General features: G+C 61.9%; 4 protein-coding genes across 16 annotated transcripts in view; 2 read left to right on the top strand and 2 right to left on the bottom strand.

Annotated features, from left to right (window-relative positions):
- ILF3 (interleukin enhancer binding factor 3) overlaps window positions 1-2,572 on the top strand; it is a 17,710-nt gene extending 15,138 nt beyond the window's left edge. For 3 of the 4 annotated variants that reach the window (XM_075725251.1, XM_075725250.1, XM_075725249.1), the window contains exons 18-20: window positions 376-732; window positions 2,102-2,233; window positions 2,412-2,572. In XM_075725251.1, the coding sequence (XP_075581366.1) occupies window positions 376-732; window positions 2,102-2,233; window positions 2,412-2,545 (623 nt within the window). In that variant the 3' untranslated portion in view covers window positions 2,546-2,572. The remainder of the gene's footprint in view (window positions 1-375; window positions 733-2,101; window positions 2,234-2,411) is intronic. The other variant, XM_075725252.1, reaches the window with a different exon arrangement.
- A 2,639-nt stretch (window positions 2,573-5,211) lies between these two features.
- LOC104028505 (beta-1,3-galactosyltransferase 2-like) lies at window positions 5,212-6,277 on the bottom strand. Its single transcript, XM_075725129.1, is given in 3 exon segments — window positions 5,212-6,060; window positions 6,105-6,167; window positions 6,170-6,277. Coding segments are annotated over 3 exon segments (1,020 nt in total).
- Window positions 6,278-15,822: 9,545 nt separating this feature from the next.
- Window positions 15,823-21,081, bottom strand: QTRT1 (queuine tRNA-ribosyltransferase catalytic subunit 1). Its single transcript, XM_075725215.1, has 10 exons — window positions 20,758-21,081; window positions 20,176-20,244; window positions 19,779-19,917; window positions 19,610-19,688; window positions 18,396-18,511; window positions 17,479-17,617; window positions 17,306-17,381; window positions 16,247-16,356; window positions 16,066-16,150; window positions 15,823-15,975 (listed from the first exon to the last, which is right to left on the bottom strand). The coding sequence occupies exons 1-10, from the start codon at window positions 21,079-21,081 to the stop codon at window positions 15,823-15,825; spliced, it is 1,290 nt and encodes a 429-aa protein (XP_075581330.1).
- A 4,259-nt stretch (window positions 21,082-25,340) lies between these two features.
- DNM2 (dynamin 2) lies at window positions 25,341-64,193 on the top strand. Of its 10 annotated transcripts, none has more exons than XM_075725151.1 (21): window positions 25,341-25,501; window positions 34,631-34,704; window positions 37,220-37,369; window positions 37,722-37,925; window positions 38,497-38,595; window positions 38,859-39,019; window positions 39,143-39,285; window positions 40,377-40,512; window positions 41,080-41,147; window positions 44,408-44,546; window positions 45,216-45,302; window positions 46,590-46,660; window positions 48,770-48,821; window positions 51,227-51,238; window positions 56,570-56,683; window positions 60,581-60,690; window positions 61,535-61,646; window positions 62,037-62,201; window positions 63,047-63,279; window positions 63,427-63,678; window positions 64,094-64,193. In XM_075725151.1, exons 1-21 carry the CDS (start codon window positions 25,341-25,343, stop codon window positions 64,161-64,163), a joined length of 2,613 nt encoding a protein of 870 aa, XP_075581266.1. In that variant the 3' UTR covers window positions 64,164-64,193. The 10 variants fall into 10 exon arrangements, with proteins under 10 accessions (XP_075581266.1, XP_075581267.1, XP_075581262.1 ...); XM_075725152.1 differs by having other exon boundaries at window positions 62,034-62,201; window positions 63,391-63,678; XM_075725147.1 differs by lacking the exons at window positions 44,408-44,546; window positions 51,227-51,238 and adding exons at window positions 42,201-42,339; window positions 51,488-51,517.
- Window positions 64,194-66,806: the final 2,613 nt, after the last annotated feature.

Here is a 66,806-nt window from a genome sequence, read left to right as displayed (position 1 = left end):
ACGTGCATTCAAGAAACCGTCGTAGCCCTGAGCTTTAGTCCGAAACCTTGGGGTTGTGCTGGAATTAAAGCTGTGGGAGGACCGGCTGGGCGTCGTTCGCTGAGGTTTCAGGGTGACTGGACGATGGTACGATGTCGATGTATTTCACAATTCCCTGTCTACTTCAATGAACAAGATGTTTCACCTCTCGGCCTCGTGTGCAGTTTCTTAAGCCTTTCACCAGCGTAAGAGCTAAACCGCTCCTCAACCCTTGCCTTCGCAAGGGTGAAATCTCGTCGTCCCACGAGCCGTAACCTTTGAAATAGTGCCTCGTGCGCCTGCCCCCCACCCCAAAACGCTGCTGCTGTCGGGGCTGACGCTCTTCTCTCTGTTTAGGCCAGTTCTACAGCAACGGCGGCCACTCCAACTCGGGGAGCGGCGGCGGCGGTGGCTCCTCCGGCTACGGCTCCTACTACCAGGGCGGCGATAACTACAACTCGCCGGTCCCTCCGAAACACGGCGGAAAGAAACAGCAGCACGGAGGACAGCAAAAACCTTCCTATGGTTCGGGGTATCAGTCCCACCAGGGCCAGCAGCAGCAGTCCTACAACCAAAACCAGTACAGTAACTACGGCCCGCCGCAGGGCAAGCAGAAAGGCTACAACCACGGCCAAGGCAACTATTCCTCCTACTCCAATTCCTACAACTCGCCTGGCGGCGGAGGCTCCGATTACAACTACGAGAGCAAATTCAGTGAGTGCTGGCTTGCTTATCTGGGGAGTAAAATGTGAACTTGAAAGAGCTTGCTCCTACGCAAGGGAGTCACTTAGTCGGGCCCCTGGCGATGGGAGAAGGGGGAGTGGTTTGAAACTAAAAGAGGGGAGATCCAGAGCCAGGTGTAAGGAAGAACTTACGGAATAGAATCACGGAATCGTTGAGGTTGGCAAAGAGCTTTGAGATCACCCAGTCCAACCATTGACCTGACACTGCCAAGCCCACCACCAAACCACTTAAGGGCAGAGCCATAATTTCATGTTCCTGGCTTGGATCATTTTTCCATGAAGTCAGACCAGGAATGGCTAAGGTTGGACAGGAGCTCTCACATCATCAGCCCAACGTCACCCCAACACCCCATGGCCACTAAACCATGGCCCCCAGTGCCACCTCTGCCCGGTTTTTGAACCCCTCCAGGGCTGGGGACTCCCCCACCTCTCTGGGCAGCCCCTTCCAACGCTTGACCACTCTTTCCGTGAGGAAATTTCTCCCAATATCCAATCTCAGCCTCCCCTGGCGCAGCTTGAGGCCATCTCCTCTCGTCCCATCACTGGTTCCTTGGGAGAAGAGCCCACCCCCCTCCCTACCCCCTCCTGTCGGGGAGTTGGGGAGAGCGATGAGGTCTCCCCTCAGCCCCCTCTTCTCCAGACCACCCAACCCCAGCTCCCTCGGCCGCTCCCCATCCGCCCGGCGCTCTAAATTCTTTCCGCCGAGGGCGGTGAGACGCCGGCACGGGCTGCCCGGAGAGGTGGTGGATGCCCCATCCCTGGCAGGGTTCAAGGTCAGGCTGGACGGGGCCCCGAGCGCCCTGCTCCGGGTGAAGATGTCCCTGCCGGCGGCAGGGCCTTGGGCGGGATGAGCTTTAAGGTCCCTTCCCACCCAAAGCATCCCGGGATTTTACGAACTCGGAGGGCTTAAAGCGCTCTGGTTTGGTTGATTTAGTTGGATGGGATCAAGAACCGGTGAGGAAACCTGCTGGGGTCTGGTCTCCTGCTCCCCGAGGAGCCGCCCTTGCCTTTCGGAAGGTGGGACTGCCCGTTCTGCTCCGAATCGTTATTTCACAATCGAGCCTTTGCTTTCTGCCTCGGGTCGGTGAGCGCTGTAGGATCTGCGCCCTCCTCAGCGCGGCTCGTGCAAGCCCGTGGGGAAATCCCACCACCGCCCCGACGGCCGGGCCTCGACGTGAAGCTTTTAGCGCCCAAGGAGACGGGAAGGAGGGAGAGCTTTCGCTCGTCGAGCCCCTGGCAGTCGCCTCGCCCCGAATAACCGCCCCTTCGGCTGCTAACAGCAGGGAAAACCTCTCGCCGGGTGTGGAGACCGGCTGCGCTCACCGCGCTCTCCCTTCCAGGTTACGGTGGCAACAGCGGCCGCGGCGGCGGAGGAAACAACTACTCGGGAGGTGCCTCCTACAACACCGGCTCGCACGGTGGCTATGGGGGAGGCTCTGGGGGCGGAGGGTCCTCGTACCAAGGTAAGCAAGGTCAGTATACGACGCTTCCCTACCTATTTTTCCCCCCCCCGGCGCGAGGGCGGCGTATTTACATCCGCGGGTCCCGAATCGGAGTAAAAGCTCCGATTCCGCGTCAAAACCTTTTTTTTTTTTTCTTTCACGCCGCCGTCGTAACCGAGCTTTCTCTCCCTTCTTCCCCCCTCCGCAGGCGGATATTCCTCGCAGTCCAACTACAACTCCCCCGGTTCAGGCCAAAATTACAGCGGCCCCCCCAGCTCCTACCAAGCGTCCCAAGGCGGCTACGGCAGAAACGACCACAGCATGAATTACCAGTACAGATAAAGCCGCCCCTCCCTCCCCGGGCGTGGAGCTTTGGTACCTCCCCGCGCTCGCCCACCCTTTGAATATTCAGTTTTATCGCATCACGGTAAACACGTTAAAAAAAAAAAACAAAAAAAAAACCCACACAAAACAACCCCAACCCCAACCCCGTCCCCCGTGTTTCCATGTTGCAGTGCTCTTTGTGATACCGTTCACTAATGGTTGAGTACCTGTAATTCCATACTTAGCTGTATTTTGGGCATCTCTGTATTTAATGGTTTGTTAGTTGCCATTACAACTTTGTCTAAATAGGAAAAAAAAAAAAAAATTTTTTTTTTTTTTTGAGTTAATACAATTTCAGTATCCTTTTTCTATTTAAAAATTGACGTGGAAGTGTGAACACAGTATGGCTTTAAATAGATAAGGGATATGTCATCTGTTAATGCTTTTGTGAAGTGAGTTAAACGAGCTTTCTGTATTTTAATGCTTTAGTGTTTCAGTTTTATAAGTGAAGATTTTATTTTAAAAACCAGTGGGAAAGAGTGGGTTTTGTATGCCTGAATCCCTCAGGCAGTACATCTGGAGTAAGCTGAATGTAGACGAATAAACACAAAACTCTTGATGGCTTGGTCTCCGAACGTCTCGTTTCACGGCGCGTGCCGGTGCGGCAGCCTCCTGCCTCTCTTAAAAACCCTAAATTCAGAATATTCTCCGCTTCCTGCAATTTTAATCAATTTAAATTCTCCGTTTTAAGGCTAAAACCCCCTCCCGGGGGCTTTGGCCAGGAGGAGATGATGGAATTCCAAGAGAGCAGCAGCCGGAGCCCGACGGAGGAGCACGCAGGGCTGGCTGGAGCCTCCGGTAAGACCAAGTTATTGCCTTTACCGGCGATTAAACCGCCGCGGGAGCCTCCGGTAAGACCAAGCTATTGCCTTTACGGCGATTAAACCACCACGGGAGCCTCCGGTAAGACCAAGCTATTGCCTTTACGGCGATTAAACCACCACGGGAGCCTCCGGTAAGACCAAGCTATTGCCTTTACGGCGATTAAACCACCACGAGAGCCTCCGGTAAGACCAAGCTATTGCCTTTACGGCGATTAAACCACCGCGAGAGCCTCCGGTAAGACCAAGCTATTGCCTTTACGGCGATTAAACCACCGCGAGAGCCTCCGGTAAGACCAAGCTATTGCCTTTACGGCGATTAAACCACCACGGGAGCCTCCGGTAAGACCAAGCTATTGCCTTTACGGCGATTAAACCACCGCATGAGGGAGCTTCGCCCCTTCCTGCGCCGCGGTGGGGTAGAGGTGCCAAATTCTCGGGACAGGGTGGAGCGTCGCAGGAGGGACCCTTGAACCAGGGCGAGAGGAGTTTTTGGGTGACGGTTCACGGCAAGCCCCGGCGGGCGCTTCCTGGTGTAGATAATCCTCATGGCTTTGCAGCTGATAGCCCGTAAGTACAGCACTCCTTGAAACGATAAAAAACCAAATTGGAAACGCCGATAGCGGCTGCGCTTGGCTCACCTTCGGGGGGAAGAGGAGCGGTGGGTTTTGCCAGGCTGGCAGCGTGCAGGCACCGGTGCGGAGCAGCTCCCGCTCCCAAATACTCCGGCAGCTGCCGGGTTGCATCTCTCTGACCAAAGGCACGGGGCAGCCGGGCTTTGGGCGCCTTTTTGCGCTTTTTCCCAACAAAAATAACACCGGAGCTGGCTCTTTACCTCCTTGGAGCAGCGCTGGAAGCAGCCGGAGCCTTGTCGGTTATTGCACCGGTGCCGTTCCCTCGCACGTGTTTTGCACACGTGTAAACATGCCTCCTGCGGCGCAGCGCCTTGATTTTAAATAAGCTCCGGTTTTTCTGGTTCTTTCCGTGCCGGCGGCAGAGCCGGACCCAAGTGTGACCCGTGAACACCCTGATGGTGTTTTTGGCAGCGGTGAGAGGACGCGTGACGAACCGATGGCAACCCCCATCCCCTGCGCCGCGCGACGTTTTAAGATTTAGTTTTTATTTCTCGTTACCCTGCTCCGATTGGATTGGCAATAAATTAAATTAATTTTCCCCAAGTTGAGTCTGCGCCACCCGGGGCGGTAATTCCCGAGTGATTTCCCTCTCCTTATCTCCACCCCCGAGCTTTTTGGTTCTATTTTCTCCCCCCTGTCCAGCCGAGGAGGGCAGTGACCCAGCGGCTTCGGTGGGCGCCGGCGCCCGACCCACCGCAGCAACCGAGGCGCGGTGCCGGCGCCGGGAGAGACGAGGCGTTTGGTGAGTTCGGTCCGGCTGCCTCCAGCCCTTTTATTACAAACGTTGGCTATAACTTAAGGCGGGGACAGCTTCGCCGCCGGCGGGGTCCTGGGCCACTGAGCCCAGCAGGCTCAGTGCAAAGAAATCTGTAATAATAATTTAATAATAATAATAATAATAATATTAAAAGGATCGGTAAAGGGGAGTTAGGTGGTCCCGCGAGGGAAGCCCGTGGCGCCGGCCGTGCGAACCAGCTGGCAGTTCGATTTGGGGAGAAAACGCGTCCCCGGTGGGGCCGGGGGTGGCGGGTGCCCGGGTTTGGAGACGGCCCCGAGAGCCAGAAAGTCAGCGGAGAGGGCGAAGCCAGCCGGTCCCGGCACGGCACCGGGGCTGCGGCACGCCGCGGTGCCCGGCACGCCGCGGTGCGGCTCAGCCCTCCGGCCGTGGTTAGGGGTGGCACTTGACCTCCGCCTCCTGGAACTGGGGCCAGACCCTGAGCAGCTCCTGGCGCTGGTAGTGATGGACCATCACCAGCTGGGAGAACCGGCACGTCTCGTACTGGATCCAGTACATATTGAAGACGCCCCAAGGGCTGTCGGTGACGTCGATGCCCAACGCGTGCAGGCAGATGCCCATGAAGGAATCCTCCATGTTGATGACAGGCAAAGTTTGGGCGACGCCGTAGATTTTGCTGGCCAAATCCCCGGAGAGGACGTAGCCGGGTCCGCCGCAGTAGGGCGGGTAGGTGTTGTTGGGGTAGACCTCGTAGGGCACGTACCACTTGTAGGCCTTGCTGCGCAGCGGCCCCGTGTTGCGGTAGATGTAACCCGTCATGAAGTCGCTCTTGGGGGGCACCAGGAACCGCCGCACCAGGTAGCCCAGGTTGAGGAAGACGTCGTGGTCGGCCTTCATCACGTAGCTGGCATTGGGGCAGTACTTGCTCACCCACTCCATGCCCATCAGCGTCTTCAGCGTCAGGTTGTTGTAGGTGTCCAAGAAATCTTGCTTGATGATGTCGCGGTGGAGAAGGTTCTCCTCCTCCAGCACCGGCAGCAGCACCTGCTCGAACACCGGGTGGATGCCGATGAGGAAGAGACGGAGGATGGAAACCCCCGGCACTGAGCTCTCGTTGCCCCAGGTTTGCCGGATGGCGTTCCTGCTAGCCACGTCCGCTGGCTCCGTCACCACCAGCAGCACCAGGAAGGGCGTCCGGTCCCGGCACTTGTCGGGCTGGTTGAGGAGGAAGCGGTAGGGGTAGGGGTAGGGGGGCTGCAGCGGGTGCCAGCGCGGGGCCGGCTTGGCCACGGCGCTGCCACGTGCATCCGGCACCCCCGTGCCACTGGAACCCCTGCCCCGGCGGGCGCTGCCGGTCGGTGGCGTCTTGGCGGGGGTCGGGTGGGATGGGAACGGCGGTGACGGGCGGCTCGGTGAAGCGCTGCACCTGCAGCGCCAGCAGCGCCAGCAGCGCCAGCGCGGGCAGCAGCAGCAGGCGCGGGCTCAGCTGGTGCTTCATGGCTCTGGCCTGCGGGGAGACCTCAGCGTGACGGCGCGCCCACCCAATGCTCGCTATTTGCCCACCCAATGTTGGTTCTACGCCCACCCAACGCTCACGCGGCACCCGAAAAACCGCTCGCTATTTGCCCACCCAATGTTGGTTCTGCGCCCACCCAACGCTCACGCGGCACCCGAAAAACCGCTCGCTATTTGCCCACCCAATGTTGGTTCTACGCCCACCCAACGCTCGCTGTTTGCCCACCCAATGTTGGTTCTGCGCCCACCCAACGCTCACGCGGCACCCGAAAAACCGCTCGCTATTTGCCCACCCAATGTTGGTTCTACGCCCACCCAACGCTCGCTGTTTGCCCACCCAATGTTGGTTCTGCGCCCACCCAACGCTCACGCGGCACCCGAAAAACCGCTCGCTATTTGCCCACCCAATGTTGGTTCTGCGCCCACCCAACGCTCGCTGTTTGCCCACCCAACGCTCGCACGGCACCCGAAAAACCGCTCGCTCTGCATCCACCCAATGTTGGTTCTGCACCCACCCAACGCTCGCTATTTGCCCAATCAACGCTCGCACGGCACCCGAAAAACTGCTCGCTCTTTGCCCACCCAACGCTTGCTCTGCGCCCACCCAATGTTGGTTCTGCGCCCACCCAATGTTGGTTCTGCGCCCACCCAGCCGCTCACCTGTGCCCATCCAATGTTGGCTCTGCGCCCACCCAACGCTCGCTCGGCACCCAAAAAAAGCTCACTTGGCACCCACTCAGCCACTCGCCTGTGCCCACCCAATGTTGGCTCTGCGCCCACCCAGCCGCTCGTTATTTGCCCACCCAATGCACGTCGGCACCCAAAAAAGCCTCCCACTCTGCGCCCACCCAGCCGCTCGCTTGGCACCCAAAAAACGAGCTCACTTGGTGCCCACCCAGCCACTCGCCTGCGCCCACCCAATGTTGGCTCTGCGCCCACCCAATGTTGGTTCTGCGCCCACCCAGCTGCTTGCTCTGCACCCACCCAACGCTCGCTCTGCGCCCACCCAATGTTGGTTCTGCGCCCACCCAGCCGCTCGCTTGGCACCCAAAAAAAGCTCACTTGGTGCCCACCCAGCCACTTGCTCTGCGCCCACCCAATGTTGGTTCTGCGCCCACCCAACGCTCTCTCTGCACCCACCCAGCCGCTTGCTCTTTGCCCACCCAACGCTCGCGTGGCACCCGAAAAACCTGCTCGCCTGTGCCCACCCAATTTTGGCTCTGCACCCACCCATCCCCTCACTCTGCGCCCACCCAACCGCTCGCTCTTTGCCCACCCAATGCTCGCTCGGCACCCAAAAACCCCTCCCGCTCTGCGCCCACCCAATGTTGGCTCTGCACCCACCCAACCGCTCGCTCTTTGCCCACCCAACACTCGCGTGGCACCCGAAAAACCCTGCCGCTCTGCGCCCACCCGTCCCCTCACTCTGCGCCCACCCAATGTTGGCTCTGCACCCACCCAACCGCTCGCTCTTTGCCCACCCAACACTCGCGTGGCACCCGAAAAACCCTGCCGCTCTGCGCCCACCCGTCCCCTCACTCTGCGCCCACCCAATGTTGGCTCTGCACCCACCCAACCGCTCGCTCTTTGCCCACCCAACACTCGCGTGGCACCCGAAAAACCCTGCCGCTCTGCGCCCACCCGTCCCCTCACTCTGCGCCCACCCAATGTTGGCTCTGCACCCACCCAACCGCTCGCTCTTTGCCCACCCAACACTCGCGTGGCACCCGAAAAAACCCTGCCGCTCTGCGCCCACCCAATGTTGGCTCTGCACCCACCCGTCCCCTCACTCTGCGCCCACCCAATGTTGGTTCTGCGCCCACCCAACCGCTCCCTCTGCACCCACCCCCCCCTCATTATTTGCCCACCCAGCCGCTCGCTTGGCACCCAACCCCTGCTTCCTCCTTGCCCCCCCCACGTGCCCCGGCAGCCGCTGCGTTTCGGGGTCTCGTGGTGCCGCGGGCAGCACCGGGCCCCCCCTGCCCCCGCCGGCGGCCCCTCGCCCACCGCGGCACGGCCGGGCCCCCCGCGGCGCAGCAGGCGCTGGTAAGAGGCACCGGGCGCGGGGAGGGAGGGAACGCGAAACCGCGGCCCCCCCGGCGGGGAGGGGACCCCCGGGGGAGCGGCCGCAGCCCCCGGCCCGGCGACGGTCCTGGCCCGGGGGGAGCCGGGGCACGGGAGGCATGGAGGGGTCAGGGGGATTTGGGGGGCAGAGAGGGGTTCAAGGGGGGGATTTGGGGGGCAGCGAGGGGTCGGGGGGATTTGGGGGGCAGAGAGGGGTTCAAGGGGGGGATTTGGGGGGCAGCAAGGGGTCGGGGGGGATTTGGAGGGCAGAGAGGGGTTCAAGGGGGGGATTTGGGGGGCAGCGAGGGGTCAGGGGGATTTGGGGGGCAGCGAGGGGTCGGGGGGGATTTGGGGGGCAGAGAGGGGTTCAAGGGGGGGATTTGGGGTACAGAGAGTGTTCACGGGGGGCAGCGAGGGGTCAGGGGGATTTGGGGTACAGAGAGGGGTTCAAGGGGGGCATGGAGGGGTCTGGGGGGGATTTGGGGGGCAGAGAGGGGTCGGGGGGTATTTGGGCTGCAGCAAGGGGTTCAAAGGGGGGGATTTGGGGTACAGGGAGGGGTTCAAGGGGGAGATTTGGGGTGCAGAGAGGGGTTCAAGGGGGGCACAGAGGGGTCTGGGTGGGATCTGGGGGACAGAGAGGGGTTCAAAGGGGGCACGGAGGAGTCGGGGGGGATTTGGGGTGCAGAGAGGGGTTCAAAGGGGGCACGGAGGGGTCGGGGGGGGATTTGGGGTGCAGAGAGGGGTTCAAAGGGGGCACGGAGGGGTCCGGGGGGGATTTGGGGTGCAGAGAGGGGTTCAAAGGGGGCACAGAGGGGTCGGGGGGGGATTTGGGGTGCAGAGAGGGGTTCAAAGGGGGCACAGAGGGGTCCGGGGGGATTTGGGGTGCATAGAGGGGTTCAAAGGGGGCACAAAGGGGTCCGGGGGGATTTGGGGTGCAGAGAGGGGTTCAAAGGGGGCACGGAGGGGTCCGGGGGGGATTTGGGGTGCAGAGAGGGGTTCAAAGGGGGCACGGAGGGGTCGGGGGGGGATTTGGGGTGCAGAGAGGGGTTCAGAGGGGGCACGGAGGGGTCCGGGGGGATTTGGGGTGCAGAGAGGGGTTCAAAGGGGGCACAGAGGGGTCCGGGGGGATTTGGGGTGCAGAGAGGGGTTCAAAGGGGGCACGGAGGAGTCGGGGGGGATTTGGGGTGCAGAGAGGGGTTCAAAGGGGGCACGGAGGGGTCCGGGGGGGATTTGGGGTGCAGAGAGGGGTTCAAAGGGGGCACGGAGGGGTCGGGGGGGGATTTGGGGTGCAGAGAGGGGTTCAAAGGGGGCACGGAGGGGTCCGGGGGGATTTGGGGTGCAGAGAGGGGTTCAAAGGGGGCACAGAGGGGTCCGGGGGGATTTGGGGTGCAGAGAGGGGTTCAAAGGGGGCACAGAGGGGTCCGGGGGGATTTGGGGTGCAGAGAGGGGTTCAAAGGGGGCACGGAGGGGTCGGGGGGGATTTGGGGTGCAGAGAGGGGTTCAAAGGGGGCACGGAGGGGTCCGGGGGGGATTTGGGGTGCAGAGAGGGGTTCAAAGGGGGCACGGAGGGGTCGGGGGGGGATTTGGGGTGCAGAGAGGGGTTCAAAGGGGGCACGGAGGGGTCCGGGGGGATTTGGGGTGCAGAGAGGGGTTCAAAGGGGGCACAGAGGGGTCCGGGGGGATTTGGGGTGCAGAGAGGGGTTCAAAGGGGGCACGGAGGGGTCGGGGGGGGATTTGGGGTGCAGAGAGGGGTTCAAAGGGGGCACGGAGGGGTCCGGGGGGATTTGGGGTGCAGAGAGGGGTTCAAAGGGGGCACGGAGGGGTCGGGGGGGGATTTGGGGTGCAGAGAGGGGTTCAAAGGGGGCACGGAGGGGTCCGGGGGGATTTGGGGTGCAGAGAGGGGTTCAAAGGGGGCACGGAGGGGTCCGGGGGGATTTGGGGTGCAGAGAGGGGTTCAGAGGGGGCACGGAGGGGTCGGGGGGGATTTGGGGTGCAGAGAGGGGTTCAAAGGGGGCACGGAGGGGTCCGGGGGGATTTGGGGTGCAGAGAGGGGTTCAAAGGGGGTACAGAGGGGTCCGGGGGGGATTTGGGGTGCAGAGAGGGGTTCAAAGGGGGCACGGAGGGGTCCGGGGGGATTTGGGGTGCAGAGAGGGGTTCAAAGGGGGCACGGAGGGGTCGGGGGGGGATTTGGGGTGCAGAGAGGGGTTCAAAGGGGGTACAGAGGGGTCCGGGGGGATTTGGGGTGCAGAGAGGGGTTCAAAGGGGGCACAGAGGGGTCCGGGGGGATTTGGGGTGCAGAGAGGGGTTCAAAGGGGGCACGGAGGGGTCGGGGGGGGATTTGGGGTGCAGAGAGGGGTTCAAAGGGGGTACAGAGGGGTCCGGGGGGATTTGGGGTGCAGAGAGGGGTTCAAAGGGGGCACGGAGGGGTCAGGGGGGATTTGGGGTGCAGAGAGGGGTTCAAGGGGGACACAGAGGGGTCCGGGGGGATTTGGGGGGCAGAGGGGTCGGGGGGAGCCCCGGGGGTCCCAGCCCAGCCTTCCCCCCCAGCACCCTGGCCAGTTAAACCAGTCAAACCAGTCAGGGGTCCCGCTACCTGTCCCCAGCCCGGTGGGAGCCGCGGGGGTCCCAGGGCGTAGCTCCCGGCTCTGCCCAGTTCATCCCAGTTCCCCCAGGCGCAGCTCCCGGCTCTGCCCAGTTCATCCCAGTTCCCCCAGGCGCAGCTCCCGGCTCTGCCCAGTTCATCCCAGTTCCCCCAGGCGCAGCTCCCGGCTCTGCCCAGTTCATCCCAGTTCCCCCAGGCGCAGCTCCCGGCTCTGCCCAGTTCATCCCAGTTCCCCCAGGCGCAGCTCCCGGCTCTGCCCAGTTCATCCCAGTTCCCCCAGGCGCAGCTCCCGGCTCTGCCCAGTTCATCCCAGTTCCCCCAGGCGCAGCTCCCGGCTCTGCCCAGTTCATCCCAGTTCCCCCAGGGGCAGCTCCCGGCTCTGCCCAGTTCATCCCAGTTCCCCCAGGGGCAGCTCCCAGCTCTGCCCAGTTCTCCCAGTTCACCTCAGTGTGCAGCTCCCGGCTCTGCCCAGTTCATCCCAGTTCCCCCAGGCACAGCTCCCAGCTCTGCCCAGTTCTCCTCAGTGTGCAGCTCCCGGCTCTGCCCAGTTCATCCCAGTTCCCCTCGAATGCAGCTCTCTTCCCTGCCCAGTTGTCCCAGTTCACCTCAGTGTGCAGCTCCCAACTCTGCCCAGTGCTCCCAGTTCACAGCATTTTGTAGCTCCCAGCCCTGCCCAGTCCATCCCAGTTCACCCCAGGTACAATGCTCAGCCCTGCCCAGTTGCTCCCAGTTTCCACCGGTGCCGCTCCCTGCCCTGCCCAGTTCTGCCCCTTTCTCCCGCGACTCCTCCTGCTGCAGCTCCCAGTCGCTCCCAGTTCACCCCAGGTGCTGCTCCCGGCTTTTCCCAGTTGCTCCCAGTTCACCCCAGGTGCTCCTTCGAGCCCTTCCAGTTGCTCCCAGTCCACCCCAGATGCTGCTCCCAGCCCTTCCCAGTTGCTCTCAGTTCAGCCCAGGTACTGGTCCCAGCTTTTCCCAGTTGCTCCCAGTCCACCCCAGTTGCTCCCAGTCCACCCCAGGTGCTGCTTCCAGCCCTTCCAGTTGCTCCCAGTTGCTCCCAGTCCACCCCAGGTGCTGGTCCCAGCCCTTCCAGTTGCTCCCAGTTGCTCCCAGTCCACCCCAGTTGCTCCCAGTCCACCCCAGGTGCTGCTTCCAGCCCTTCCAGTTGCTCCCAGTTGCTCCCAGTTGCTTCCAGTCACTCCCAGTCCACCCCAGGTGCTGCTTCCAGCCCTTCCCAGTTGCTCCCAGTCCACCCCAGGTGCTGCTTCCAGCCCTTCCAGTTGCTCCCAGTTGCTCCCAGTCCACCCCAGTTGCTCCCAGTCCACCCCAGGTGCTGCTTCCAGCCCTTCCAGTTGCTCCCAGTCCACCCCAGGTGCCACTTCCAGCCCTTCCAGTTGCTCCCAGTTGCTCCCAGTCCACCCCAGTTGCTCCCAGTCCACCCCAGGTGCTGCTTCCAGCCCTTCCAGTTGCTCCCAGTTGCTCCCAGTCCCTCCCAGTTGCTCCCAGTCCACCCCAGGTGCTGCTTCCAGCCCTTCCAGTTGCTCCCAGTTGCTCCCAGTCCACCCCAGGTGCTGGTCCCAGCCCTTCCAGTTGCTCCCAGTTGCTCCCAGTCCACCCCAGTTGCTCCCAGTCCACCCCAGGTGCTGCTTCCAGCCCTTCCCAGTTGCTCCCAGTCCACCCCAGGTGCTGCTTCCAGCCCTTCCAGTTGCTCCCAGTTGCTCCCAGTCCACCCCAGTTGCTCCCAGTCCACCCCAGGTGCTGCTTCCAGCCCTTCCCAGTTGCTCCCAGTTGCTCCCAGTCACTCCCAGTCCACCCCAGGTGCCACTTCCAGCCCTTCCAGTTGCTCCCAGTTGCTCCCAGTCCACCCCAGTTGCTCCCAGTCCACCCCAGGTGCTGCTTCCAGCCCTTCCAGTTGCTCCCAGTCCCTCCCAGTTGCTCCCAGTCCACCCCAGGTGCTGCTTCCAGCCCTTCCCAGTTGCTCCCAGTCCACCCCAGGTGCTGCTTCCAGCCCTTCCCAGTCACTCCCAGTCCACCCCAGGTGCTGCTTCCAGCCCTTCCCAGTTGCTCCCAGTCCACCCCAGGTGCTGCTTCCAGCCCTTCCAGTTGCTCCCAGTTGCTCCCAGTCCACCCCAGTTGCTCCCAGTCCACCCCAGGTGCTGCTTCCAGCCCTTCCCAGTTGCTCCCAGTCCACCCCAGGTGCTGCTTCCAGCCCTTCCAGTTGCTCCCAGTTGCTCCCAGTCCACCCCAGTTGCTCCCAGTCCACCCCAGGTGCTGCTTCCAGCCCTTCCCAGTTGCTCCCAGTTGCTCCCAGTCACTCCCAGTCCACCCCAGGTGCCACTTCCAGCCCTTCCAGTTGCTCCCAGTTGCTTCCAGTCACTCCCAGTTCACCCCAGGTACTGTTTCCAGCTTTTCCCAGTTGCTCCCAGCCCTTCCCAGTCTCTCTCAGTCACTCCCAGTGGCTCCCAGTGGCTCCCAGTGGCTCCCAGTGGCTGCTCACCTGCCGGCAGCCCCAGCCGTCTGTGGGCCGGGGTGCCCGGTGGCGGCAGAAATTGCCACACTCTTGGCTGACGTAGCCCGGGCCACCCCACCCTGTCCACAAACTTCCTCCCCGTGGCCACCAAGCCCGGGCGCGGCGTGGCCCCGTGGGGCAGGGGCTGGGGGGCGGCCACCGGCCCAGCTTGGGGGGGGGGCGAGCTGAAAACGGCCTCGCTGGGGGCGGGGGCGCGAGCCCCCTGACCCCCAAAGCGCCCGGGTGTGGCAGCTCTGAGCCCCCCAAAATGGACCCACGTGTCCCAGCTGCCCCCCAAAATGGACCCACGTGCCCCAGCTCCCCCCCAAAATGGACCCACGTGTCCCAGCTGCCCCCCAAAATGGACCCACGTGCCCCAGCTCCCCCCCAAAATGGACCCACGTGCCCCAGCTCCCCCCCAAAATGGACCCATGTGCCCCAGCTCCCCCCCAAAATGGACCCACGTGTCCCAGCTGCCCCCCAAAATGGACCCACGTGTTCCAGCTGCCCCCCAAAATGGACCCACGTGTTCCAGCTCCCCCCCAAAATGGACCCACGTGTTCAGGATCCAAGACCCCCAACACGGACACACACGCCTGAGCTCCCGGACCCCCAAAACCCCACATACCCAACCTCCCTGTCCCCATCCCTGTCCCCATCCCATGCCCTTGTCCCCATCCCTCTCCCGTGTCCCTGGCCTCATCCCTGTCCCTTGTCCCTGTCCCTTGTTCCCATCCCTGTCCTGTGTCCCTGGCCTCATCCCTGTCCCTTGTCCCCATCCCTGTCCCTATCCCTGTCTCCATGTCCCCATCCCTGTCCCTTTTCCCTGTCTCCATGTCCCCATCCCTGTCCCCATCCCTGTCCCTTTTCCCTGTTGCTCCCAGTCCCTCCCAGTTGCTCCCAGTCCACCCCAGGTGCTGCTTCCAGCCCTTCCCAGTTGCTCCCAGTTGCTCCCAGTCCACCCCAGGTGCTCCCCGGGGCCGGGCACAGCGGGGGCACCACGGGGTGGGTTTGGGGCGCGACATCGGGGGCGGTGGCGAAGGGGCTGCTGGAGGAGCGGAGCCGGAGGGAGCCAGGTCCTGTGTGCCCCCCCGGGACCCCCGAGCACCCCCAGACCCCTTCTGCATCCCTGCACCCCCAAAATGTCCCCAGGTCCCCCCTGCACCCCCAGCTCCCCTCCCCTGCACCCCCAGGCCCCCATTGCCCCCACTCCTCTCCTATGGTCCCCTCCCGGGACCCCCCGAGCACCCCCAGACCCCTTCTGCATCCCTGGGTCCCCAAAATGTCCCCAGGTCCCCCCTGCACCCCCAGCTCCCCTCCCCTGCACCCCCAGACCCCCATCACCCCTGGTCCCCAGGACCCCAGAGCATCCCCAGGACATCCCCAAAGCCCCTTCTGCATCCCTGCACCCCCAAAATGTCCCCAATTCCCCTGTCCTGCACCCCCAGCTCCCCTCCCCTGCACCCCCAGGCCCCCATTGCCCCCACTCCTCTCCTATGGTCCCCTCCCGGGACCCCCGAGCACCCCCAGACCCCTTCTGCATCCCTGGGTCCCCAAAATGTCCCCAGGGCCCCCCTGCACCCCCAGCTCCCCTCCCCTGCACCCCCAGACCCCCATCACCCCTGGTCCCCGGGACCCCAGAGCATCCCCAGGACATCCCCAAAGCCCCTTCTGCATCCCTGGGTCCCCAAAATGTCCCCAATTCCCCTGTCCTGCACCCCCAGGCCCCCTCCCCTGCACCCCCAGACCCCCATCGCCCCCACTCCTCTCCTATGGTCCCCTCTCGGGACCCCCCGAGCACCCCCAGACCCCTTCTGCATCCCTGCACCCCCAAAATGTCCCCAGGTCCCCCCTGCACCCCCAGCTCCCCTCCCCTGCACCCCCAGGCCCCCATCGCCCCCACTCCTCTCCTATGGTCCCCTCCCGGGACCCCCGAGCACCCCCAGACCCCTTCTGCATCCCTGGGTCCCCAAAATGTTCCCAGGGCCCCCCCTGCACCCCCATCCCCCCCCCCAAGCATCCTCCTGCCCCCAGGACCCCAAGCCCCCCACCCCACAGCCCCGAGGGGGCAGTGGGCCCCCCCCAGACCCCTTTGGGCCCCCCAGACCCCTTTGGGCCCCCCCAGATCCATTCGGGGCGCCCCCAGACCCATTCAGAGCCACACAAAATTGTTCCCAGCAAGAAACTTTATTTGGATGCAGCTGCGGCAGCCGCCCCCCTCCCCCCCCCCCCCCTTAAAAAAAGACCAAAGTAGTAAAAAAACCCGCACAAATAAGTACAAAACTATTTATAAGGGGCGGATAAAAGCAGCCGCGGGGGAAGGGGGGGGCTGCCAGCGTGCCCCCGGGGGTCCCCGTCAGTCCAGGGTGATGCCGACGGCGGCCAGAGCCTCCACGACCCAGCTGGGGACCCTCTCCCGCGCCCCGTACATGGTGCTCAGGAACTCCCGGACGAATTCGGGGAAGCGCTGGGCCAGGATGCTCTCCCGGATGGAGCCCATCAGGTTGAGCTGCGGGGAAGGGGGTGGTTGTGGGGGGGGGAGGCTGGGACCCCCCGGCGCTGCCGCGGGACCCCCGCCCCCCCGGGCCCCCCAACCCACCTGGTAGGCGATGTTGTGGATGGTGAGGTGGTGCAGGGCGGCCGTCTCGCTGCGGAGCAGGGCGTGCAGGTACGCGCGGCTGTGCCTGGATGGAGGGCAGGGTGCATGGGGAGGGGCGTGGGTGGGGGGTCAGACCCCCCCGCGTGCCGGGGTCGGACCCCCGGCCGCTCCCCGCACCCACCGCTGGCACGTGGGGCAGCCGCAGTTCTCGTCGATGGGACGGAAATCTTTGGCGAATTGTTGGTTCTTCAGCTGCAGCGAACCCCAGGGGACCAGGGCCGAGCCGAAACGCTGCGGGGAGGGGAGCAGGGTCAGGGGGTCCCCCCCGCGTGTGTCCCCCCCCCCCCGCCCCCGAGCTGCTCACACGGAGCCACGCGGGGCAGGGATCGTGCCCCGGTGCTTGGCGCTGCTGAGGCCGCGTCTCGGATTCGGTGTTCGGTTTTGGGCCCCTCAGGACGAGAGGGGCTTTGGGAGCGTGGCCAGCGGAGGTGGGGAGGGGTCTGGAGCACGAGGAGAACGGTCTGGAGAGCTTGTGGGGGGCGGCCGGGGGAGCTGGGGTTGGGTGGTCTGGAGAAGAGGAGGCTGAGGGGAGACCTCATCGCTCTCCCCAACTCCCCAACAGGAGGGGGTAGGGAGGGGGGTGGGCTCTTCTCCCAAGGAACCAGCGATGGGACGAGAGGAGATGGCCTCAAGCTGCGCCAGGGGAGGCTGAGATTGGATATTGGGAGAAATTTCCTCACGGAAAGAGCGGTCAAGCGTTGGAAGGGGCTGCCCAGAGAGGTGGGGGAGTCCCCAGCCCTGGAGGGGTTCAAAAACCGGGCAGAGGTGGCACTGGGGGCCGTGGTTTAGTGGCCATGGGGTGTTGGGGTGACGTTGGGCTGATGATCTGAGAGCTCCTGTCCAACCTTAGCCATTCCTGGTCTGACTTCATGGAAAAATGATCCAAGCCAGGAACATGAAATTATGGCTCTGCCCTTAAGTGGTTTGGTGGTGGGCTTGGCAGTGTCAGGTCAATGGTTGGACTGGGTGATCTCAAAGCTCTTTGCCAACCTCAACGATTCCATGATTCCTGGTTTTGACTTTCATGAAAAAATAACGCAGCCACCAAGCCAGGAACATGAAATTAATTATCACTGGGCCCTTAATTGGTTCGGTGGTGGGCTTGGCAGTGCCAGCCAATGGTTGGACTGGGAGATCTTCAAGCTCTTTGCCAACCTCAACGATTCCGTGATTCTCTTACCGCCGTCCGGGTGGGGAAGACGCAGTCGAACATGTCGCAGCCCAGAGCGACGCAGACCACCAGGTCAGTGGCGTAGCTGCGGAGGGGAGCGGGGTCTGAGCCGGGGGTCTGAGCCCCACATCCCGCCCCAGACGCTCTGGGGGGGCAGCGGGGACCCCCCCGGCGGGACCTACCCCACGCCCATCAGGTATCGGGGCTTGTCCCGGGGCAGGCGGTCGGTGCTGAGCTTCACCATCCTCCAGAACTGGTCCTTCTCCTCGCCCCCGCTCAGGCCGCCGATGGCGAAGCCGGGGACGTCCCGGCGGGTCATCTCTGGGGGGGAGGGGCTGTGAGCACCCCCCGGGCCCCCCGACCCCCGGGGCCCGGCCAGGGAGGTGGGGAGCGGGGGGAAGCTGGGGAACAGGGGGAAGGTGGGGAGCAAGAAGATGGGGAATGGGGGGAAGATGGGGAGCTGGGGAGGATGAGGAGTGGGAGGAAGATGGGGAACGGGAGGATGATGGGGAGCTGGGGAGGATGAGGAGTGGGAGGAAGATGGGGAACGGGAGGATGAGGAACAGGAGGATGATGAGGAGTGGGAGGAAGATGGGGAACGGAGGATGATGGGGAGCTGGGGGAAGATGGGGAATGGGAGGAAGATGGGGAACGGGAGGAAGATGGGGAACGGGAGGATGATGGGGAACGGGAGGATGATGGGGAGCTGGGGGAAGATGAGGAGTGGGAGGAAGATGGGGAACAGGAGGCAGACAGGGAGCGGGAAGAGGATGAGGAGTGGGAAGAAGGTGGGAAGCCAGAGGAGGATGAGGAGCAGATGGGGAATGGGAGGAAGATGATGGAGCAGGAGGAGAACGGGGAATGGGATGATGATGGGGAGCTGGGGGAGGATGAGGAGTGGGAGGAAGATGGGGAATGGGAAGATGACTGGGAGCTGAGGGAGGATGAGGAGTGGGCAGAAGATGAGGAATGGGAAGAAAGTGGGAAGCCAGAGGAGGACGAGGAGCAGATGGGGAATGGGAAGACGATGGGGAGCGGGAGGAGGGCAGCGAGGAGGAAGAGGAGGAGGAAGGCGGGGAGGGGGACAGGGCCCCGCTACCTTCCAGGCACGTGGTGCGCAGGGCGGGGTCCAGCCCCCCCTGGATGATGGCGAAGAGGCTCTGCTGCGCGGGGCGGCGGTTGGCGGCGATGCAGCGGTCGAGCCAGCGGATGGACCTGGGGACGGGGACGGGCCGTCAGCGCCGGGGGTCCCAAGGGGCAGCGGGGGGGTCTCGGGGGGTCTGGGGGGTGGGTCTGGGGGGGTCCCAAGGGGCAGCAGGGGGGTCTCAGGGGGTCTGGGGGGTCCCAAGGGGCAGCAGGGGGGGTCTGGGAGGTCCCAAGGGGCAGCAGGGGGGGTCCAGGGGCCAGTGGGGTGGGTCTGGGGGGTCCCAAGGGGCAGCGGGGGGGTCTGGGGGGGTCTGCATGGTGGGTCTGAGGGGTCCCAAGGGGCAGCAGGGGGGTCTCAGGAGGTCTGGGGGGTCCCAAGGGGCAGTGGGGGGGTCTTGGGGGGTCTAGGGGGTCCCAAGGGGCAGCGGGGGGGTCCAGGGGCCAGTGGGGTGGGTCTGGGGGGTCCCAAGGGGCAGCGGGGGGGTCTGGGGTGTCTGCATGGTGGGTCTGGGGGGGTCCCAAGGGGCAGCAGGGGCGTCTCAGGGGGTCTGGGGGGTCCCAAGGGGCAGCAGGGGGGGTCCAGGGGCCAGTGGGGTGGGTCTGGGGGGTCCCAAGGGGCAGCAGGGGGGGTCTGGAGGGGTCCAAGGGGCAGTGGGGCATTCAGAGAGGACCAAGGGGCAGCAGGGGGGGGTCTGGGGGTCCCAAGGGGCAGCGGGGGGGGTCCAGGGGCCAGTGGGGTGGGTGTGGGGGGTCTCAAGGGGTAGCAGGGGCTTTGGGGGGGCCCAAGGGGTAGCAGAGGGGTTCCAGGGGGCAGCAGGGGGGGGTCTGGGGTGTCCCAAGGGGCAGCGGGGGGGTTGGGGGGGGCCAAGGTGCAGCAAGGGGTTCCAGGGGGGGTCTGGGGGCAGTGGGGTGGGTCTGGGGGGTTCCAAGGGGTAGTGGGGGGGTTCCAAGGGGCAGCGGGGGGTTTGGGGGGGGCTCAAGGGGTAGCAGGAGTGGTCTGGGGGGGCCCAAGGGGCAGCGGGAGGGTCTGGGGGGCAGTGGGGTGGGTCTGGGGGGTTCTAAGGGGTAGCAGGAGGTGCCGGGGTTGCCAAGGGGTAGCAGGGGGGTCTGGGGGGGGCAGTGGGGTGGGTGTGGGGGGGCCCAAGGGGCAGCAGGGGGGTCCGGGACCTGTGCATGGCCTCCTCCACGCGCGGCCCTGTCGTGGTGCTGCTCACCACGTCGTCCAGCTGCATCATGATGTCGGCGCCTGCGGGGCGCAGGTGGGGGTGAGGGGGGAGGCCCGGGGGACACCCCCCCCCCGGTTTTGGGGGTTCACCCCCCCCCCCGCCGGACTTACCCAGGGCGTTCTGGATCTCGATGGACTTCTCGGGGCTGAGCAGGATCTCCTCCCCGCCGTAGGGGGAGCGGAAGCGGACCCCCTCCTCCGTCACCTCCGACAGCTCCACCAGCGAGACCATCTGGAAGCCCCCGCTGTCCTGGGGGGCGGGAGAGGCGTCGGGGGGGGGGACACCCACGACACGGGGGACCCCAATAACGGGGCTGGGGGGCATCAGGAGCCCCGGGGGTGCCTGGTGCGGGGTCTGGGGGTGGTGTCCCCCCCGCCCAGGTGGGGGTCTAGGAGCGTCCCCCCCGAGGTGGGAGCGCTGGGGGTGGTGTCCCCCCCCAGCCCAGGGTGGGGGTCTTGGGGTGTCACCCCCCACCACCCCCCCCCCAAGGTGGGGGTCCCCCCTCACCGTCAGCAGGTTGTGGGGCCAGTCCATGAAGCCGTGGAGGCCGCCGGCGCGCTGCACCAGCTCCGGGCCCTGCCGGGGGGGGGGGGGGGGACGGGGTCAGAGCGGGGGCCCGGGGGGGGCCCGGGAGGGGGCATTGGGACTCCAGGGACGGGCATTAGGACCCTGGGGACGGGCATTGGGACCCCGGGGACCCCCCCAGGGGGCGGGGATACAGCGAGGGGGCGTGGCTAATGAGGGGCGTGGCTTCCCGGGCCTGCTCTCCCATAGGCACAGGTAGGCGAAGCCCCCCAGGGGGCGGGGCCAGCCCACCGGGGGGGCGTGGTTACTGCGGGGGCGTGGCCTTCCTCGGGGTTCCCTCCAATGAACTTTTAGGGGGTAAAAAGGCGGGGTCTTTCCCGGGGGCGTGGCCGCTCTGGAGCTGGGGGCGTGGTCAATCTGTGCTCGGGGGCGGGGCCATCCCGGCGCCGGGGCCCTCCCGTGCCCGGTGCTCGCCGGTGGCTGCGGGCGGGGCCTCCCCCGCCCCCGCCGGCCCCTCCCGGTTGCTCCCCCCCTCCCCCTCGCCCCCGCCGCGGCGGCGCTCACCGGCCGCGTGCCCAGGTGGTAGGTGTTGCCGAGGCAGATGCGGCAGCCGAGGGCGGCGAGCTGGGCCGCCGTGATGCCCTTGGCGGTGCCGCGGGTACCCACGGGCATGAAGACGGGGCAGGGGACGGGGCCGTGCGGCAGCCGCAGCTCGCCGGCCCGCGCCCGGCTCCGCCCGCACTCCGCCGCCACCCGCAACAGCGGCGCCGGGCCCGGCCCCGCTACCCTGGGCGCCGCCATCTTCCGCTCCCCCCACGTGACCTGCGCTTCCGGCCGCCGCCGCGTTCTGCCGGAAGTGATCGTAACCAAGGGCAACGCGGCCGCCATGTTAGGGCTTCGGCCTCTGCGCTGGGCCTCGGCGGGGGGGGGGGGGGGTAGGGACACCCTTCTCCGGCCCCCGTCTCTCTCGGGAGAATCCCCCCGGTCCCCCATGTCCCCCGGGTGGTGCCCCCTCCTCCGTGATCCCGGGGAGAGCCCCCTCCTCTGCCCCTCTGTCTGCAGGGAGGACCCCCTCCCCTGGTCCCTATGTCCCCCAGGGCGAGCCCCCTCCTCTGCCTCTCTCATCCTGGGGAGAGCCCCCTCCCCTGGTCCCTAAGCCCCCCCAGGGGAAGCCTCCTCCTCCATCGCCTGCCTCAGTTTCCCCTCCCACAACAGCTCCGTCAGTGCCCCCGGGATCCCCCGTGCTAGCTGCACCCGGGATTTCAGCCCGGGGTGCCTCGCCGGCGTGGACGGTGAAAGCCCTGCGCAGGTCTGAGCATGGAGAGACCCCCTCCCTTTACCCGTTAGCACCCCATTTCCCACCCTGCGGCGGGTCCTGCCCGGTGTTAAGCCCCAGCAGGGCCCAGGCACCCCATGTCAGGTCAGCGGAAGGGGTAGCAGCAGCCGCTCAGCCCTCACACGTGGGAAGCTCAAGCTGGGGAACTATTCCCCGTTTTGATATAAATGGCTGTTTCCGTTTCTCCAGACTCCGCCGTAAGCAGCTCCTGGTGCGAGGGAGGCGAGCGTGCCGGCGAGCGTGCGTGGGAGCCCGCCTGTCTAAAGGAGGTAACCTCCCCTTGGGAAGAGCTAGCGTTTCCCAAAATGGATGTACGGTTCTCCACAGGGGAGCGTGGTGGAGAGCTTACGGCTGCGCTGTTTGGGGGGGCTCTGCCTTCCCAGTCAGGCCGGCCGCTGGGACAGGGGACCTTAACTGGTGAGGGGGAGCAGGGGAGGGGAAGGGACGTGCCCTGAGCTGCTTCGGTACGACAGGAGCGTCCGGTTAGAAATTCCCTAAAACCAAATTAAAACGGCCTTCAGGAACGATCTGGAAAGCCCTGGCTCCGTCCTCTGTGGCAAGGAGGGCGCAGGCGAGGGCTGGGTGCGGAAACAGCCCCCCGCGAAGAGGGGGCTCGGCCGTAATGCCGCACCGGGCTCCTGCGGGAAGCTGCGGGATGCTGCGGGCAGCCCTGCCTGCACGGCTGCCCTGCCTGCACCTCTGCCCTGCCTGCACCTCTGCCCTGCCTTCACCATGGCTGCTGCGCGCCGTGAGGCTGTGCCGGGCCCCCCGGCTGCCGCCTGCGACCGAACATGGTGATGAACTCGTTCTAGCGTTAACGAACCGGATAAGGGACGGACGCTCAGGGAAGCGGAGGCACGCGCAGCCTGGCTCCGACGGAGCTCCGGCTTCTGGGCGAATCCCCCTGGAGCCGTGTCACCTGCGCCTGGGTCAGCGGAGCCTGGAGCAGCCTGGCTGATCCCAGCTCCGCCTCGTCCGCTCTCCCCCCCCCCGAAACGCGGGGTTTTTTCTCTCAGAAATCTCTCTGGGAATCTGGTAATCGACTCGCTGAGCGCAGCAAGGGATTTAATTACCCTTTCCCAGAGAGGGAAAGGGGAACAGCTGCCGGCCTCTCCGCAGCCTCCCTCCCCGCCCCTCCCTCCGCATCGCTGGGGACCGGCAAAGCCGCGCCGGTGGCTCGGTGCATCCGCGGGACCCTGGCTCCCTCCCTTCCTTGCCGTCCCTCTCCCCGCCGGCAGCTCCCGTGGGGCGGCTCAGCCGTTTCGGAGCCAAACGGTTGAGTCCAGGTAATGCCAGCGGATTTGAATAACCCGGAGCCCCGAGTGGGTTCCCTCGGGTGATGGGGACGCAAATCTTCCCCCTGCTCTGCTGCGGTTGTGCCTGGGGGGTGCAGCAAGGACAGAACCCCCCCATTTTGGGGATGAGCTGCTTCTGGCACTCAGTTCCCCGCCCCGGTGTGGGAAGCGGGGCTGGGGGCAAGCGTTTCTCTGGGGCATCCCGGTCGCAGCTCGGCCGTGTCCAAAACCGGCTGCGTCTCTTCGTAGCCAGCGCAAACCGGGAGCGGGGATGGGTTTGGGAAACGCCGTCCCACCCGGGAGGTGGCTGCAAGTGAGTTTTGGAGCTCGGTCACCCCCAGGGACCACAGGGGTGGGGCTGTCCCCCCTCTCCGGTGACACCGGGGCCTTCCCACAGTGCCATGAGCCCCGGGGCTGGATGGGAGGGTCAGCGCTGGCCATGCCGCTGCTGCGGTGACCGGAGCCGTGATGATCGTGGTCAAAAACCGGGCAGAGGTGGCACTGGGGGCCATGGTTTAGTGGCCATGGGGGTGTTGGGGTGACGTTGGGCTGATGATCTGAGAGCTCCTGTCCAACCTTAGCCATTCCTGGTCTGACTTCATGGAAAAATGATCCAAGCCAGGAACATGAAATTATGGCTCTGCCCTTAAGTGGTTTGGTGGTGGGCTTGGCAGTGTCAGGTCAATGGTTGGACTGGGTGATCTTCAAGGTCTTTGCCAACCTGAACGATTCCATGATTTTATGATTCCCGTCTTCTCCTTCCTTTTCCCAGCTGGAAGATGGATGCAGTGCATCCCGGCCGGACCGAGCCCTCGGCCCCACAGCAGCTGGATGCGCAGGAGCGACCGAACCGGCGGATGGTGGATCGACTGAGCCCAGAGCTCCGGACGGAGAAATACATCCTGCTGAGCATGGAAGGGAAGCTGCTGGGACCGGAGCTGAGCCGGATCCGAAGCGGTAGGGACACCGGGAGGGAGGGTTTCCCCCAGGAAGGGGGGCTGGCCCCCCAGTTTATGCTCTGGTCCGTGCTGGGAAGCTCTGGGGGCTGCTTTCACCCCGTCTGGATTCGGGAGGGCCCCGTCACCCTGAAATCCAGGCGTTGGTGCCCTGGGAGCAGGGTGTGGCACTGCCCCGAGGTGTTTTTCGGGTGCTGAGGGGTTCTCTGCTCCCCGAATCGCGAGGTAAACCCCAGGAGGGGCCGGCCGGGGGTGCTGAGGGCACCTTCCCCCCGCTGCCCGCCCCAGAGATGGCTCTGCCGCTGGAGCGGCCGGACGCCGAGCTGCCCCAGGACCTGCCCTCCGGCTACCTCTGCCGCCAGCGCCGCTCCCTGCCCGCCTTCCCGCTGGCCCCCGGCCCCCAGACCCCCGCCGAGCTCAGGTAAGGTGCCGCGGCCACGGGCTGCCGCGATTCGGCTTTCGGGGTCCCGCCGATGGCCTCCCCCACGCCGCTTCCTCCATCTCTTCCAGGAGCAGCTCGGACGTCCTCTGCGCCGGCCGCTTCCCGGCGGGACTCAGCCGGTTGGTAACCGGCATGCAGACCCCGGTTTCTCCACGACGCCGGGGCAGCCCACCGGCACCGGAGACCGGCCGGGGGGGCGCGGGGCGGTGAGGGGAGCCCCCAGCGCGGGACAGGCCTCCCCGCCGGACGCCGCCGTGGGGCGAGGGTGTGAAATAAAGACCCCCGAGGCGACGGCCGTGGCTGGACTGCTGGTGCTGGGGGTCCCCCGGGGGCGAGGGGCGGGGGGCGAGGCCCGCGGGGGGCGTGGGGTGGGCCCGGGGCCTCGCCTCGGGGGCTGCCGTCGCGGGTGCGCGCCTACACGGGGGTCTGCGGTTACCGGGCTGTGCCCGAGAAAGGGCGGGGAAAAAGCCACCAACGCAGCCAATCGGCTGGTAGGGATTGTTGATTGACAGCCCGCTGGCGAATGGCGAGAGGGTTTTCTCCCTCCCAGCTTCCCTCCGAGTCCAGTCTCCAGCTGGGTTGGTCAATCTCGGGGAGTGGCGGGCGCGCTGCCCAATGAGGGGGAGGGCGGGTGGGGAGAGGTGGGTGAACTCAACTCGTTTCTTTCGGGTAGTGATTCGCTAAGCTTTCCGGAGCGACAGTCGTCTCTGCCAATAAAACGGCCGGAGCAATATCGCGGGGCGGGAGCTGCAGCAGCACCGCCTCACCTGACAGGCCAGCTCCACCTCCCATTGGCTGGTAGGGATGAGCGACGCCGTGGGAGGCCAATGGAGCGGTAGAGAAGGGGCGGTGGCCTTCCGGTCCCGCCCTCCAGACTGATTGACAGCCCGCCGCGCCGCTCCGCTCGGCTGCTTCCTCTGATCGACGGCCGAGTCGGCCAACGACCGCGCGGTCTGAGGGCAGCGGGGCGGGCCCGGCGAGCGGCGCCCCGGGGGTGTCGCCAGTGCCGGATGAGGAGACTCGGAGGGGAAGTTTGGTCGCCGCCGCCGCGGGCCCTGTGAGGAGCAGCCGCCGCCGGGAGAGCGGGAGCGTGGTTCTCCCCCCACCCCCGCGCCGCCATGGGGAACCGGGGCATGGAGGAGCTGATCCCGCTGGTGAACAAGCTGCAGGACGCGTTCAGCTCCATCGGGCAGAGCTGCCACCTCGACCTGCCGCAGATCGCCGTGGTGGGCGGGCAGAGCGCGGGCAAGAGCTCGGTGCTGGAGAACTTCGTGGGCCGGTGAGTCGTGGGGCGACGGGGAAGGGGCGGGCGGCGCGTACGATGATGACGGCGGCGCCGCCGCCGCTGCCCGCCCGCCGCTGCGCCGCTGGCGTAAGCGCGCTTCGTGAATCCCGCTTGCGTAGGGCGCGGCCGCGGCCGCGGGGACCCCCCCTGTGCGCGTTCCGCCGCCGCTACGCAAACTGCGGAGCGCCCCGCCAGCCCGCTCCCCTCGCCCGGCCGTGCCCTACGCACTTGGCGTAAGGCGCGGCCCCGGGGGAGCGGGTCACCGGCGGGCCCTTACGCCGGTGGCGCAGGCGGGGGCTCGGGCCGTTGCTGGCGCGCACGGCGCTGGCGTAGGGGGGTTCCGTGAATACGGGAGGGGAGTCCCGCTGGGAACGCGGCCATGGCAGGTACGGGCCCGCTGCACCGGAGCCCCGCACCGCAACCCCGCTGCACCGCAGCCCCGCACCGACCCCCGAGCAGCGAGACGGCGGCGACGCCGCGGCGCTGGAGGATGCCGCCGGGCAGGTGAGCCCCCCACGGGCCTCCCGCCCGCCACGGAGGCTCGTCCCGGTGCGTGTCGGCGTCTCCGCGTTCTCCTGGGACGCCCCGGGGATGCTGCCCGGCGTGAGGAGGAGCCGGGGCAGCGCAGGTACGGCGGCAGCGGCTGATACCGAGCCACCAGGACGCTTAAACCAAAGCGGCGGCGAAGCGGGAGCGTGTCCCGTCGCCCCTCTCGCTCCCCGTCGCCATCCACGGCGCGCAGAAGGCTAACGCCGGGTCACGCCGTGAAGATGCTTCTGTTTCCAGGCTGATAGCGTCGGGCCTGCGGCTCTTCCTGCGCCGGCGTTTCGGCGGCCTGCTCGTGGCGGGGACGTGTGCCTTCGAGATAGTGCCGAGCTCTCGGCCGGAGGTGCCGGGGCCTTGCTACGGGGCCGCTTGGCGCGGGCAGGATAAGGCGAGGCCGCAGGCTTGACGCCCAGCCCGCGGCGTGAAGAGCGGGGAGGAGAATACGTCCACCCCAATGACAGCGGGGAGCAGAGCTGATGTCACCCAGCGCGAACGCTGCGGGGTTTAAAAAAAAATCTCGCCGGATGCTTTCGAAATCCACCGTAATTGCTAATAACTTCTGCTTCTGCGCCGAAGCGCCACGAGCGGAGTCGCTTCTTCAGCCTTCTCCACCTTTTTGTCTCTTTTCCGCCCGCCTTTACGCGGAACGGCGACGCCGGGCAGGCGGTAGCGGCTCGGCTCTGGGCTGGTCTTCGTTTCCTTGGGCGCTTGCTCCGTCCGTGGGGCAAGGAGCTGTCGTCGTCGCTGGACTCCGGCTCCTTTGTGTTCCCGTCCTCGCCTGCCCCTTGATCCAGGGCTGCTGCTTGCTCCATCTACCTCACGCGACGGGGTTCCCGTCCCGGCTGGGGCTCATGCTGGAATATTAACAATAGCAGCCTTCCTGTGACATAATTCCATCCTGACACGGGCTGGCGCGGATCTTGTCACCGACAAAACGCCGGCGGCTCGGTCCTGCTGTCCCACAGCATCTGGCGTTCGCTGGGATCTGAACCTTAACGTTCTACCCGCCCCCCCCCCCCCCCAAAAAAAAAAGTTTTTCTGATGTTTCAGGCTTTTTTTGGCGTCGCGGTTGCTGCAGTGGCGTGCTGGCAGCTCCCTTTCTCTGTAAAAAAGTGTCATTTGAAAGCGCCGCCTGAGTTTTCCCCGCCATTGTGCTTTCTGCCATTGGATTTTTTTTTTTCGCTTGCGTAACGTTTTTCCGAGCGGCGAGGTCAGGATCCCCAGCCCGCTGTGCCATCCATCGCCTGACATGATTTGCTTTTGCTTTTATCCTCACGCAGGTCGGATTCACAGCGTGGATTTGCGGCCGGGGATGCTTTTTCAGCCCGGTGTTGTTAGCGTGGGAGGGAGAGGAGGAGCTGGCCAGATCAGCGGAGCTCGAACCCCCGCCCCGACTAAACTCGCATCTGGGCTTTGCTAAGCCTCGCTGCAGCTGAGGTTGAAATGCTCGAGTTATTGCCCCTCCTAAATCACTGCCCGTGGAAATTTTGGCAGCCTCTAATTATGGTGCTGCCGGAAAACTAGCCCCGGTAATTAAAAATCTTTGTTTTGGAGCGTTGAAGCCTCCGTCAGAAGGATTTTAATAAGGGGTTAACGCACTCCGCAGACAGCCGGGGTCTGAATCGGGGGGCTGGCTGCGAGGCTGAATCTGCGCGGTTGTCTCTGTAACCGGGAACCTTTCGCTCCCGTCCCGTGGTGCTAATTTCGTCCTGCAGCTCGTGTTAATAACGGGGTAATTACGCGCGGGGTGGATTCTGCCCTGATTGGCGTCAGCGCTCTCCGCCCGTCGGCTCGGTGGTCGCTGTCGTGCGCCGGCGGTACCAGCGTGTCGGCGTCTCCCGCTCTTTGAAGCGTTGCTTTCTCTCCACGCCTATTGAATTATTTGGGAATACGATAACGAGGAATATAGATTATCGTTACGCGCTCTTATAACAGCTCTGCACGATAATTTGGGGATTAATAGCCCCGAAATGGCTCGCCTCTTGCCAAGGTTGGGCAGGGACCGCCTGCTTATCTCCGTGCAGCACTCGACGCCGGTGGGGTGCCCGTCCCGGCGCTCGCCGTTGGGTTTTATCCCGTGCCGGCAGCATCGCGCGTTTCTCCGGGACGGATAGCGGGATGCCGGCCGGCTGGGGATGGGCGCCGAGGCCTCCAGGCTGTTCCGACTGCCGCAATAAAGCAGCCGCGTCGCGCCAAGCTTGCTCTAGATTTCACGCCGAATGCATCGAGCTTCCGTGCTTGGAGCGTGCGAGCCGCCTTTTATCTGTGGAAGCTTTTCCGCCTGAAGCCAAGGGGCCGCTTCCAAGCGCGCAAATGCACATCTGTGTAAGTGCACGCAGGCGGACGGACGCGCCGCTGATGTTGGGAAGGGAGCTGGGCTTAAAAACCGAGGCCATCGCCGGCTGAGGAGCCAGGCGTTGCTCTCAGAATGGTGTCTGGTGGTTTTATTCTGCAAAACGGGACGGAAACGGGAAAGTTTCCTTGTGGAGTGGTTTTCCTTACGGGAGCTGCCTGTACGGTATAGCTGTCCGGTGGGATGTCGGCGGCTGAAGGTGGGAGACCTGCTGGTGAAGCGTTCGGCCTCTGCTTTATTCCAGCTGGGAAACGAATAAACAACGCGGAGGAAATACGACCGCGCTTTGGAGCTCGCTCAAATCGCTCCGGCCGTTCCGATTAGACGGGCGACTGAACGTGAGCCAGCCGTGTGCCCAGGTGGCCAAGGAGGCCAACAGCATCCTGGCTTGTGTCAGGGGCAGTGTGGCCAGCAGGAGCAGGGCAGGGATCGTGCCCTGTACTCGGCGCTGGTGAGGCCACACCTGGAATGCTGTGTCCAGTTTCGGGCCCCTCAGCACAGGAAGGACATTGGGGTGCTGGAGCGTGTCCAGAGAAGGGCGACGGAGCTGGGGAAGGGTCTGGAGCACAGGGCTGGTGGGGAGCGGCTGAGGGAGCTGGGGGTGTTCAGCCTGGAGAAGAGGAGGCTGAGGGGAGACCTCATCGCTCTCTACAACTCCCTGACAGGAGGGGGCAGGGAGGGGGGTGTTGGGCTCTTCTCCCAAGGAACCAGCGATGGGACGAGAAGAAATGGGCTCAAGCTGCGCCAGGGGAGGTTTAGGTTGGATATTAGGAAAAATTTCTTTACGGAAAGGGTGGTCAAGCATTGGACCAGGCTGCCCAGAGAGGTGGGGGAGTCCCCAGCCCTGGAAGCGTTCAAAAAACGGGCAGAGGTGGCACTTGGGGACATGGTTCAGTCTGGTCTACCCTTGACTGGTTTAGTGTGGGCTTGGTAGTGTAGGTTAATGGTTGGACTGGATGATCATAGAATCATAGAATCATAGAATCATCTAGGTTGGAAAAGACCTTTAAGATCATCCAGTCCAACCATTAACCTACACTACCAAGCCCACTCTAGACTTGATGATCTTCAAGGTCTTTTCCAACCTCAGCGATTCGATGATTCTATGATTCTATGATTCTTGATTGGTTTAGAGTGGACTTGGTAGTGTAGGTTAATGGTTGGACTGGATGCTCTTAAAGGTCTTTTCCAACCTAAACGATTCTATGATTCTGTGATTCTATGATTCTTGATTGGTTTAGCGTGGACTTGGTAGTGTAGGTTAATGGTTGGACTGGATGCTCTTAAAGGTCTTTTCCAACCTCAGCGATTCGATGATTCTATGATTCTATGATTCTTGATTGGTTTAGAGTGGGCTTGGTAGTGTAGGTTAATGGTTGGACTGGATGATCTTCAAGGTCTTTTCCAACCTCAACGATTCGATGATTCTATGATTTCCCCTCGCAGCAGGGCTCGCTGTTCCCGCGCGCTAACGGAGCCTTCCCGAAGGGATGCGAGGAAGCCTTCCGCGCCAGCTAACCCCGTTTTCCTTCTGGAAACGGCTGGTTAGAAACGGGCGGTGGGGTTATTTTTGCTGATCTCCCCCTGTTTCGCAGCTGCTTGACCTTTAATCTTGGCTTTTCTGACCCGTTAGGAAGGCGCAGAGCCTCCGTAGGAAGCCCGACTCCGGCAGCACTTGGAGCCCGGCATCCCGTCTCCCGTAAGGAGCCGCGCCGGGTTCTTCGGTGACGTGTCCCTGTCCCCTGCGTGCCGCCGAGGCCCGGCTAGCGAGGTGGAGACAGGATGCGGACGAGGCGGTTTCGGCTCATCCCCCTGCCTTATCTCGCATCCCCGTGTGGAGGAGCCGCAGGGAAAGGCATTGTTCCCTCTTCGGAATAAGTCATTTTGGTTGATCGCGTTAGGGGCGAACGCGCAGGAGCGTTGACGCGCGGATAAGGAGTCAGCGGGGGGGTCTGGCTCTGTGTTCTGCGCATCGCCCCGCTTAGGGGTTTTTTTAACTGTTTGAAGAAGCCTAAAGACGGGGATTCGTACAGCCCGCTCCGGGGACGCGGCAGCCACGCGTTACGGCGGTCCCCTCCGCGGCCTGAATGTACGAGAGACGCGTTACGAGCCCTGTTGAGATGACCCGAGATGCCGTCGGCTGCGGAAAAAGACTGCGGAGGAGCCAGGCATTGGCTTCAGCTGCCTGGAGCCCTCGAAATCTGTGAATTAGATGCTGGACTTAAATATCTCTGGGGGGGGGGGGGGGGAAGGAATCTGTCGCGCTGCTTGCATCTGTTTCAGCAGGCGTCGAAATAAGTCGGTCTTGCCGCACGAGGGATCCGAAACGACTCGGTTCCCTCATTCAGCGAGGAAAAGCACAAAAGGAAATCTAAAATACTGCATTAAAATTACATTACTGGCTGCATTAAAAGCCGTCCCATTGATGCCCCGATGAAACGTGCATTGACCGCTGGCTCTTTGGAGCCCTTGTCGTGTCAGTACAAGCGCGCTAAAGGCGCCGAGCCTCCCCCGGCCCCGCTCCGGCTCTCGCAGCGACGCTCCGACAAACGGCGGCGTAAAAAGACATTTTCAGAGCCGTATAAAGCCCGGCCATTGAGCGCGGAGGCCGCTCGGACTGGGCTGACAATGGAGCCGTTGTGATCCGGGCAGTGGGGAGGCCCTCCCAGCGGCAGCGTAGTCGAGGAACCAAACCTCAATGGGGCATTATAAGTTCTTCGGATGGCGTTATCGGTGCTCCCGGCAGCCGTAAATAAAGCCGGGGCTAAGCCGGACGGCTGCGACGGCAGGGTTTAGGGGATGGAGGTGGCCGGACCTCGGCGAGAGATCCTTTACCTGCATTGGGCACGGTCCCCTTTTCCCGGTGGGACACCGAATAGGCTCCCTAAAACGCTCCGGAGACCCCGAAATGGAGATAAACCCCAGCGTTTAGGCCAAGCGTCAACAGCTCTGGCCCGAGGTGGCTCGCTCAGGTTTTTAAGCCAGTGCTAATGTTGCATTTAAGCCTCCTGGAGGGAGAATTCATCCACAGAGGATGGGGATGGATGCGACCTGTCCTTAGGGCTTTTCCGCAAATATTCCCCGGGTCTGGTTTAGCTGGGATTGCCTGTGTGGCGTCGGCTGCGCCGAGCTGGGACAGCGGCTCTGCGGGCGTAAATCACGACTTCGGCTAAATCCGTTCGGGAGGGTTTTATGGCAGCAATCGTCAAGAGGAGCGGCGATTTAATCGCGAGGCGTTGCTTCAGAAATGGGAGGGGGAAGCGGTTTTATCAGGGGCTGAGCTGGCTGGAGATGGAGCTAAAGGGAATTCGGAAGCGAGCGAAGGCGCTCGTTAGCGAAAACGCATCTTGGAGGGACAGCAGGGACGTGGCACGCGCGCCTGGTGGGTCTCTTCCTAGGGTGTTCGGGATGTCTTTTCCCTGGATTTTGGGGAAGAGCCGCCACGGGGTTGCTGGCAAAGAATTTGTCGAGGTAAATGGGAGCCTGAAGCCGGAGGAGGGATGGGCAGGGACGGGCAGAGCCCGGCAGGTACGAGGCAGCGCTCGCCGCTCGCGAGCCAGCTCTCGGGTGTCTTCGTCACGGGAGATTTTGTGGGGAATGGGATGTATTAAATGTACTTCCTCCACCCGCGACCTTTGTCTTTTTGCTCTTTGTAAAGCAGAGTTTCCTGGTACCGCACGCAAAGGGCAAGCAGAGAGAGAGGATTATTCTGAATAATCAGGCGAATGGGAAAATCCGGGTTTAGTGTTGGCATTTCAAACACAGCTTTGACCTCACTCGGAGGTGACACCTCCGAGGTGCGTCAGCGCAGTCGAGGTCTTGCTTCGTGCCACCTGCCCCGCTAATCTGAGTCACTTTAGTGTTTAAAAAAAAACGCCAAAGGGACCTTCTGGCAGGCTCCGGTTTCCACCCCTCCTGTGTTTGCACTCGGCGTTGTCTCACGGAGGGGACGACGGTTCCTGCCAACCTCGACCGCAAAATGCGTGCGTGGGTAACACCCCTCGTTGTAAAAACGCCCGCTCGCTGCTGTCCACGCTGCCGCACGGGGTGACCCGGCCGTGGCCGCCCAAGGGCCGGCCGGGTGGGAGTCACAGAATCATCGAATCGTTTAGGTTGGAGAAGACCTTTAAGATCATCCAGTCGCGCCGTCCTCCCCGACGAAGCGAGCTCTTGTTCGCTTTGGCTCTGCGCCGAAAGGGCAGGTCGCTCCTGCCTGACCCCCGCGGCGTAGCGGCGGGCGAGTTGGTGCTCACGCTCTACAGCCCAGCTCCTGGGTTAGCACGTTTCTATCATTAACCCCCCTCCGAGATCGTTAACGCGGCAGGTCGGCGGCGATGCCGGCGGGAGAAGGGAGCAGCGGGGCCCGCCAGGCGCGTTCGATCCCATCCAGGTCGCAGGAGATGCTGCGGTGCTCCCCCCGCCCCAGGACCGATGCTCTCCCCTCCCGGGGTCCCGGAGAAGGCGGTGGGGCCGTGGGGAAGGTTTCTGCGTCTCACGGTGTTTATTTCGACAGGAGGAAGCTGCCGCCGCTTTCCAAAATAGCGTCACAGGGCCCGTCATAGCAAAACTGCAGAGCCGTAACCGTGCTGGGTAGCGAGCGGCGCTGAAACGGATCCCGACGTTCCACCCTCAAACGCTTCCCTTTCCTGTTGCATCCCACCTCCCGCGGCGGCCGCCGCAGGACCTGCCCTCCCAGTTGGGCAGGAAGCTCTTTTCAAGGGTGATAAAAGCACGTTTCTATTTAGAGAAACCTCGGTCTTGGGGCTCTGAACGGGGCTGGGGGATCGCGCTTTCCTCAGAAATCTCCTACGTGATGTTGGGGCGGGAGGGCGCCGGGCAATTCCCGGCGCAGATATCGCAGCTGCAATTCCCAGCGGCGGCAGCTGGAGATGCCGCTGTGCGGGGCTGGGTACGGCCGAGGCGGGGGTGCCTTCCCGGTGGAGCTGCTCCCTCTGAGCGGGACGCCTTCGGGCGCGGGTGACAGCGACGGTCGCCACCTGCCCAGCGCGCCCATCTCGCTTCCTTCTGCTCAGCTGATAAGCCGTGCGTGCTTTCTCGTTAATGGAAGCAATAAATCCACTCGGCGCTGCTCTGGCCTCTCCCAGGGAGCTCGTAATCGCTCATGTTTCCAAGCAAGCAAAACCACCGGCACCGTTGCTGCTCGGCAAACCTGCTCCCCGGACCCATTCCCGGCACCTTCGGCCCGGGAGAAGGGAGCTGCAGGCATTCGCTGGGGGATGACGGCCCCGAGCAAAGCTGCCCATCGGAGCAGTGCCGTTTCCAGGCAGGAAAATCCCCACGAAGGCCTCGGTGTGCTTGGGCTGACGCCCTGAGCGTTCAAAAAACGGGCAGAGGTGGCACTTTGGGACATGGTTTAGTCTGGTCTACCCTTGACTGGCTTAGAGTAGACTTGGCAGTGTAGGTTAATGGTTGGACTGGATGATCTTAAAGGGCTTTTCCAACCTCAACGATGCTATGATTCTATGATTCCGAGCGGGGGGCAGGACAAACGTGGGCTCTGCGCCTCGTTTTACTCTTCGCAAGGGCCCTTTCTGAGAAACGGGGCGAAACCGTAAAGGTTGTGTGGTTTCAGAGAATAAAGAGAAGGTGGTGGGTTTGTCCCTTCTGTTGAGGTGTCTGTCTTTTTTTTTTTTTTTTTGTCTGAATTAACGGGGTATTAAAATCCAATAGGCACTTGAATTTCTGAATGGCTGGCAGCTGGGAAAACTGCTTTCCGAATTCCTGCACGCACAGCAGTCGCTCAGAAGCAATTCGCGGCGAAGGAAGGCAGTTGTAAGGGCGTGGGAGCCGCTCTCCTCTCCCTGGGTGCCCGTTCTCCTCCCGCCTGCTTTCGGGGACGGGGACGCGCTCCCGGAGAGCTCTGCCCTCCGCGGGGGTCCTGGCAGCTGGGGCTCCCACCTCTCCCCTTTTCCGCAGGGAGAGGTAGCGGGGGGGGTGGGAGGACGGCCCCGAGGCCGGGACCGGCGCCGGGAGAGCACATTCCTGCCCTGCCACAGGCGTCCGTGCTCCCGGGAGCGTCTTTTACCCTCTTGCGGCTCCCGCTGCGGAGCGGGAACCAATTCTGTGTAGGATCCCGGTGTTTTCAAGCCGCGGCACGCCATCCCCCCGTGCCCGCTGTTGAGATATCGGGGTGATAACTCACTATGGCGTTAACTTGCTTATTTAACCGCATCAGTAAACGTCTGTCTTTTAATTCCTTGCAGGGACTTCCTTCCCCGAGGGTCTGGAATTGTCACTCGGCGGCCTCTCATCCTGCAGCTCATCTTCTCCAAGACAGGTACGGTTTGGCGGGTCTGGGCAGAAGCTCTCCAGCTCCCCCGTCGGAAGAGGGAGAGGGTGGTTGGAACCCTTGGCTGGCAAACACGGCTCCGTCCACCCTTCAAACGCCGGCGCTTGGCCGCTTGCCTGCGCTCGAGCCTCTCGGAGATTTGTCGTTTAACGAGCGTACGACCATTTCGGTAACGGTTCTGGTTCGTTCGAGCGTTGCTCGAGCAGGGTTTTGACTGCTGGGGAGCGCTCCTGCTCTCGGGGATGAAAGCCGCCTTGGAAGTGGCAAATGAGAGAGGGAGGTTTCGGTAATTTGGTGCCGATGCCGGTGTCGCGGCGCGCGTCTCCTTGAGAGCACGCGCCGGCGGCGTGGATTGGGTTCGGGCTCGTTTCGAACGCACGCTGCCCTTGACGCTGAAAAGCTGGGGTCTGTTCCGCAGGAGGCTTCTGTCGAAGGTTGCGGCGAGCCTTTCTTCCCCAGAATGCGTTAAATCCCGAGGAAGTTTATAAAATAGCGAGTCTGCCCTCTTCAGACGCATCGAGCTGGCGCAGGGGAGGGCAGGGGTTCAGCGAGGCTGCGGGGGAAAGGGGAGCAGAGCACGGGTTGAAGCGGTGACGCCTTTCGATCTGCTTAGGTACGTTTAGATCCGTCCTTCTGCTCCCCTCCGGCAGAAAATTCCTGTTTCCTTTAAGGTGTCGTTATCCCGGTGATAAGGGGGACTTTGCGCACGAGCGTTTAAAACGCTGGCGGTGGCTAACAAAAGCGCGTCCGGCTTCTTCCCTCTTGCCCTGTGACTCAGTTCCGCTTCGCACCCTGGCACGGAGGAGTTGCGAAATCGTCCTCTGCCCCACTTCACCTGCCTCCACGTGCGGCAAGGAGCTGGGCACGGGCCACGACAACGGCTCGCTTTCCCGACCAGGCACGCTTTGGAAAGCACCAGCCGGCCCCGTCTCCGGGGACGTTTCTCCTGTTGCCTTCCCCTGAACGAAACGCGTGGTCCCCTTCCGAAAAAGCGTGGGTTTGGGTCAATCCCGGCAGAGCTGGAGCGGTCTGTGGGGCCGTGCTCCTTGCGCCTTTATCCAGGTGACCTGTCTATCAAGTAATTAATTGTTTCTGGTACCCGGAACATGTAAGCGGATTACAAAATGTCAGTCGTGGCCTTCAGATGATAAGGTGTCATCAGGCGCTGGAACCAGTAGGAGTGGAAGGACGAGGGCAGGGCTGGTATTTCCCCTCGCCTCACCCGCGGGTTGTTGGAGGGAGGAAGTGGAGTTGCACCATCCCGCTCCCCGAGGCAAGTCGTGGCCCCAAATCCATTAAAATCCCTTTTTTTTGCGGAGCTGTTGCGAGGAGCCGGGGAGTCCTTATCCCGGTGACTGTCGGGAAGCGCTGTCTCTCTTCCCCCTCGCCTCTCTGCTCAGCTTCCCCGCTCCCCTCGAAGCTTCTCCCGCGCTAACGGGTTGCAAAACCCTTTCAGAAAACCTCAGGTACCTGAAAGCGGCTGCTTTTCCGTTCCCAGGCGTCTTCCCCGCAGAGGAGCCGGGGCTGGGTTAATGTTTGTCTCCTGGCACGGGGCGAGACAGTCGCCGGGGTCGGAGTCGGGCCCCTCGCCGGACTGCAGCTCGGCCGGGGTTGGTGGTTGCGGGAGCAGAGCAAAATGGAGCGATAAATCTGGAGAGCGAATGAGGGAATAAAAGAGAGCTCGCGGCGCAAGTGGAGGGAAGCTGCGGTTCCTTCTTTGGCAAGGGGCTGCCGGAGCCGGGAAACACCGCCGCTCCTCCCTTGCCGGATGGTGCGAAGATGATATCCCGGCTCTCCGGCCCCGGCGTGCGTCCCCGCAGCCGGCTGCAGCCCTTTTGCCAGCACGAGGGGTGCTGCCAGTGCCGGGGGGGTTTGCTGCCCTGCCTCCCAGGCACACCGGAGCGTCTTGGCAGCTGAAGACTCGGAGCTTTCTTCGGCTTTAGGAATCCGGGCAATAAAACATTTAAAAGCAATCAGCGGGGACTGAAAGGCAAGCATGGCCGGGTGAAAACAAACACGGCCATTCTGATGTTGAGGTTCGCTAGCTGGAGCCAGCGTCGGCTGCCTGCCAGCATCTCACCCAAGGGCAGTTTCTTTTTTGGCAAAGGGAAGCGTAACTCCGGAGTCCACATCAAAGCAGCTGCTGCCAGCGCAGAGGCAGCAGGCAGAGCGTCAGCGCGCTCAGCCTGAGCCGGCTGGCTGCCGTCCTCCCGGTCTTTCCTCCGCAGCCAGACGAAGGGGCTAGGCCAAGTTTCTTTGGGGCTGCTGCCAGTCAGGAGGCTGAAGACGACCAGGTTAATCCCTGGGCAGGTCCTCGGTGCCTCTCCGGGGCACCGATCCCGCCTGGCTGCTCGGTGTCGCCCCAAAGCGCATGGCCGGTTCTGCGTCGCGACGTAGAAACGTCTCTAAAGCGCTCGAATCTCGGTGCGCGTCCTGTGCTGGGCTCCAGATGGCCGAATCGTCTTTTTTTTTATTTTATTTTAATTTTTTTATCTTTTTCCAGAATATGCTGAGTTTTTGCACTGCAAATCCAAAAAGTTCACAGATTTTGACGAGGTGCGGCAGGAGATCGAAGCGGAAACCGACAGGGTGACGGGAACCAACAAAGGCATCTCTCCCGTCCCCATCAACCTCCGCGTCTATTCGCCGCACGGTGAGTGGGCTGTCTCTCTGCCCAAGGCCTCCCTGTGTTAAAAAACACCGCGAAAGAAGAAAAGCCGGCATTTGCACATGCAGCGGCTGTGGGATTTAGCCCAGCCTGCGTCCTAAAAACAAATGCCGGCTGCTGCGTGTGTCTGGCTGATCTTACGGCGGCCTGGGGGTCGATGGGGGCTGCCTGGGCCGCCCCCCGAGCAAATGCAGCGGTAACTCTTCCTTGAGAGGGGATTTTAAGGCTTGCAGAGGGGCGGATCTGTCAGCAGATCTGAAGAGATCCAGCCGCAAGACTTGAGAGCTCCCAACGCCAGGCCCTTGGCCCCGAACGCGGGTGGTCTCTGTCCTTTCAGTGTTGAACCTGACTCTGATCGACCTCCCGGGAATCACCAAAGTGCCGGTGGGGGACCAACCGCAGGACATCGAGTACCAGATCAAAGACATGATCCTGCAGTTCATCAGCAGGGAGAGCAGCTTGATCCTTGCTGTCACGCCGGCCAACATGGATCTGGCCAACTCGGACGCGCTCAAGATGGCAAAAGAAGTCGATCCTCAAGGTAAGATGGACGCGTCCTCCTGCCTGTCTCTGCCCGTGCCGCTGCCCCAGCCCAGGTATCATAGAATCATCGAATCATTTATGTTGGAAAAGACCTTTAAGAGCATCCAGTCCAACCATTAACCTACACTGCCAAGCCCACACTAAACCAGTCAAGGGTAGACCAGACTGAACCATGTCCCCAAGTGCCACCTCTGCCCGTTTTTTGAACACCTCCAGGGATGGGGACTCCCCCACCTCTCTGGGCAGCCTGTTCCAGTGCTTGACCGCCCTTTCCGTAAAGAAATTTTTCCTAATATCCAACCTAAACCTCCCCTGGCCTTCAGCAGCTGTTGCGGCAGAGTCTCAGCAATCAGCTCCCCGATTTTGGCACCGGAGGGTCTCCTTATCCCTCCTCCTCCTCCTCCTCCTCCTCTCACAGAGGACTCTCCGTCCTCTGATAGTTGAGGAAGGGCCAGCAGTTCCACCCCTCGCCGAGTCCAATTTTGTTCTGGTCATGCACCCGCGTGTCTCCTTTTGATGCGTTCTGTGACACGAGGTTAATCGGTTGCTCGTTTGCCTGGCTGCTTCAGGCTTGCGGACGATTGGAGTCATCACCAAGCTGGATCTGATGGATGAAGGCACAGATGCCAGAGACGTGCTGGAGAACAAGCTGCTTCCTTTACGAAGAGGTACAGCGAACTGCGAAGGCTTTGTGTCGCCCCGTATCCTCTCCCCCACGACCTTCGTCTCTCGTGTGGAGAGGGTGACGTTCCAAAAGGAGTCGAAGGGCAGCTCCTGCGCTCCCCGGCGTCTGCTGGGCAGCCCAGGCCCTTCGTGCTGCCCTTTGCTCCGGGAGAAGTGGCTGCGGATGGCGATACGGAGCTGCGCGGCCCTGCTCGGACGCCTTTCGGCTGGGTCTGTCCGTAGCAAGAGCCGGCGTGTCCTCTTGCAGGCTACATCGGCGTCGTTAACCGAAGCCAGAAGGACATCGATGGTAAGAAGGACATCAGGGCAGCGCTGGCAGCCGAGCGCAAGTTCTTCCTTTCTCACCCGGCTTACCGGCACATGGCCGACCGGATGGGCACCCCGCATTTGCAGAAAGTCCTTAACCAGGTAGGCTTGGTTCCCTTCCCGAGTGTTTTGCGGTGATGGCATTTCTCTCTGGTGGAAAGCGCACGTTCCTGCGGCCGCTCTGGTGCAGAGGAGGGTGGCTCAGTTCTCTCGATTCTTTCGCAGCAACTCACCAACCACATTCGGGAGACGCTGCCTTCGCTGCGCAGCAAACTTCAGAGTCAGCTGCTCTCCCTGGAGAAGGAGGTTGAGGAGTACAAGAACTTCCGCCCCGATGACCCCACGCGAAAAACCAAAGCTTTGTTACAGTAGGTTTCGCTCGCTCGGTGCTGCGTTCCCGGTGCCTCACCTGGCAGAGGAGATTCGCCTCTCCCAGCCAGGAACGTTGCCGGCTCAGAACTTGCTCTGCTCTTCACGCGAGGCTCATTTATCTCAGCCGGCGGCTTCTTCCAAGGAAGAGGCCGGAACAGCCCCGAAGTTGGGAGCGAGCGGTGCTGGCAGATGGCCCTGCCAACTCCAAGGGTGCTAAGAGAAATTCTGTGTCCTCTGGCGCTTGTCTGGCAGGCTGCTGGAAGGACAAGGAAAGCCTCTCCCAGAAATGTCTGCTGAGCGTCTCCGCAGGCGAGAATTAGCATCTCGTGCTTATAGAATCATGGAATCACGGAATCGTTGAGGTTGGCAAAGAGCTTTAAGGTCACCCAGTCCAACCATTGACCTGACACTGCCACCAAACCAGTTAAGGGCAGAGCCATAATTTCATGTTCCTGGCTTGGATCATTTTTCCATGAAGTCAGACCAGGAATGGCTAAGGTTGGACAGGAGCTCTCAGACCATCAGCCCAACGTCACCCCAACACCCCCATGGCCACTAAACCATGGCCCCCAGTGCCACCTCTGCCTGGTTTTTGAACCCCTCCAGGGCTGGGGACTCCCCCACCTCTCTGGGCAGCCCCTTCCAACGCTTGACCGCTCTTTCCGTGAGGAAATTTCTCCCAATATCCAATCTCAGCCTCCCCTGGCGCAGCTTGAGGCCATCTCCTCTCGTCCCATCGCTGGTTCCTTGGGAGAAGAGCCCACCCCCTCCCTACCCTCTCCTGTCAGGAGTGCTCGCTGTGCTCTGCGTACGTGAGCTGCCTGTCCTAAAGCAAACAGTTTGGTCTCGGGATTAGAAAGGACGACTTGCGTCCGTCCTTGACCTGCCCAGGAGCTCTTTGGACTACAGCAAAAGGGAGATTTTTTGCTTCTGCGACTCCAGGAGAGGGAATTGGGAGAACTTTTACACAGCCCTGGCTAGGCGAAGCAGAGCTGGTGGGGTGGAGCTGGCCGTGGGAGGCAGTCTGGGTGTCTGTCCGTCCGTTGTACTCAGCGGGCGCCCATTTAATCCCATTGCTTCTCCACAGAATGGTCCAGCAGTTCGGTGTGGACTTTGAGAAGCGGATCGAAGGTTCAGGAGACCAGGTGGACACGCTCGAACTCTCCGGGGGTGCCAGAATCAATCGCATTTTTCACGAGAGGTTTCCTTTTGAGCTAGTGAAGGTACAGCTGGCCTGGGGAGCGCGCGTGCTGCGTGGATCGTGTCGGGCAGACCCCGCTCCCGTGGAAAGCAGCCCGTGGTTGGGACGGGCTGAGCTCCCTCTCGCCCAGCTGCGACATCCACGTGGAGCTGAAGCCCAGCTCAGCCCCGGCAGTCCCTCAGCACCCTTCCCGGCGCTCGGAGGTGTTTAGAGGAGGAGGGGATGTTTTTATTAGAGTTGGTCGTGTGTTTCGCTAGACGCGGCGGGCTGTCCTTTCTGGGTGGCGATGCCAGGACGTCTGGCTTAAGCGCCGGGGCGAGAAGGGTATCAAAGCAGGGCGCTAGCGAGGTGTCAAGATTTGAGAGAAGTAAGCCACAGAGCGCGAGCCAGTCTGGCCAGGGTAGCAGGCAGCCTCTGAACCTGCTTGCAAGGTGCCTCGTGGGCTGAAGACGATGAGTGCTGCAAGGCAGGCGTCTGCCTCCTGCGACGCTGCAGAAGAAGCTGCAGCGGGAGCCCGCTCGCGCGCCCAGGTGATTGCCAGAAGTTGCTGGCTGTAAAAATCGTAACTGTGCCTTTCCTCCCTATTCAGATGGAGTTTGACGAGAAGGACTTGAGGCGGGAAATAAGCTACGCGATTAAAAACATCCACGGTGTGAGGCAAGTATCGGAGCGGCACGGTGACGGATCCCGTTCTCCTTAGAGCAGATCAGTAAGGCTGGCCCGCGGGGTGCGTGTGAGCGGAGCTTTCCTGCCGAGGGCGAGGTGATACCTATCGCCATCGGTTCATCGTCCGCTGCGGCGTGGAGACCGGCGTTTGCTGAAAATGGACGTTCCTTGCCTTGTAGAGGGAATTGAAGGGGTAACTCGGCCACCCCGCGTGAGCCGTCTCGCTTAGGAGAGCCAGGCTTGCCCTGCTCCCCTGGCGCCCTGGAGAACTCGGGGGCGGCTGCAACACAGGCGCTGAGCTGAAAAATTTCCCTTTGTGCCTTCAGTTCAGCCACTAAAATAACCTTTATCTTTCCTCCCACGTTCCTATAAGCGGGGGAAGAAATGACCTTGAGAGAAAGGTAGGGAACGTGCGTTAAAGCTTCTCAGGAGCAGAGGGACGCGGGTCCTGGCTGCAGGCGTGCGCCGGGGACGAGTTTGCCTCGGCGCGTCTCGCGCGGACGCCGCTCAGCCCATCCGGCACAGACCTCTCGGGGGAATTAGGGACCCCAAAGAGGAATGGCGTGAAATGCCATTAATTAAATCCTCAGCTTGGCAGACCCGCTCTCCTTCGGCCTGGTGCTGCGATGAGGACGGGGAAACGCAGAATTTCTTTGCTTTAACGCTCACCCCCGGCTGGCTGGCGGCGCATCCGTTTCCCCTAAGCGCCCCCAAAAAGGTTAATTCCCATTTCCTCGCGGTGCTGAGGCACCTGGGCTCTCTTGCTCCCGGGTGTGGGGGGAGCAGCGCCCTAATTCGAGGTGCTGGAGGGGTTGGGGGGTGCTACCCCGTCCCCCCCGAGGGGTTGTGGCAGCCCCGACGGCGGGGGGAAGAGCGGGGTTCAGCGATGCCGTGGATCCAGGACCAGGGGCCGCCCCAGCTCACGGTGCTGGGGAGGGAATCGCTCTCCAGGACGCAGCCGATCGCCTCCAAACCTGATCACCCATTTTGTTTTTTTCTCTGCCATGTCTCTGCCCTCTCGCCCCCGCCTGCGGATTCCTGTAGGACGGGGCTCTTCACCCCAGACTTGGCATTCGAGGCCATTGTGAAAAAGCAGGTGGTGAAGCTGAAAGAGCCTTGTCTGAAGTGTGTCGACCTCGTTATTCAGGAGTTAATCAATACAGTTAGACAGTGTACCAGTAAGGTATTGAACCGGCTGGAGGCAATCCAGCCCCTTCCTACCAGTGGGATGGGGAAGCAGGAGCGATGCTCTAACCTGCCTGCCTTGCCTGGCTTCCTCTCAAAAAAACAAACAAACAAAAAAAAACCCCAAAAATCTGGGAGCCGCCTGAGCAAATTGGCTTTTTCCGAGCGTTGACTCGCGTCTCCTAACCTGGAGTCCTCAGCCTTGGGCTGAGGGGATCGGCCGGTCCTCGAGTCAAGGACGCCACATCCCAATCGCCCCACGCTTCGGGTGCCGGCAGGGTCCCTGAGCCTCCCGGGCATCCCGACGGACAGGCTTGGGATTTCTGGGAAGGCTCCCCGTGTCCGTCACCCTCCCGGGGACAGCACGGCGCTGGCGGCGAGGGGCTCGCCGGGGCTGTGCCGGCGGCGGCGGCTTGGAGGGGTGCTGCCGAGGCTCCGTTCCCGGTGGGAGCCAGGCAGGCGGGCAGGCTGCTCTTGGATCCTGGTACCTCTCTTCGCACGCGTTTCCTCGAGCTGCTATTTAAACTGCTGCTTCGCTGCACTCTGGGAATCCCGGGAACGGGGAAGGAAAAGCCGGGGAGCGACGGCAGCTCCGGCGAATGCTTTGGTGGCATGCCTGTACATCCCGCGGTTCCGTGTCTGCAATTAAGGAGCTGCTTGATAACGAGCACGTTTGCATTTCAAAAGGTTTCCCCACCCCGCCAATTGTCTTTTTCCGGTGGAAGTATTAATTACCCTGAAGCTGTGCAAGGGCCCTGGCTAAATGGGCCATTTCCATATTTAATAACCAGCTTCTCAGAGTGACTCTTCTATTTTATTCTTTTTTTTTTTTAAACCTCGTTCCGGTAGCACCAAAAGGTGGGCCTTAAACTGAACAGGGGGCAGGAAAACCAGCTCCTCCCTCCTTCTACCGCTGGTATTCTTTTAAAAAGATGAATAAATTTAGTTAAAGAGGGCAGGAAAACCAGCTCCTCCCTCCTTCCACCGCTGGTATTCTTTTAAAAAGATTAATAAATTTAGTTAAAGAGGGCAGGAAAACCAGCTCCTCCCTCCTTCCACCGCTGGTATTCTTTTAAAAAGATGAATAAATTTAGTTAAAGAGGGCAGGAAAACCAGCTCCTCCCTCCTTCCACCGCTGGTATTCTTTTAAAAAGATGAATAAATTTAGTTAAAGAGGGCAGGAAAACCAGCTCCTCCCTCCTTCTACCGCTGGTATTCTTTTAAAAAGATTAATAAATTTAGTTAAAGAGGGCAGGAAAACCAGCTCCTCCCTCCTTCCACCGCTGGTATTATTTTAAAAAAATGAATAAATTTAGTTAAAGAGGGCAGGAAAACCAGCTCCTCCCTCCTTCCACCACTGGTATTTAAAAAAAAATTAATAAATTGAGCTAGATACAGGCGAGCACGCAAAAGTACCCGCGACGTTTGCCTCCCAGAGTGCTTTTGTGGGGCGGAACAGTTTAAATGCTGACCTGGTTCTGGAAGCGGTAGGACCGGTGGGGGTTTGCTGGCGGGTCAGGAGTTCTCCGCTCTCTTTTCGTTTCCAGCCTGGTTGACTGTGATCTGGGTAACGTGAAGAAGCCAGCGCTTCCTGCCGAAATTCCTTCCGGCTCAGACAGTTCAGGGAGGCTCTTCCCTCCGAGCTGGGTTGAAATTCAGCGTTTTCCTAGAGCTGGGGGCCGAGTAATCCAGTCTAGAGAGAAGCCAGGAGCCTCGCCAGGCTTTTCCCGGCGCTCGGGCAGCGCCGCCGTCCCGCGTGCGCAGGCGAGACCCCCCCTCTGATCGGTAAAGCGGCCCCCGAATCCGCAGGGAATTTGGGATCGGGGGCTGAGCCCGCCCGTGCTGCCTGCGAGGCGCAGGGCAGCCCGGAGGGGACCGATCGCCCCGACGGCTCCGAGGGACCCGAAGGAATTTCTCAGGCAGGCACTGCAGCTTTTTCCTTTGCACGTTACTAACCTTAATTTAAAAAAAAAAAAATCTCATTTTTCTTTTCTTTTCTGTCTTTGTTGCTATTCCTTCCCCCTCCCCTCCCCTGCACTTGGTGTTTCGCTCTCTGCATGATGCAGGACGGGGCTCTTCACGCCCGACATGGCCTTTGAAGCCATAGTGAAAAAACAGATTGTAAAGCTTAAAGAGCCCAGTTTGAAGTGTGTTGATCTGGTGGTCTCAGAGCTGGCCACGGTCATTAAAAAGTGTGCCGAAAAGGTAACGGGTCTTAATTCATCCCTTTTTGTCTAATCTGAACATCTGGAATATATCTGCTCCCAGGACCCAGCCGACCAAAGTGAGTTCAGCCGCAAGGTTGTCGCTAATTTTGGGGGGGGGGGGGGGGGACGACACGCCGTGCCCTTCTGACGCCCGGCCGCTTGTCGGAAATGCCGGCAAACGTGGACGTAGCGTTAACTCGGCTTCGCGGCACGGGTCCTGCCGAGACATATTGCACAGGTGTTTGCTTGCCCCCGTAACAGCAAAGGCTAAAGACGCTCCTCGCGTCGCTGAGCTCCCTTTGCCTTGCTTAGCCGTAGCTCGTGCTTCGTGCCGTGAAAACCCGGATCTGCTTAGCCCTGGGGTCTGAGGGCGGGAGGAAAAAAAAAAAAAAAACCAAACTGGATTTGTGCGTTTGGCATTGCTTCGAAGGCCCCCGGGAAGGGGATTCCGCTGATCTTGTCGGATCAAGTGAAGAGAATCAAGTCTGTGGCTTTTTCCACCCCTGAGCCCCGGTTGTGTCCCCCCGGCAGAACTGGGGCTCGGTCCCGTCCGTCCTCCGTCCCCTTCGCGAGCGTCTCCTGTTGCTGGCTTTCCGCGGTGAGCGCCGGAGCCCGCCGCGGTCCGCTCAGCAGCCGTTTTTCCCCGGCCTTCTCCCTTTCTTTTCAGCTTGGTTCCTACCCCAGGTTACGAGAGGAGACGGAGAGGATCGTTACCACTCACATCAGGGAACGGGAAGGCAAAACGAAGGACCAGGTGAGCTCCCGCGACCTTCGGCTTGCCTAGTGAGCGGGGAGAAAGCCGAGGATAAAGCAAGCGCTGGCTGTGCTCCGCGGCAGCCCGGTGCTGGGACCGGCCACCCGGCATCTCCCCACTCGTGATCCCAAAGCTCCCTCTCGCGGCAGCGATGTGGGGTGCTGCAGCTCCGGTATCTCCTGGGTGGTCACCCATGTCCCGGAGCTTGGCTCCGGGGCTCAGCGCCGGAGCCGGGGGTGTTCAGCCCTCGCTGTGGGACCCTCGGGAGTGTCGATGCTGAGGGTGGGATGGCCCTGCAGCAGGATCTGGACAGGCCGGATCCATGGACCGAGGCCAACTGGATGAGGTTCAACAAGGCCAAGTGCCGGGTCCTGCGCTTGGGTCACGCCAACCCCACGCAACGCTGCAGGCTTGGGGAAGAGCGGCTGGGAAGCTGCCCGGCGGAAAAGGAGCCGGGGGTGTTGGTTAACAGCCGGCTGAACGTGAGCTGGCAGCGTGCCCAGGTGGCCAAGGTGGCCAACAGCATCCTGGCTCGTGTCAGGGATAGCGTGGCCAGCGGGAGCAGGGCAGGGATCGTGCCCCGGTGCTTGGCGCTGGGGAGGCCGTGCCTGGAATTCTGTGTTTGGTTTTGAGCCCCTCGGTACCAGAAGGACATTGGGGTGCTGGAGCGTGGCCAGGGAAGGGCAACGGAGCTGGGGAAGGGTCTGGAGCACAGGGCTGGTGGGGAGCGGCTGAGGGGGCTGGGGTTGGGTGGTCTGGAGAAGAGGGGGCTGAGGGGAGACCTCATCGCTCTCCCCAACTCCCCGACAGGAGGGGGCAGGGAGCTGGGTGTTGGGCTCTTCTCCCAAGGAACCAGCGATGGGACGAGAGGAGATGGCCTCAAGCTGCGCCAGGGGAGGTTGAGATTGGATATTGGGAGAAATTTCCTCACGGAAAGAGCGGTCAAGCGTTGGAAGGGGCTGCCCAGAGAGGTGGGGGAGTCCCCAGCCCTGGAGGGGTTCAAGAACCGGGCAGAGGTGGCACTGGGGGCCATGGTTTAGTGGCCATGGGGTGTTGGGGTGACGTTGGGCTGATGATCTGAGAGCTCCTGTCCAACCTTAGCCATTCCTGGTCTGACTTCATGGAAAAATGATCCAAGCCAGGAACATGAAATTATGGCTCTGCCCTTAAGTGGTTTGGTGGTGGGCTTGGCAGTGTCAGGTCAATGGTTGGACTGGGTGATCTCAAAGGTCTTTGCTAACCTCAACAATTCAATGATTCTATGATTCTTAACGTAACTCTTTCCAGATTCTCCTACTGATTGACATCGAGCTCTCTTACATCAACACTAACCATGAAGACTTCATCGGATTTGCCAAGTAAGTCATTTCCTGGTGGGACGGGTCCTCAAACTCCTTTTATAAATGAGGTTCACGGTCCTGTCCCCAGTTTGCAGAGGAGGCGTGCGGGTTACGTTACCCTTTCAGGGTCACTGACGTGAAAACCGGTGGAGGAGTCTCCCACGTCCCACCGTAATTCACCCAAACCGTATCGGCACCTTTTGCACCCGAGTTCTCTCAGATCTGGGATACGGGAGCTCCGCTTCTCTCTTTGCCACCTGGCCAGCGTTTGAGGGCCTGGAGATCTGAGCTGCCCCACATCATTCCTCAGACTTTAGCCCGAAGCAGGGTTCGTTCATGCTGCTCCTTAGGGCAGAGAGCGTGAAAAGCTGGAGTCAGGTTGTTCAGCCTCAGACGGATGAACTGCTTAGCGCCCGCTCACGCGCGCTTATGATGAATTAAGGTAATTAAGGCTGCTGCCGCCCTGCAGCGGAGATGTGGGGATTTTCCGTGCCCCCTGGGCGCGCTACGGGAAGGTGAAATGACTCTCGTCCCATCCCAGCGGAGCCGTCGGGCTGGAGCAGAAATGCCTCCCGGTCCTTTGAGCTTATCCCTCGTAATCCTCTGCCCGGGTCAGGCGAGGCCAGGAGCGGGGCTTTCCTGCTCGCCCCTCTTCCCTCCGCTCTGGCTTTCGGCCAGAGGATGGCTCGCGCTTCCCGTCGGCGCAGCCCCAAAAACGGGCCGTAACTTTCGGCGAACGCCCAAGGGGTGCAGCTCGGGTGTCCGAGCGGAGGCGAGCGGCTCTGCCCGGAGCTTGTCGCTGTTTTCGCCAGCCAGAGCCCGTGCCACCTCCTCTTCTTTAAGTTCACAGAGTCTTCCTCTTGTTTTCTTCCCCCCTGCCCCTTTTTTTATGTCTCTGCTTTTCACCTTCATTCGCAGTTCCTTCCTCTTCTCCTAATCTCTCCTGTTTTTCCTTTGAACCATCACCTCACTCTTTCCTCCGGATTCCTCTGAAACTCTCCCACTCCCCAGCTGTTACACTGAGCAGCACATGGCGACAGGGTGGGTACCTGCTCAAACAGCATGTCCTGGAGTGGCTGGGGCAGCCCTGCTTGCACCTTCCCCTCCCCGCAGCCCGGAGCGACGTTCGAGGAGAGCTGGAGAAGCCTTCTCCTCCGAGCTCGGCTTCGGATTTGCGCTTGCAGTGGAGCTTAGCCAGGGGAGAGCTTCCCCGCTCCCATCCGGGATGCCGCAACGCTCGGGCTGGCTCAGACCGGGTGCCCGGCTCGCCTTGCGTCCCGAGGGTTTAGGGAGGAACCGTGAGGCTCAGGCCAGGCAGGGAGCGATCTCCCAAATTTCCCCCAGCCCAGCGGGTCAGGGCCGTCCCTGGGTCGGAGGGACAGCGGCTGCTGTCCGTGCGGTCCCGCGATCACCTTCCCCAGGGAGAAGCCCCCGTTTGTGCTTGTAAACTGCTGCTCCGTGGGGTGTCCCGGCGTTATTCTAACTGTTTTCATGGATTTTGTTCCTGCTCCTGACTAACGGTTACGTCCCGCACCTCGCCCCTCGTCTCTTTGGTTGCTCAGGAGAGACAGGTAGCTTTCCCTCTGGTGCAGGTATGCTCTTTTCCAACCTGGGGGGTGGAACTAGGAGGCTGCAGGTGTTTCTGGAGACGAGTCCTGGTTATCAGCCTTGCGGTGGTAGGGTGCATCGGCTCGCCTGGGTTCACGGACAGAAATCCCTTTTGCCGTCAGCAGCTGCTGCTGCTCTGCTTGGTGGTTTCATCTCCTGCAAGTTACAACCTTGTCCCTGTGGAACAGGCAGGCTTGGAAATGCCTGGAGATAAGGACTGTAAGGAAGGAGATAAAGCCGCCTGGGTTGGAAAGCCTCCCGCTCCCTCAGCACCGCTGCCCGTGTACGTCCAGTCCCGGGCAAAACTCTGGAAGGGGCTCCTCCGTCCGCATCGCGACGTGCTGGCAGCACGGAGCGTGGGTGGTCTCGGTTGAATTTTACATGTCGGGCTTCCCCTTTGGACTCGGCTCTTCCTTACGGCATTCCGGGTGGGAAGCGCGTCGCGGCCGCGTGGGCTCTGAGCTCTCGTCGCTTTGCTTTGCCTTCCCTGCCTTAAAGCCGCTCTTTTTCTTATTTCAGCGCGCAGCAGAGGAACACCCAGACGAACAAGAAAAGAGCCATCCCGAATCAGGTACGGCCGCCGGCTCCCAGGTCCTCCCTCGTCGCCTGGGGCAGAGGTAGCTCTCCGGGATCCCGCTCCAGCAGTCATCGGAGCAACCCGGAGCTGCATTTCGCGGCTCTAAAATCAGGATTTGAGTTGATCCACAGACTCCTTCCTTGAGGGATGTTTGACACTGGGGTTGGAGGTGGGAAAGACGGAGCTCCGGCTCCCGGAGCGGGAGCGTTTGCTCGGCAGGAGCTCGTCTTAAAAGCCCGATTTGAGTTGATCCACCAAATCCTTCCTTGAGGGATATTCACGCTAGGGTTAGAGATGGGAAAGACGGAGCTCCGGCTCCCGGAGCGGGAGCGTTTGCTCCGCAGGAGCTCGTCTTAAAAGCCCAATTTGAGTTGATCCACCAAATCCTTCCTTCAGGGATATTCACACTGGAGTTGGAGATGGGAAAGACGGAGCTCCAGCTCCTGGAGCGGGAGCATTTGCTCCGCAGGAGCTCGTCTTAAAAGCCCAATTCGAGTTGATCCACCAAATCCTTCCTTGAGGGATATTTGACACTGGGGTTAGAGATGGGAAAGATGGAGCTCCAGCTCCCGGAGCGGGAGCGTTTGCTCCGCAGGAGCTCGTCTTAAAAGCCCAATTCGAGTTGATCCACCAAATCCTTCCTTGAGGGATATTTGACACTGGGGTTAGAGATGGGAAAGACGGAGCTCCGGCTCCCGGAGCGGGAGCGTTTGCTCCGCAGGAGCTCGTCTTAAAAGCCCGATTCGAGTTGATCCACCAAATCCTTCCTTGAGGGATATTTGACACTGGGGTTAGAGATGGGAAAGACGGAGCTCCGGCTCCCGGAGCAGGAGCGTTTGCTCCGCAGGAGCTCGTCTTAAAAGCCTGATTTGAGTTGATCCACCAAATCCTTCCTTGAGGGATATTCACGCTGGGGTTAGAGATGGGAAAGACGGAGCTCCGGCTCCCGGAGCGGGAGCGTTTGCTCCGCAGGAGCTCGTCTTAAAAGCCTGATTTGAGTTGATCCACCAAATCCTTCCTTGAGGGATATTTGACACTGGGGTTAGAGATGGGAAAGACGGAGCTCCGGCTCCCGGAGCGGGAGCGTTTGCTCCGCAGGAGCTCGTCTTAAAAGCCTGATTTGAGTTGATCCACCAAATCCTTCCTTGAGGGATATTCACGCTGGGGTTAGAGATGGGAAAGACGGGGCTCTGGCTCCCGGAGCAGGAGCGTTTGCTCCGCAGGAGCTCGTCTTAAAAGCCCAATTCGAGTTGATCCACCAAATCCTTCCTTGAGGGATATTTGACACTGGGGTTAGAGATGGGAAAGACGGAGCTCCGGCTCCCGGAGCGGGAGCGTTTGCTCCGCAGGAGCTCGTCTTAAAAGCCCGATTCGAGTTGATCCACCAAATCCTTCCTTGAGGGATATTTGACACTGGGGTTAGAGATGGGAAAGACGGAGCTCCGGCTCCCGGAGCAGGAGCGTTTGCTCCGCAGGAGCTCGTCTTAAAAGCCTGATTTGAGTTGATCCACCAAATCCTTCCTTGAGGGATATTCACGCTGGGGTTAGAGATGGGAAAGACGGAGCTCCGGCTCCCGGAGCGGGAGCGTTTGCTCCGCAGGAGCTCGTCTTAAAAGCCCGATTCGAGTTGATCCACCAAATCCTTCCTTGAGGGATATTCACGCTGGGGTTAGAGATGGGAAAGACGGGGCTCTGGCTCCCGGAGCAGGAGCGTTTGCTCCGCAGGAGCTCGTCTTAAAAGCCCAATTCGAGTTGATCCACCAAATCCTTCCTTGAGGGATATTTGACACTGGGGTTAGAGATGGGAAAGACGGAGCTCCGGCTCCCGGAGCGGGAGTGTTTGCTCCGCAGGAGCTCGTCTAGAAGCAGCGGGAGTCGGGACGAGCCGGGTGGCACGCGCTGCTGGAGGAGCCCCGTGCTCTGACGTGGGGCAGGGTCCGGCCGAACCGCCCGGTCCTGCCCCCGTCGATCCAGAGTAGCCCTCCGGGGTGGGGGGCGGAGGGAACAGGGAGGAAGAAGAGCGCAGGGAAGGCGCCCGGCGGCCGTGTCAGCCTCAGTTCTGTCTCATCATGCAGCCCCCCGCTTCCGAGAGGGTGTTTGCTGTCCGGCGCGCATGACTGAGAGCAGGACTGGAAGTGCCCCCTTGCATGGTGTTAGGTCTTGCAGTACCTAACGCAGACATTGCCTCTTGTTTGGAAAGAATGTAATGAAATATTAACACTGTAAAATTATAATTAATAGCATGTAACTGTTTTTCTTTTGCTGTTTTTCTGCTTTTTCCTACCATTTTTGTGCTTCCTGCTCTCTTCTCCCTTCCATCACTTTGTTTTTCTTCACTGTTCTGTCTCCTTGTCCTGCTTTTTTTTTTTTTCCCCCCCCTTAATTTTGCGCACCTAAAGGGTGAGATACTGGTAAGTACCCACATAGTCTGGTAGTGCTGGTAGACGACACCCGGTGATGGACGTGGCCCTGCCAGAAAGAGCTTTCAAACCTAAGCCGATGCCTCTCGCTTCCCAGAATTGAGTACGCTGATGGCAGAGGAAGGACGGGATTCCCCGAGGGGAGCAACCGGGCTCCGTGGGCTTAGTCTAGAGACGGAAATTCGGTCTGTTCCCTTCATCCCCGCGCCTGGGCTCTTCCCACGGCCAAAAAAAAAAAAGGGCTCGGGGCTGATCCCTGCCCGTGCCACGGCCGTCGGGCTGTCAGCGCTGCCGGCCGTCTGCCTGTACTCGTTGGGAGCCGGTATAGGGAGAGCTGGATGCTGGGATTCAGGGTGAGCCCTGCTTTTGCTGGTAAGCACGAAGCCAAAATCTTTGGGTTTTAGCACAGAGCTGCCTGCTGCCGCAGCGGGACGTGGTTCCCCCCCGGCGAGGGCTGGAGGGAAGCTGGTCCGTAGGCAGGGCAGTCCCTTGGCCTGCGTTTTGGGCAGGTGGGAAATCGGCCCCCCCTGTTCGCAGCAGCTGCCCGTGGGGCTGGGGGGGCTTTGTCTCCCCCAAGCTGCCTTTTTTTTGGGGCTTGAGGTTGGGTCCCGACCTCGCGCCGGCTGCCGACGGATTTACCGATGCCGGCCGCGGCGTCGGCACGCTGCACGGCTGGCGCGGAAATCCAGCAAGAAGCCCTCTTCTTCCGAGGTGCCTCAGCTCCCAGATGTTAGCAGCTGGCAGAGGCAAACTCTGGCTGACCGTCAGCTGCTTCAAGCCTCGTTATTCAGCCAACAGAGAGGTTTTCCTCAAGCGTACTCACTTCTGGGGAGGCGGAGGGCAGCGTTTCCTCCAAATGGAAAAGTTTCCCGGTCTGCAGTCGAGCGGTCCCCTCAGCTTGGAGCTGAGCGTCGCGCTGGCGGTCCAAGAAAATGGAAGTGTCTGAGAGGGAAGCAATCTCCAAACTCCCGATTTGGGCTTTACAGCCTCGTGGACCGCGGCTTAGGTATTGCCTTGGTCCCTCGGGGGTGGCCTCAGCACCCGAATGTCTCCCTGGGGAAGGAAGCCAGGCAAATAATTTGGCTCCTGCAGCTGGGGATGGGCGCTGGATAAAGCCAGAAGGTTGGAGTCGGCTGCGGGTGAAGTTCCCCGGAGTCGGCCACCTCTAATCAGCCATACGGTCCCATGAAAAAAGCAGCTGCAGCTCAGGTGCCGGGTGCTTTCTTATCTCAAAAATGGGTTTTGCGAGGCTGCCGTAGCAGCCCGGTTACAGTGAAAGGATGGCAGCAGGCGGGACGCGGATGGCGAGGCAGCCGCCCCGCCGCAGCGCCCGTCCCGCTCTTCCCGGGAAGCTTTCTACCTTCTGCTGTGCTAAGCCCCATGACTTACCAACCACATCCGCGGCTCCGACGGTCTGGGAGGGCCCCGTGCCCGTTTCCCGTCTCTTCCAGCTGTTCAGACACTTCCATTCTCTTTTAGCGCCGTCCAGATGTTGCTGCACAAACAAAGGAAACCCCCCAAGGGCCCGTCTCTTGCCTCCCACACGATGATTTCTGTGCAGGGCCACTCTCCCATCGCTGGCTGTGCGGACGTGATCGTGCCGGGTGACGGGAAGGTGGAGATCTGACAATTCAGGATTCGAGGCGCCAGCCCGGTGCTGGGCTGTTGCCGATTCAGAGCCGGGCAGAGCTCTGGAGCCCCTCTGCAGGGGAAGCTTGCCCGGCTTACAAGCCCTAAAACCATCGGTGTTTTCACCAATATCAGTCGGTCTTAAAGGAACTTTTTCTTCTGGGCTCTCTGCTGTGCTGCTCAGTGCCAGGCACTGTGGCTTGGCCTTCCTCTCTCCTCCTCCTCCTCAACCTGCGTTTGGGGCTAGAGGAGGAGGTGTTCTGGGTCCTCCCGCGGCTGGGGCGTCTCTGGCTCCGCAGGGTGCCCTCCCCTCCTCTACCCTTTAGCAAAAGAAATCAAATCTTGGCTTTTCTCTAACGCTCCGGCTCCCTCTACGCTGCGCGGGCCCTCTCTCCATCCCCGTGCCCTAAAAGCAGGTTCCCTGTCCCTTAACATCCCCTCCAAAACTCCCCCAGCGCCCGCCAGAGCCTCTAACCCAGCTCGCCGGACTTGCTTTGCTGCTGAACCTTTTCCCTCTGCCCTTCCCTTCTCCCTGATCCTCTCAACTGCTCCATCCTCCCCCCCCTCCTCCTTCTGTTCCTTTAAAACCAGACTCGGTTCAAATTCAGAGATGGGTTTTTAAAATGCGAATCGGGGTCTCAAACATGCCAGAGCGAATCTGCCATCTTAACTTCAGGGCTCCTTCCTTCCCCTCGCCAGGAAAAATCTGTATGAGTTAAGTTTTAGCTCTAGCTGCCTGTGTCCGCCGGCGCACCGAGCTTTGTCTGTGCCTAACACGGTGGATTTTGTCGTGGCTTTTACGTTGGCAGCCACCTGAGCAGTCTGAAAACGAGAGCGACCCGCGCCCCATCCCTCGGTAGGTTCCCCAGCAGCGCACGGAAAAGCCTCGGCACGGAAGGGCTGGCGCTGGCTCCATGTTTTTACCCGCTGGATCCCAGCGTTGAGATTAAAGCCCTGCCTCGGTCTTGAGCGCGGCTGCTCAGAGCTGGTTCCCGTACAAACCATAACAAACTCTGCGTCTCGCTCGTGTCTAACTCTTCTCCGCTTAACCGCAAGGTTTGTTCGTTCTCCCTCCCATCCATGCTTTGGACTGACTTGAATCAACCCCCCCCCCGCCCCAGACGCATTTTCCCCACGTCTGCCCATTACTAACCCGTGTGGTGGTACTAACCCCTGCGAAGCGCTGGGGTAGAAAAGCCGGGGCGGCGGCTTTGCCGAGCTGCCGCCGAGTCTCCCCCGTCGCCAGGATGCTCGGCGCGGGGCACCTAAAGCATCCCGTAGCGCAGGGTACCGCTCGCGTACCAGGAAGGTGCGTGCGGGTGCCAGGCTGCTGAACGGGGAGGGGTTCGTGTGCTGTGCGTGCTCCCTCCCGGCTCGGCTGGGCTCTCCCTAAACAGACCAGCTCCTACGGGGACGGGCGCTTGGCGGGCAGCTTCCCTGCGGCTTTTAGGTCTCTAGCAGCGGTCGGCGTTGCTGTTCGCGAGGCAGCTCCTGCCCCGGGGAGGTCTGACCCTCCGCCTCCGGTGCCTGGGTGCCTCCGGAGCAGAGTCCCAGCTGGATGGGGTGACGCAGCAGAAGCAGCCAGGTTTGGGGACCCTCCGTTCCCCCTCTTTACCTGGCAGCGGGTCGTTCGCAGGCAAACCGGCATCTGGAAGCGCAGCGCGGTCCTGCCGCGCAGCTCGCGGGGGCGGCCGGCGTTGCAGCTCCGCAGTAAAACCGCGGGGGTGATGGTGAGAAGAATGCCGCTCCCCTGCAGCCTTGGTAGGGAGAGAGACTTGCGGCTCGGTCTAAAGGCTTCTGCCGCAGCCCTGGGGTCTGTGCCGAGCCGCGGTGACCTTCCTCTCCGTACAATAGCTCCCAGAACAATGGAGGAACCCCGCCGGGCAGAGCGTAATCTTGCCTGCGTTTGAAATGCTTCCGAAACTCCCAGCCTGTCCCAAAGACGGCGGCCGTGCGGCCGGTGGAAGTCGGTCTGCCGGCCCGTCTCACGGGAGGGCGGCGGGAGCAGCTGGGCAGGCTCTGACCCCCGGCTCGGCCAAGCAGCGTGCTCGCTAGTCCCACTCCAGCCCTGGATTATCCAGACTCAAGGCTAGGAGCGATTCCAGCTTCCAGCACATCTCCGCTGCCCGCTCTGGGAGCTGCGAGCTGGTTGTGATAATTCACAATGTTTTTTCCGGCGGGTAGAGGTGTCCCGGTGGGGATCTGCTCTCGCTGAGGTGCACCCAGCCGTGGTGGGGTTGTTCCAGGAGGGATTTTGTCTCGGGGAAGCCGTCACCGGCGCAGGGACGCTCCTTGGCAGTGGTGGGGTGGTTCCCCTCTAGCTCCGACGGTGCCGAGACAGGCGTGGGGTGGTCTAGCGAGGGCTCTGCTGCGTGGTAGCTGCAGGGACCGGCTTTACGGCATCGTGCGAGCTTCCTCGGTGCCGGGAGAGAGCACGAGTGCCGGGATGGACAGAACGGTCGGCCGTTAGCTCCCCGGGCTGAATTAGGACAGGGAACGCTTCCCGCCTGCTCCGGACAGAGCGCGGTCCTCGTGCATCGTGTCGTGAAAAAAAAAAAACCCTGCTGCTTGCAACGTCAGGCTTTGGCAATCTCGCTTCAGCGCGCTGCTGCCCAGATTGCCGGCGGCTGCTGCTCCGTGTTGCATGCGAGGTCCGTCCGTGGGGCTTGCGAGGGAGCCTTCCGCCGGCGGGGCTGCGGGCTCGGCGAGACCTGCCGGCGAATCCTGCCCGCGAGGAGGCAGGGGGGCTGCCCTTGGGGGGAGGCTGCTTCGGGGTACGGGGCAACGCGCAAGAAGGGGGAGCGGGTTTGGGGGAGAAACGCGGGATTTCTGGGATGTAACGAGGCTGAGGGCCGCCTTGGCCGCACTCAGCGAGGGCGCGTGCCCGCGGAGAGCCTGAGCAGAACAGGGATGGGGAGAGCTGCTCCGGTAGTTGCTGGACCGGGTAAGTTTGTCGCTGCTCCTGGGCACGTGCCCCAGCCGACGGGGCTTGGTTAAGCCTCCGCAGAACCTTCCCTAGCTTTGTTGGCGGGCGGCGTGACGGTGGCTTTGAAACGGCCGGGACGGAGGCCGTGGTCTGCTTTTCGCGGTGGTCCTGGCACCGCCGCGCTGCGTGCCGACCTTCAGGGCGGACCGGCACCAGCACCCCTGTGCGGGACACCCCAAAAAGAGCCCTCGGCAGAGACCGTAACGCCTCCGGGCAGCTCCGGTCCTCTCTTAAACCCCAGACACGCTCTGAATTCCTGCCTGGCTCGTCCCGCTGGAGCACCGGAGCTTTTCCTCTCCATCCCCTCTCCTGTCCGGGGCCGGGCTGCTGCGGGCTGGCCGGCACCGGCGGCGAGGGGAGTTAACGCCGAGCTGGGTTTGGATCTGACCGTGCTGCGGCATCTCGCCGCGAGCGCGGGCAGGGGCTCGCTGCTTTTCTCGCCCAGCTTTGGGAACTAGAGGAGCTCCAGACGTGCCCCCTACGTTGCTGCTATGCTTCCCTTTGAGGTGGGGGGTCTCAAAACCTGCCTGGCTGAGGGTCTTCTGCTGAGGCTAGGGCTTTCTGTGAAGGGACGAGGCGGGCTTTTGGGCTCAGGAGCGCTTCCCCTCGCTCTCCGTCTGGGGAACTTCCCCGGAGCCTCCACAGTCGCCTGTAACCTCTTCTTCCTTCCTCCCCTCCGCTCCCCACCACCGCTCCTCTGTCTCCAGGTGATCCGCAGAGGCTGGCTGACCATCAACAACATCAGCATCATGAAGGGAGGCTCCAAGGAGTACTGGTTCGTGCTGACGGCCGAGTCGTTGTCCTGGTACAAGGACGAGGAGGTACGTGCGCGCGGGGCAGGGCGGGTTTTGGGGCGAGGGGGGAGGCTGGGATTCACGGGGCTCGGCTGAGAACATCCTCGGGCTGGGGAGGAGGATTAACACCCAGGACTAATTAGCGTCGTCCCTCTCCTTGGCGTGCAGGAGCGTGGGTCTCCTCTGGAGGGTGCCCTGCAGGCACCGCGCGGTCCCAGCCAGCAAATTCCCTGTCTCCAGACGCTCCCCCAGACCTCGGGATTGTGTAAACACAGATAAACCGGGAGACATTGGCAAGCAGAGGTCCTGCGGGACCCAGCTGCCTGGCCCTGGCTGAGGGGAAGGTTTTTCTTTGTCTCCCGTCGCTCTGGTTGCGAGACCTCCAAAAAGGATCGGGGACCCTCCCTGCCCCGTCCCAGCCCCCTAACCCCGGTTCCCGGCGTAACCATCTCAGCACAGCAAAGCCGGAGGAGCCATGCAGGTGGTCCGGAGGGAAACTGTCCCCGTTCTGGCTCTGGGGAAAGGAAAACCACCGGCGCCGTGCGGGGCTTGGCTGTGGGTAAAGGAGAACTTAGTCCGTGACCCCGTGGGACCGTCAGTTTATGGTCACCAAAGCCCTGAGCCCCCCCGCCACCCTCGGCCGCTCGCCGTGGGGTTGCTGCGCTCATTTTGCATCGTGCGTCGTCCGAAAGCCGCGTTGGGGCGGGAGGTGCCGATGGGGTTAATATCCCCGCGCCGGGGTGGAGCTGCTGCCGGCCGAGCGGGAAAGATGGTGAAGCTGGAGGGAACTGGGAAATGGGATCGGGGCTGGGCAGGAGCTGGCCGCAGCCCGTGCCGCTCTCCCGGCCAGGACGGAGGCGTCGCCGCTGCCCGACGCCTGGGCAGCCCTGCCTGCGGCGGGCAGAGGTGGGGTGGGTGCGAGGGGCTTTGCACGCTGCGCCCTGCCCGTGCCGTGCCCTTGCCGCCGACCCTCCTCCAGAGCCGCCCTGCGAGCCTGGGGAGACCGAGGCACAGGGAGGGAACCCCATTCCCTCCGCTCCCGGGGTTTCTGCGTGCCGGGACCCCGCGGGTCCCTTCTTGTCCCCCGCTGGGTGTCTGGGAAGGGGCCGCCGCTGCTCCCAGACCCGTTTGTCCGGTGCGTGTTGGGGGATCTGCTACCCCAGCCCTTAGGCTGGACGTAGAATAAAATCATCAAATCATTTGGGTTGGCAAAGAGCTTTGAGATCACCCAGTCCAACCATTGACCTGGCACTGCCAAGCCCACCACCAAACCAGTTAAGGGCAGAGCCATAATTTCATGTTCCTGGCTTGGATCATTTTTCCATGAAGTCAGACCAGGAATGGCTAAGGTTGGACAGGAGCTCTCAGATCATCAGCCCAACGTCACCCCAACACCCCCATGGCCACTAAACCATGGCCCCCAGTGCCACCTCTGCCCGGTTTTTGAACCCCTCCAGGGCTGGGGACTCCCCCACCTCTCTGGGCAGCCCCTTCCAACGCTTGACCGCTCTTTCCGTGAGGAAATTTCTCCCAATATCCAACCTAAATACCCGGGGTGTCGGTAGCTCACCCCTGCCTGGAAATGGCATTTCACTGCTCGAACCCAAAGCGATTTTTTTGGGCTCAACCCTCCCGGGAACGGGCCGGCGGCAGGACCCGCATCTCCTGCCCGCTCCTTGTCCGAGCTGCCGGGGCCGGCATCTCCTCCGTGGCGTCGTGGTCTCGGCCGCGCCACTTTCATATTTCAGATTTTCCAGCATTTCCGCCCCCACAGTCTGCAAAATCGGCCCATGATCTCGCCTTTCCCCTTACGTCACCGGCCTCCCGGCCAGATGCTGCAATGGGGGGGGGGGGGGGTTGCTGGCTTGGGGGGCATTTTGGGGGGTACGCAAGGGGTTGAGCGCGGCCGCTGCCTCGCCGGAGCCCAGCACGCGGGTCAGAAAAAGGAGACGTGAACACAACTTTTATTTCCCGGGAGCCGCTCGGCAGCTGGACATCGGGCGCGAGAGCGAAGCCCGGGCTTCTTTTGTTCATCCTTTTATCTTCCAAGCGAGCTGCAAAGGTGACCGTCTCTCCCCAACCGTGGGGTCCGATTTTAACCTCCCTTCCCCGGCCACTCCCCACCCCGGCCCCCCCAAAAGCCCTCTTTTTTTTTAAATCTGCCTCCTAAAAGAGAAGGAAACGTGTTGAGCTGATAAACCTCCCTCCGGCGTGCTTCCCCCCGCTCGGAGCCCGCCGGTGCTCCCCTGGTTTCCTGCGCGGAGGCCTCTCGGGGGGCACGGCTGGCCCCTCCGCGGCGGGTAATGAGAACCAGCCGGCCGGCAATGAATGAGGCTCTGTCTTCCGCGAGCCCGGCTCTCCCTGCCCCCCGCTACCGCCGCCCCCCCAAAGCCCCCGCCGTGCAAAAAAACCGAACCGCCGGGAGCTGCTAAGCCGGCACCCAGCGCCCCGGGGGTTTTGGGGGGGGGGGATGCTGGGGGGTGCAGCCCACCCTCTCGCCGACATGCAGCGGGGCGGCGGGGGGGGAGAAAGCGTGGGGAGCGCTGCCCGGCCGGGCCCCCCCTTGGGCTCTACCCTCCCGCGGCAAAGGGAAAAAAAATAACCCCCCCCCCCCCCCCCCAAAAAAAAAAATCCCCAAACCGCGCCGCCTCCGCGAGCGGGAGCAAAATCTCTTTAATCTCGCCGAATCTGGGCTCGCTCCCCCCCTGCCCACCCCCCGCCGCCCCCCTCCCCTTACCTTGCGGCTGCTGGGGTGCTGCTGGGGTGCTGCTCGGCCAAACCCGATCTAACCAATGTGCAGACTACTGTACAACTTTAAACCCTCCTGAACAGGTAGTCTGAACACTGGGCAGGCTGGGCTGGAGTCTCCGGCTTCCCATGGCATCCACGGGGGTGGCTTTTATTTTTAATTTCTCCCCCTCCCGTTTTTTGGTTTTTTTTTTTTTTTTTCTTTTGGGTTTTTTTTTTTTTTGGTTTTTTGTTTTTTGGTTTTTTTTTTTTTAATAAGGAGAGAAGCCCGATGGGCGAAAGGAAACTGCTTTGTCTCTCTTCTGACGTGGCAAAGTCCTTGCAACCGAATCCAGTCTGGAAAAAAGTTGTGGGTTTTTCAGGAAATCATGAGGAGGAGTGTGGGGCGGCGGTGGGAGGGGGGGGGGGAAGGCTTTGGGTTCGTGGCCTCTCTACAAAGGCGAACGTCACTTTTTGGGACCGTGTGCGCAGCATCTGGAGACAAAGTGGAGCTGGAGCTGTTCTAAACAATTCCAGATGTGGCCGTTTCGGCAGCGGCTCGGCTGGGTGGCCCCTCGGCGGGGCTGGAGAGCAGCCTCTGGAATCAGCGGCCGTCTTCGTGCCAGACTGCGAGGCCCCGGCTCCTTCCGACCGTCTCCTCCGGCAGGGATGGGCATTCGGGGGGGGCAAATTCCTGGGCCCCCGCGGCGGCGGCGGGGTGGGCTCCGGTGGAGCCGACCCCATCCTGTGCCGAGGCCGGCCGGCTGCGGCGCGGGCAGGGCTGCCGTCGGGCAGCGTCGCGGAGCCGCCCGCCGACCTGGAGGCGACCAAATCCCTTTTTCTCCGGTGGTTTCTTTGGCGCTGCCGGATGCGTCCTTGGAAAGGCAAGGGAGCCAGGTGGCCGGAGCGGGGCCGGGGGGGCTCCTGGGCGGCGGGGGCAGATTGCTCCGTCCCCAGGTAAAGCTCTTGGCTTCGGGCAGGCGACTGCGCGCCGTGGGCCGAGGAGGAAAGCGTGTCTGGGCGGGCCTTGCCTGGCGCGGGCTGGGGGAAATGGCTGCCCCGCGGTCGCGGTCGCGCCGATCCCCGCGGCCGTTCGAGGGCTTGGGGTTCCGTCCCGCTCGGGGTGTCTGACGAGCGTTGGCAAAGCGCCGCTGTGCTCACTCGCTCCCATCCCTCCCTCTTGTCCCCCCCTCCCAGGAGAAGGAGAAGAAATACATGCTGCCTTTGGATAATTTGAAAATCAGGGACGTGGAGAAGGGATTTATGTCTAACAAGCACGTCTTCGCCATCTTCAACACGGAGCAAAGGTAAGGGCTGTGAGCAGGAGCGGCGGGTGTCCGCCCACCTCCCGAAATCCCTTCGCTCTCCGGGTATCGCACCGGGCTCCAAACGCTGCCCAGCCGCGCCGGGGTTGATGGGCTGATGGTTTTGCCCTCACCTCGGTCCTTGCTGGTCCAAACCCAGGCCGCGCATCCGCCTTCCCCGTCCATTCGGTGCCGTGCTCCGAGGCAGGAGCTGGTGGGGCAGGATTTCTCCAGAGGAAGCAGCAGCTTGCCGATATTTATACGCGCGTTCTGGAGGGATTTCAGGCTTCCTCGGGCTGCCTGGTGGTGAGGGCTCGTGGTGCTGGAGGTCTCGCCGGCGTTCTGCTGAGCCTTCCGTCCCCGAGCCATCCTCCCAGTCACCTTCCGTGGTCCTCAGGCCCGGCTCCGCTCCTTCTTAGAATAGAATCATGGAATCGTTGAGGTTGGCAAAGACCTTGAAGATCACCCAGTCCAACCATTGACCTGACACTGCCAAGCCCACCACCAGACCAGTTAAGGGCAGAGCCATAATTTCATGTTCCTGGCTTGGATCATTTTTCCATGAAGTCAGACCAGGAATGGCTAAGGTTGGACAGGAGCTCTCAGATCATCAGCCCAACGTCACCCCAACACCCCCATGGCCACTAAACCATGGCCCCCAGTGCCACCTCTGCCCGGTTCTTGAACCCCTCCAGGGCTGGGGACTCCCCCACCTCTCTGGGCAGCCCCTTCCAACGCTTGACCGCTCTTTCCGTGAGGAAATTTCTCCCAATATCCAATCTCAGCCTCCCCTGACGCAGCTTGAGGCCATTTCCTCTCATCCTATTGCTGACTGCTTCTTCCCTAGGAATGTGTACAAAGATCTCCGTCAGATTGAGCTGGCCTGCGACTCCCAAGAAGACGTGGACAGCTGGAAAGCCTCCTTCCTCCGAGCGGGAGTTTACCCGGAGAAAGACCAAGTAAACACTCCCTCTGCCTTGTCCGAGCCCTCCCGGCGCAGGCTGGCCGAGGGGTGCTGGCTGGGACCAGCCCGGGGAGAGGCTGCCAGAGGAGCCTTCAGACTTGGGAGCTCTTGGCTTGGGTCCTGGTGTGTCGCAGTAGGTTCTCGGATACCCTGAAAAATGCCGTGGTATCGCAGAAGAGGACGAACTTTATAACGCGGCACTCATTTTGTGCTGCCCAGCCGATGGATCTAGTCATCCCGGGCTACCAAATGCGCTCTGTTCCAAAAAGCAGCCGCGTAGGATGGAAATAGGTGGAAGGGACAGGGAATAAGTGTGGAGCAGAGGGGTTTCTTTCCGGGTCTGTCAGATCCCGACAGTAACTTGTGCCCTGCTTTCCCTGAGCAGACTGAGAACGAGGACAGCGCCCAGGAGAACACCTTCTCCATGGACCCTCAGCTGGAGCGCCAGGTGGAAACCATCCGCAACCTTGTCGACTCCTACGTCAGCATCATCAACAAGTCCATCCGGGACCTCATGCCAAAGACGATAATGCACCTCATGATAAACAATGTGAGCGGCTGCGCTCGGGGGGCGGAGGGGAGCCTGGGGCGGGAAGGGAGCTTCGGGGGCCGGGGCTTTCATAGAGTCGTGGAATCGTTGAGGTTGGCAAAGACCTTGAAGATCACCCAGTCCAACCATTGACCTGACACTGCCAAGCCCACCACCAGACCAGTTAAGGGCAGAGCCATAATTTCATGTTCCTGGCTTGGATCATTTTTCCATGAAGTCAGACCAGGAATGGCTAAGGTTGGACAGGAGCTCTCAGATCATCAGCCCAACGTCACCCCAACACCCCATGGCCACTAAACCATGGCCCCCAGTGCCACCTCTGCCCGGTTTTTGAACCCCTCCAGGGCTGGGGACTCCCCCACCTCTCTGGGCAGCCCCTTCCAGCGCTTGACCGCTCTTTCCGTGAGGAAATTTCTCCTCATATCCAATCTCAACCTCCCCAATTTTTGGGGTTCTCTGGGCAGCGCACGGCGGGGAGGAGTCCCGAGCCCCCCTCGGCATTAGGAGTCGGATGGGCTGTGCCACGCTCGTCGCCGTGCCAGAACCCAACAATGGGATTTGATGATCTTTCGACTCTCCGTTTTTGTGTCTTTGTGCTTGAGCTGCTTGGCAGCGCCTTTGCTGAGGAGGCGTTTTGATTCTTGGCATTTGCTCCTGCCTGGTTCTTAGCAAACCGGGGACGCTGAACCGTCCCGCGAGTCCCGAGTCGCTTCCAGAGCCAGGAGAGGTGGCCCCCGGCCCCCGCTGCCTCCGCGGCTTCGGGTCCCCCAGCTCCTCCTCCCCCGGCTGCCGACCCACCGGGTTTGGGGGCTCGGGGCTGACCTTCGCTTGCTGTTTCTCTTTAGACCAAGGATTTCATCCACTCGGAGCTGTTGGCCTACCTGTACTCCTCCGCCGACCAGAACAGCCTGATGGAGGAGTCGGCCGACCAGGCGCAGAGGAGGGACGACATGCTGCGCATGTACCACGCCCTGAAAGAGGCCTTGAACATCATCGGCGATATCAGCACCAGCACCGTCTCCACGCCGGTTCCCCCGCCCGTGGACGACACGTGGCTGCAGACGAGCAGCGGGCACAGGTAGCTTTGGCGGGGGACGGGCTGCCCGGCGGGAATTTGTGGGGTTCACGACGGGATAACTTGGGATTCGGGCTTTTTTTCCTGGGGGAAAGGAGGGCTGCGGGCTGTCAGCGCTCCGTTCCCTGAGGTGCTTTCTCTCCTCCGCAGCCCCCCGCCTCAGCGCAGGCCTCCCTCCGCCGTCGTGCCGCCGGGCCGCCCGCCGTCCGTCAGGGGTCCGATGCCGGGGCCGCCCCTCATCCCCATCCCCGCAGGGGGACCCTCCTTCGCGGCTCCCCCCATCCCCTCGCGCCCTGGACCCCAGAACATCTTCGCTGCTAATAACGACCCCTTCTCAGCCCCTCCTCAGATCCCGTCGCGGCCGGCACGCATCCCCCCCAGCATTCCTCCAGGCGTGCCCAGGTAAGAGACCCCGTTTCGGCAGGCTCCGCCGTGCCGGGGGAGGCTGTCACCCCGGCGTCCGGCCCTCCCGAGGGGGCGTGGGGTGGTCTCCTGCCGCCGGAGCCGGATGCTCGGCTCGGGCTGAGCTTTCCGCAACGCCCCGACGCCTCCGAGGCGCGAAACTCGGTCGGGAAGGGAATCGGCAGCTCGCCGTTTCTGCGGCAGCGCTCGGAGCCCCCGCTTCTGCCCGGCCGGGAGCACCGGTCCCCCTCGTCCCTGCGCAAGGATCGGCGCCGGTTGCCGGTGCCTCCGTGGCGCATGCCGCCGGCACGCGGGGACGGAGGGCTGGCCCGCGGCCTGGAGCTGAGCTGCCGGCGCAAAGTCACCTCGCGCCGCCTGCCCCACGCTCACGCTTCTGTTCCCCTTCTCTCTGCAGCAGAAGACCCCCCGCCGCGCCGAACCGGCCCACCATTATCCGACCGGCCGAACCCTCCCTGCTCGATTAATGGCCCAGGGGCTGGTAGCGACTCCTGGAGCGGCTGCCCCCACGCCCGCCGCTTTCCTTTGCCGTTTTTGGGTTTTTTTTTTTTTTTTTGGGGGGGGTGGGAGGGTGGGGGAAGGAAAAAAAACCCAACCCAACCCCATGTCTAATCTCTTGTTTTGGAAAACCATCCTCCCCGTGATCAGCTCAGCAAGAGCGGTTTAACCACGGCCGAGCCCCATCGGCGCGCCGCAGCCCTTCCTCAGGACGGGCGCGGAGCGTCCTGGTGTGGAAACGCCGGCGGCGGCGGTTACGGACGGGCGCCGCTCCTCGCCCTCCCTCACCCCCGCCGCGCCTGAGCCGGGGAATCGGCACCGTGCCGGAGAAGCCCCCGCGCACCAGGTGCACCGAGCCCCGCTCTACCCCCCCTGTATAATAAACCGCGGAGGATTATATATATATTTTTGGGGGGGTTGAATATTGCACTTTGTCAGAAATCCCCCCCCTGCCCGCCCCCTTCTTCTCCCCCGCGCTCCGAGACGCGCCAGCGCTCGGCGTTTGTGCCGTGGGACGGCCTGAATGTACGCGACGGGGACGGGATTGCTCGGAGGTGGTTGACTCAAAGACTGTCGCCCGTCTTTGGCTGCGCCCAGAATCTCCTAGAGCTGCCGTTGAGGCTGATCAGATTCCTTCCTATTCGCTTTCTTCCTCCTTTTCCCTCCTCTTCCCCCCCTCCGCCGCCCCCCGACCCCGAATTTTTGTATTAATATATTATATATAAAACTTAGCGATTTTTGGTTTTCTCTCCCAAACCCGGAACTCGATTGCTAATCTTGACCATAGTCTATATTTCAGTTTTTATAGCTTTGAGGAAAATTTATATATGGAAAATGATGGGACTGCAGATAGCGATTTGCTAATAAATCTAATCCGCCGCAAAGCAGGAGCAGACTCTCCAGGTAGTCCTTGTCTCGCGAGGTGCCGGCTCAGCAGCGAACCTCAGGTATTTCTTCCGCGACGCCCGCCCTCGCCCCGCTCCGTAATCGGTGCTCGCCGCGGCGCGGAGCCGCCCGCGACGCCCAAAACCGGGCCTGTCCCGGGGAAAGAGACTGGAATAACGCGCGGGGAGGTGGGTCCGGCGGCGGGGGGAACGCGCCGGAGCATCCCGGGCAGCTCCGCGCCCTCCCGGTTTGTTGTCACCGCGATCCCCTCGCCGGCAGCGGCTTTTCCAGCCCCGAGGAGGAGGAGGAGGGAGCCTTTCTCCCCGCTTCCTCAAGCCCCTCGCACAGGACAGGGTCTTCCCGGCTGCCCTCCGTAATTCCGGGCAAGGCTGCAGAGTCCCGAGGGGATTCAGGCCCGGAGCGAGGGGGGAGTTTGGCTCTGGAAGCGCCGACCCAGCCGTGCTTCGGCGTCCGCCGCGTCCCCCCCGCTGCCCGCTCTGCCGCTGCCTTAGACGTCGGTGCCTTCCCCGAGGAGCCGGCCGCCCCGCCGGGCTCTGGCTGGGAGCAGAGGTTGTAAATATTTTTTACAGACTGTATTAATTGTATTAAAAAAAAAAAAAAAAAAAAAAAAAAAGGAAAAGGGGGGGAAAAAAAGAAAAGAAAAAAAGGAAAAGGGGGGGAAAAAAGAAAAGAAAAAAAGGAAAAGAAAAAAAAAGGAAAAGGAAAAAAAGGAAAAGAAAAAAAGGAAAAGAAAAAAAAGGAAAAGGAAAAGAAAAAAGGAAAAGAAAAAAAGGAAAAGAAAAAAAAGGAAAAGAAAAAAAGGAAAAGAAAAAAAAAGGAAAAAGAAAAAAACCCCCACAGCCCAACAATAACGTAGGTTTTTTTGGTTTTTTTTTTTAAACACAGCGGCCTGGCTGCCGGGAGCGCGGCGACGGCGCTGCCTGCCTTAATCGCACCCTGCCCTTCGCAGCGGGGCGTCCCGGGGGCCCGGCCCCCCCAATTAATCCATTAACGAGCCCAGCCCGCCGCGCCGGCCGCCGCCACCCGCCCCGCGCTCCGGCCAGGCACCCCCGGGCTTTCGGGGGCCGGTGGCATCCCCGGCGCGGCCGCGCTCCGCGGCGCTCGCCCCTCTCCCCGGCCCGGTGCCGGTGCCGCCATCTCCCTGTGCCGGGGGGTCCCATCCGGCGCTCGCCCCTTCCCGCTCCCCGCCGTCGGCTCGGGGCTTCCTCCTCCTCCTCCTCCTCCTCCTCCTCCTCGCTCACCTCATCTGGCCAAAACCCAGCCCCGCTCCTCTCCTCTCCCTCCAGTTTGCCAACGTGTAAGTGCCTCCGGTCTGTATCCTATTAATAAACTAAAAAAAAAAATTTAAAAAAAAAAAATAAAGGGGAAAAAAAAAAAAAAAATCACAAATCTTCCGGTGAAAGTCGCTTTGTGGTGCTTTCGGTCTCGCCCTTTCCTCCTCCCTCCTGCCTTTTCCTCCAGCGGCCGATTGCGGGGGTCCCGGATCAAGGGGAGCTTTTGGGGGTCTCAAATCAAGGGGAGCTTTTGGGGTCTCGGATCAAGGGGAGCTTTTGGGGGTCTCGGATCCAGGGGTGCTGCCCCGCGAAGCCGGTGCCTCCATGCGCTGCTCGTGCGATTCAGCCACCTCCCGAGATTAAATAAAAATGAAAAAAATAAAATTTTTATTATTGGCGGCAACCCCATCCTCTGCGTAACGCCCGCCGGCG

The sequence above is a fragment of the Pelecanus crispus genome, chromosome 27, assembly GCF_030463565.1.
Source record: "Pelecanus crispus isolate bPelCri1 chromosome 27, bPelCri1.pri, whole genome shotgun sequence".
In the NCBI taxonomy this organism is placed as follows: Eukaryota; Metazoa; Chordata; class Aves; order Pelecaniformes; family Pelecanidae; genus Pelecanus; species Pelecanus crispus.
This window is presented reverse-complemented; position numbering and strand designations above follow the sequence as displayed.

Bases quoted from the DNA above. Each gene is read 5' to 3' on its own strand.
- QTRT1 (XM_075725215.1), bottom strand. From the start codon at position 21,081: ATGGCGGCCGCGTTGCCCTTGGTTACGATCACTTCCGGCAGAACGCGG. The intron at 17,382-17,478 runs GTAGGTCCCGCC...TCCCCTCCGCAG, and splicing joins CGATACCTGATGGGCGTGGG to CTACGCCACTGACCTGGTGG. The intron at 15,976-16,065 runs GTGGGTTGGGGG...CCTTCCCCGCAG, and splicing joins TCCACAACATCGCCTACCAG to CTCAACCTGATGGGCTCCAT.
- DNM2 (XM_075725152.1), top strand. From the start codon at position 25,341: ATGGGGAACCGGGGCATGGAGGAGCTGATCCCGCTGGTGAACAAGCTG. The intron at 25,502-34,630 runs GTGAGTCGTGGG...AATTCCTTGCAG, and splicing joins CTGGAGAACTTCGTGGGCCG to GGACTTCCTTCCCCGAGGGT. The intron at 41,148-44,407 runs GCAAGTATCGGA...TGCATGATGCAG, and splicing joins AAAAACATCCACGGTGTGAG to GACGGGGCTCTTCACGCCCG.